Source organism: Cervus canadensis, chromosome 11 (assembly GCF_019320065.1).
Source record: "Cervus canadensis isolate Bull #8, Minnesota chromosome 11, ASM1932006v1, whole genome shotgun sequence".
Classification (NCBI taxonomy): domain Eukaryota; kingdom Metazoa; phylum Chordata; class Mammalia; order Artiodactyla; family Cervidae; genus Cervus; species Cervus canadensis.
Genome location: NC_057396.1, coordinates 10,387,763 through 10,459,851, shown reverse-complemented (window position 1 = coordinate 10,459,851; position 72,089 = coordinate 10,387,763). Strand labels below are relative to the sequence as shown.

The 72,089-nt window shown below is 36.9% G+C and overlaps 1 long non-coding RNA gene across 1 annotated transcript; it reads left to right on the top strand.

Annotated features, from left to right (window-relative positions):
• The first annotated feature begins 26,839 nt into the window (after positions 1–26,839).
• On the top strand, positions 26,840–44,827 carry LOC122450348. Its single transcript, XR_006272103.1, has 3 exons — positions 26,840–26,851; positions 44,628–44,741; positions 44,783–44,827. It is a non-coding gene; the product is annotated as an uncharacterized LOC122450348 (long non-coding RNA).
• Positions 44,828–72,089: the final 27,262 nt, after the last annotated feature.

The window sequence follows — 72,089 nt, the reverse complement described above, 5'->3', positions numbered from 1 at the left end:
TCTGGCCAACTGCATATCTGTTTTCCAGAACTATAGCTCAGTTACAAATTCCCCTTAGAAGAAATTAAGAAACTTGGCAAAGATCAACATTGCCTACATATAGTGAAATTAATGTTTGAATCGTAATCTGATTTTTAAACTAGTGTTATTTTCATTATTTCATTACTTATTTTCATTGCATTATTTTATTACTCACATTTGAATAACCAGAACTCTTGAGAAATCTCTGGATGAGAACAAGGGGTCTTCCCTTTAATGTTGGAACATTTCTTATTAAAAAAAAACACTGTTCTGTGAACAGTGCTGGCCCAGTGCAATGAGTTTAGGAAAGTTGAAACTGCAGCACTCAATGAGATTGCTTATGTTTCTGAATTTTAACTTATTTCCAGCCTCTTTTTCTCCCCAAATCTCCCCTGACACTCGTCTCAGTGGACTCACAGCTAATAATCTTGTTTCAAAATCAGAAGAGAAAATAAAGATGGGCAGATACAGAAACTCAGCATCTCTCTAATTCATATATCTACTTGATGAAAGCATAACTATATTTTTGCCTCCCTTCCTATAACAATGAAGCATCCTTGCTATGACCAAAAGGCAAAAATTTCATTGTTTTTTATATCTGTGCTCAGTCATTTATTTAAGGACATTATTCCTAAAATTAACCCTTCCTCTCCTTTGAATCTGGTGAATTCTTCTGTTGTTGTTCAGTTGCCCAGTCTTGTCTGACTTGTTGAGACCCATGGATTGCAGCATGCCAGGCTTCCCGGTCCATCACCATCTCCCGGAGCTTGCTCAAACTCATGTCCATTGAGTCAGGATTATCCCAGAGATTGCATAATCTCACCCCTCATTAATTTCTCTCTCTCCTGAGTACTTCCATTGCACCTCCTCAGCATTCTTTGTTCTAGGTTTTTGTCACTTTAAAATCCCTTTCTTTACTGCCTTTAAGTGCTATCTACCAATTGAAAATAGTTTGTATCTTGAAAGAAGTAGAGAATCATGCTTGTATCTACATTAAAAATCAAGATAAAATAAACTTTTCAGTTTGATATTACTGTGATATAATTCTTTTTTTTAATTTTTAGAGTTTGAGGAAATGGAATAAGAATCTTATTTTATATATTCAAGAAGAAAAGGCTAGACCCTGTGAAACAAAACAAAACAGGAGTTTTTGCTCTTGGTTTTTTATCTCTAGACATCTTGAAAATCTCATCTATATAAGGTCTACAGATTTCTATGTGCCATTTAGGATAGATATGTGATGCTTGTTCTATTTAACACCTACAAGTGTGACTGTTAACTGAACATTTAGAGGTCATGTCTTATCCTTAAGTACTTAACTATTATACAGTAACAGAGCAGTGAGGTGAAAGATGCCCTTGTCATTTATTCAGAAATCTTAATTGATAGAAAATGGTCATGGATGAATACATTTTTCTTCATTCTGAGTAGCTTGGCCAGTGGGAACTGATCAGTGTCAAAGCAATCCCCAGGGACTCACTGCTCTTGTTATCTCTCTCCTTCTGGGAAGTTAATATACTAATCTGCTCTTGTTCACAAACTGATATGTGAGAGATAGTTGTCAGGTTGGAATGTGTGGTGTCAGTAGCACAAATAACAATCTCCCTTTTACGTGTTATCTTTCTCAGGGCAGTCACTGACATCATCCAGCTCCCCTTCACAGGACAACTGTGATGCAAACCCAAGGAAAAATGCTTTTATCTTGGATGATTTGATAAAGAAGCAGAGGTACTGAGATAGCAAGTGACAGCCCAAGGTCACTTTAAGGATGAGCATGAGAGATTCCCTGATACTAATATCTTGCCTTCTACACTCTCTATATAGTACCTGTAAGGATCTTATCAAAACACAAATTAAATTATGTCAATCCTTATAAATGCCTTCCCACCCAAATTCTAAACTCTTTCCCATGAACTAAGAGACTTTATATAAATTGACCTCAGCCCATTCTGCACACTCACCTGTACCCCAGGTTCATTCTTCTCTTAATTCTATGCTTTTCAACTTTTCCTCAAGTTTGACACACATTGAAAAGGTACACTGAGGTGGACATTGCTCAAGATCAGTGAATTTGGGCCCAGGAGCTTAGGACACAGGTACCATGCCCAGCTGTCTGGAGGAATAAGTGTATAGATATCTCCGTATATCTCTAAGCCATTTTCATACTGCTGTTGTTTTGACTTGGTCCAGTTGGGAAGCTGCCCTTCTTTCTAATCCTCATGTACTGAGCTTATTCTCCTGGTTAAAGTATTTGCATCTACTGTTTCCTTTGCCTTGAATGCTTATTTTTTGGAACCTTACATAGTTCCCTATCATTTCGAGTATCAGGTCAAATATCAGCTTGAGAAAGAGATTTGTCTGACAATCAAACCTAAAATAATCATTTAGTCATCCTCTATCATATCCCTGCTAGCTTCCCTGGTGGCCCAGATGTTAAAGTGTCAGCCTGCAATGCAGGAGACCTGGGTTCAGTCCCTGGGTCAGAAAGATCCCCTGAAGAAGGCAATGGCAACCCGCTCCAGTACTGTTGCCTGGAAAGTCCCATGGACGGGGGAGCCTGGTGGGCTACAGTCCAAGGGTGGCAAAGAGTCAGACACGACTGAGCGACTTCAATCACTCATCACGTCCCTTTCTTTGCCTTATTTTCTTCCTAGTGTCTAAGGCTACCTGCATTTATCTTGGTTTCTTTGTTACTCTTCTTTCTCCTGTCGAATGTCAGCTGATGAAAGATAGTGACTAGTTTGTCTTGTAGGATGCAATGTTCCCATTGCCTACTATGTTTTCTGTTATATAAAGAAGGGATGAACATTCATTGTTTATTAATGAGACAGAGGATGAGATGGTTGGATAGCATCACCAATTCAATGGACATGGACTTGGGCAAACTCCAGGAGATGGTGAGGGACAGGGAAGCCTGGCATGCTGCAGCCTATGAGGTCCAGAGACTTGGACATGACTTGGCGACTGAACAACAGCAACAAAAACATTCACTGGATATACTTTATAAACTCTAGGCTTTCCAAAATTCCTACTTTGCTATATTATTTCTAGTTTCTACAGCAGAGGATGCCAGAACACTACTGTACATAGCCATTGATCTTTCACTGAGCTCTAACAGGAATTGATGATTATATCCTGTATTGAGATGGATTACTTACTGTGCCATATTTTGTCACAACAGCACACTGGGCAAAGCAAAACCTTTTTCCAATGACACAAGAGATGACTCTGCACATGCACATCACTAAATAATCAATAACAAAATCAGATTGACTATATTATTTGCAGCCAAAGATGGAAAAACTCTATACAATCAACAGAAACAAGATCTGGAGTTGACTGTGGCTCAGATCATCAGCATGTTATTGCAAAATTCAGGCTTAAATTTAAAAAAATAGATAAAACCACTAGGCCATTCAGATATTAAACAGTGGATGTGTTGAAGACCCAAGGGATTAGATCTGGTAAAGAGAGTGACTGAATTATGGACAGAGGTTCCTAGCACTGTACAGGAAGCAGTGACTAAAACCATCCCAAGGAAAAAGATATGCAAGAAGGCAAAGTGACTGTCTGAGGAGGCTTTACAGATAGCTGAGGAAAGAAGAGAAGTGAAAGGCATGGGAGAAAAGGAAAAATATACCCAATTGAATGCAGAATTCCAGAGAATATCAGATGTGATAATAAGGTCTTCTTCAATGACAAAAGCAAAGGAGTAGAAGAAAGTAATAGAATTGGAAAGACAAGATCTCTCTAAGAAAAGTGGAGATATCAAGGGAATATTTCATGTAAAGATAGGCGTGATAAAAGACAGAAATGGTAAGGATCTAATAGAGGAGCAAAAGAGTAAGAAGAGGTGGCAGGAATACACAGAAAAAACTACACAAAAAAGATCTCAGATAACCATAATGGTGTGGCCACTCAGTAAGAGCTAGTCATCCTGGAGTGTGAAGACACTTAGGGGCTTAGGAAACATTACTACGAACAAAGTTAGTGGAGGCGATGGAATTCCAGTTGAGCTTTTTAAAATTCCAAAAGATGATGTTGTTAAAGTGCTGCACTCAATATGCCTCAAATTTGGAAAACTCAGCAGTGGCCACAGGACTGGAAATGGTCAGTTTTCAATCAAATCCCAAAGAGGGGCAATGCCAAGGAATGTTCAAACTACCATCCATTTATACTCATTTTTACTAGTTAGTAAGTTTATGTTCAAAATCCTTCAAGCTAGACTTCAGCAGTACATGAACCCAGAACTCCCAGATGAGCATGCTGGGTTTAGAAAAAGCAGAGGAATCAGAGATCAAATTGCCAACATTTGTTGGATCACAGAGAAAGAAAGGGAATTCCAGAAAAACATCTGCTTCTCTTTCATTGACTATGCTGTAGTTTTTGACTGTGTGGATCACAATGAAATGTGGAAACTTCTTAAAGAAGAGGGAATAACAGACTACATTATGTGTCTCCTGAGAAATCTGTATGTGGGTCAAGAAGGAAGACTTAGAACCTTACATGGAACAGCTGATTGACTCAAAATCAAGAAAGATGTATAATAAGGCTATATATTGTCACCCTGTTTATTTAACTTATATGCAGATTACATCATGCAAAATGCCAGGCTAGATGAAGCACAAGCTGGAATCAAGACTTCCAGGAGAAACATCAATAACCTCAGATATGCAGATGATACCACTCTAATAGCAGAAAGTGGAGAGGAACTTAAGAACCTCTTGAGGAGGGTGAAGGAGGGCAGTGAAAAAGCTGGTTTAGAAGTCAATATTCAAAAACCTAAGATCATGGCATCAAATCCCTTCACTTCATTACAAATAGAAGGGGAAGAAGTGGAAACATTGACAGATTTTATTTTCTGGGTTTCCGTAATCACTGTGGACAATGGCTGCACCCATGATATTAAAAGATGTTTGCTCTTTGGAAAGAAAACAATGACAAATCAAGACAGTGAACTAAAAAGCAAAGACATCACTTTGTCCACAAAGTTCCATATAGTCAACGCAATGATTTTTCCAGTAGTCATGTATGGATGTGTTAGTTGGACCATAAAGAAGGCTAAGTGCCGAAGAATTGTTGCTTTCAAATTGTGGTGCTGTATGCTAGCAAAGTAATGTTCAAAATTCTCCTAGATAAGCTTCAACAGTATGTAAACCTAGAATTTCCAGATGCTTGAGATGGATTTAGCAAAGGCAGAGGAATCAGAGATCAAATTGCCAACATCCATTTGATCATAGAAAAAGCAAGAGAATTCTGGGAAAAAAAATCTTTATCTGCTTCATTGACTACACTAAAGCCTTTGACTGTGTGGATGACAACAAATTATAGAAAATTCTTAAAGAGATGGAAATGCAGGATCACCTTACCTGCCTCCTGAGAAATCTGCGTGCAGGTGAAAAAGCAACAGTTATAACTGGTCACGGAACAATGGAGCTGATTCAAAATTGGGAAAGGAATACATCAAGGCTATATATTGTCACTCTACTTATTTAACTTATTTGCAGAGTACATCATGTGAAATGTCAGGCTGGATGAAGCATAAGCTAGAATCAAGATTGCCAGGAGAAATATCAATAACCTGAGATATGCAGATGACACCACCATAATGGCAGAAAACAAAGAAGAACTAAAGAGTCTTTTGATGAAAATGAAAGAAGAGAGTGAAAAAGTTGGCTTAAAACACAACATTCAAAAAACGAAGATCATGGCATCTGGTCCCATCACTTCATGGCAAATAGGTAGGGAAACAATGGAAACAGTGACAGACTACTTTCTTAGTTTCCAAAATCACTGTAGATGGTGACTGCCAACATGAAATTAAAAGACACTTGATTCTTAGAAGAAAAGTTACGACCAACTTAGATAGCATATTAAAAAGCAGAGACATTACTTTGCTGACATTTGCAGACAATATTCTGTCTCATCATAGCTATGTTTTTTTCCAGTAGTCATGTATGAAGGTGAGAATTGGACCGTAAAGAAAGCTGAGTGCCAAAGAATTGATGCTTTTGTACAGTGGTTTAAGAAGATTCTCTAGAGTCCTTTGGACTGCAAGGAGATCAAACCAATCAATCCTAAAGGAAATCAGTCCTGAATATTCTTTGAAAGGACTGATGCTTAAGCTCCAATACTTTGGCCACCTGAGGATAAGAACTGACTCACTGGAAAAGACCCTGATGCTGGGAAAGATTGAAGACAGGAGGAGAAGGGTTCGACAGAGAATGAGATGATTGGATAGCATCACTGACTCAATGGACATAAGTTTGAGCAAACTGCAGGAGTTGGTGATGGACAGGGAAGCCTGGTGTGCCGCAGTCCGTGGGGTCGCAAAGAGTAGAACATGACTGAGTGACTGAACTGAACTGACTGAGACCTTTAGAGTATCTTGGACTGCATAGAGATCAAACCTGAATATTCACCGAAGGACTGTTGGTGAAGCTCCAATCCTTTTGCTACCTGATGTGAAGAGCTGACTCATTGGGAAAAAACCCTGAAGCTGGGAAAGATTGAAGGCAAAAGGAGAAAAGGGCTGAGAGGATGATATGGTTACCTAGCATCACCAACTCAACCGAAGTGAATTTGAGCAAACTCTGGAACAATTAAAGCTCAACATTACATGAGTTTGGGTAAACTCCGGGAGTTGGTGATGGACAGGGAGGCCTGGCATGCTGCAGTTCATGGGGTCGTAAAGAGTCGGACATGACTGAGTGACTGGACTGAACTGAACAGGAACATAGCAGAGGACAGGGAAACCTGGTCTGCTGCAGCCCATGGGGTCGCAAAGAGTCAGATACAACTTAGTAACTGAATAACAAGTATTACATATCATAAAGGTTTCCCTGAAAATGCATGGAGAGAAATCCATCTTTCTTTTGGAATGAATGCCCCAGCTCTCCAGCAAGAGTTCACAGTGCCATAGTGAAGACTTAAACACTTCCAAAAAGTAGGCCTTCACACATTTCCTTTTTAGATAACTTGACTTTTATAAGAATTTTCATCTTTCCTAAGTACTTCTTACATACTTTCATCTCTAAAAGCTGCTATTAGCACTGTACCTTAGGAGTAAATACACTACAATTGGAGTCAAAATTCTTAGTTACTAAGAATTGGCATTGTTCTAACTGGCAAATCTGGGAAGGCAACTAATGAACATTTCCCTTACTCACCTCAGGATGTTCAACTGTAAATTTAATGATTAAGGTATAGATAGGAAAGCCATGAGAAAAAAACTAAACTAGTATACAGAAAGACTGTTTTAGAGGTATAAGTGAACACAATGCTATCTGAGTACAAGTTGTGCCTTTCTTAAATAAAATAGCTTATTTTTTCCCTTACCATTCTGACTGTAATTCTATGTAAATGTAGTTCAGTTTCTTTTTATTTTATTCTGTTCCCCAGCTTCATGTATTGAGACCTAATTTGCTTTCCAGAATGGTTAGAATGGCTAATGATTTCACAAAATCTTAAATTTTGTCAAAGTATTTCATGGAATTAAAGAAAAATCAAACTGAGGTAAGGTTTATAATGCAAAGAAGCAATACCTTATCTTCAATCATTTTATAAACTCTACTGTCCTCACTACCATACTATACCATTCCCAATAGGAAAGCACTCTCACCTGTTTTGCTATTACATTCATACTGTTAATTAATATTAATGTATAGCTATGTCTTCATTAATTCCTTGAGAAAAACCAGTCTATCATATTTTTACCCAGGTATTTGCTACCAAAGTGATATAGGACTTGCAATTTAATCTTATTCTGCATGTTTCCTCATCTGTAAATGGAGATCATAACTTTACCCCTTTCTTTCATGTGGATTGATTAAGTTAATGCATTTAAATTACCTAGAACATTATAAACTCATATTAAGTTGAGGCAAAAACAATCTTGTTATTCAGTGTTGGACTTTGCCATTTGATATTGGAATACATTCTGAAATAAATGTGGTTATGCTATATATCATTTTAGTGCACATTTCTTGCTTAATTTTTATTTTATGTTTTAATAAAGACATTATTTGATGTTTTTCTTCTATTTTACATATGGTAATGTAAGTTTCCATGTTACTCTTTCCACACATCTCACCCTCCTCCCCTCTCCCCACATCCATGAGTCTATTCTCTGTGTCTCTTTCTCCATTATTGCCCTCTAAATAAATTCTTCAGTACCATTTTTCTAGATTGTGTATGTATGCGTTGGAATATGGTATTTATCTTTCTCTTTCTGAATCACTTCACTCTGTATAATAGGTTCTAGGTTCATCCACCTCACTAGGACTGACTCAAATGTGTGCCATTTTATGGCTGAGTATTCCAGTGTGTATATAGACCACAACTTATTTATCCATTCATCTGTTGATGGACATCTAGGTTGCTTCCATGTTCTAGCTATTGTAAATAGTGTTGCAATGAACAATGGGATAAATGTGTCTCTTTCAATTTTGGTTTCCTCAGGGTATATGCCTAGGGGAGGGGTGGGATTGCTGGGTCATATGGTGGTTTTATTTCTAGCTTTTTAAGGAATCTCCATACCATCTTCCATAGTGGCTGTATCAATTTACACTCCCACCAACAGTGCAAGAGCATTCCCTATTCTCCACACCCTTTCCAGTATTTATTGTTTGTAGACTTCTTGATGAGGGCCATTCTGACCAGTGTGAAATGATATTTCATTGTGGTTTTGAATTGCATTTCTCTAATAATGAGTGATGTTGAACATCTCTTCATGTGTATCTTAGCTATCTGGATGTCTTCTTTGGAGAAATGCCTGTTTAGGTCTTTTTCCCACTTTTTGATTGGGTTGTTTGTTTTCCTGGTATTGAGTTGTATGAGCTGCTTGTATATTTTGGAAATTAATCCTTTGTCAGTTGTTTCATTTGCTATTATTTTCTCCCATTCTGAGGGTTATCTTTTCACCTTGATTATAGTTTCCTTTGCTCTGCAAAAGCTTTTAAGTTTAATCAGGTCCCACTTGCTTACTTTTGTTTTTATTTCTGTTACTCTAGTAGGTGGGTCATAGGGAATCTTGCTTGATGCTAATAAATTTGATATTTATTTTATATTTATTTTAGACTAAGGTAATGATATTAGACAAAAAACAAATTTGAACAGTTTTCTTTGAGTTCAAATGGCTGGTAAAGCAGTGGAGACAACTTGCAAAATCAGCAATGCTTTTGGCCCAGGCATTGCTGATGAACATACAGTGCAATGATGGTTCAAAAAGTTTTGCAAAGGAAAAGAGAATCTTGAAGCTGAGGAGCATTGTGGCTGGCCATCAGAAGTTGACAATGACCAACTGAAAGCAATCATTGAAGCTGATCTTCTTACAACTACACAATAATTTGCTTAAGAACTCAACATCAGCCATTCTAGGGTCATTTGCCATTTGAATCAAATTGAAAAGGTAAAAAAGCTTGAGAACTGGGTGCCTCATGAGCTGCGTGTAAATTAAAAAAAAAAAAAATGCATCATTTTGAAGTGCCATCTTCTCTTATTCTATACAACAACAAACCATTTCTCAATTGGATTGTGATGTGTGACAAAAAATAGATTTTATACAAAAACTAGGGATGACCAGCTCAGTGGTTGGATGGAGAAGAAGCTCCAAAACATTTCCCGAAGCCAAATTTGCCCCAGAAAAAGGCCATGGTCACTGTTTGGTTGCTTGCTGCCAGTCTGATCCACTATAGCTTTCTGAATTCCAGTAAAACCATTACATGTGAGAAATATGTTCAGCAAATCAATGAAATGCACCAAAAGCTGCAATGCTTACAGCTGACATTGGTCAACAGAAAGGGCCCAATTCTTCGCCACAATAATGCCCAACCACATATCACACAAGCAAGGCTTAAAAAGTTGAACTAATTGGGCTATGAATTTTGCCTCATCTACCATATTTACCTGAATTTTCACCAACTGACTACCACTTCTTCAGGCATTTGGGCAACTTTTTGCAGGGAAAATGCTTCCTTAAACAGCAGGAGGCAGAAAATGCTTTCCTATAGTTTGTTGAAACTCAAACATGTGTTTTTATGCTACAGGAATGAACAAATTTGTTTCTTGAAGATAAAAATGTGTTGATTGTAATGGTTCCCATTTTGATTAATGAAGATGCATATAGTCTAGTTATAATTTAAAACCAGAATTATGTTTGCATCAAACTAATGATAAGCAATCAACTGATGGTGGTGATAGGTGTCCTAATTCTTCTTCTTCTTTATTAATACTAAGCTATATCCCATTTTCCTTAAACCTCATCCTCCCAATAAATTATAGCTTAATTTTGGTTGAATTTATTTTTTTATTATGTTGGTGTAGTTATCTGTTTTTCCCTCAAGTAGTATATTAAATAAATTTCCTTACTCACACAAATTTTAGGCATTTTTTTTCTGGAGTTAAATATTCATATTCTGTCTTTGTCCTCTCTCTACCTCTCTGATATGCTGTGTTTTCAAATATTCCCTGCAATGGCTATCTGATAATGTTTTCCCTTAACACCCTGTAGCTCTTTGAACCATTTCTCAACTCAATCACTCATATCATTATGTTGTATAATTTTTTCTATTAGTTGCTTTCTGAGGATTATCCCTTATGGGGTCTTAAAAAAGCCTTCTGCTCCTATCTAGACTGGTAGAGTTTGAGAACCGGCACATAGTGACATTTTGAAGCTTTTTATTTTACTGTCACTTCATGAACATTCTTTACCTCATTCTCTTCTTTTATATATCATGTTTTATATTAGTCAATTTTGCGCTAATTTTATTGGTGTATGTTGCCCAGTGGGCTTCTCAGGTGGAACTAGTGGCAAAGAGCCTGCTTGCCAATGCAGGAGACACAGTGACGTGGGTTTGTTCCCTGGGTAAGGAAGATCCCCTGAAGGAAGGCATGACAATCCTCTCCAGTATTCTTGCCTGGAGAATCCCATGGACAGAGGAGCCTGAAAGGCTACAATCCATACAGCTTCACAGAGTTGAAGCGGCAGCACACTTGTACACGCATATTGTCCAGTAGTTTTCATAAAATGATTGGAATATTTTCTTTCTTTTCCCTTTGTTTGAGAATGTCATTAAGAAAAGAGGCCTCAAGTTATTATTATAAAATGAGATTTCCATGGTAACTGGCTTATTTTATTCCAAAATTTTCAGTTACTTCAGATAAGTGACATTTTATTATCACACAATTTTGTTGTTGTTGGGCTTCCCTGATTGCTCAGACGAGAAAGAGTCTGCCTGCAATGCAGGAGACCCAGGGTTCAATCCCTGGGTTGAAAAGGTCCCTTGGAGAAGAAAATGGCAACCCACTTCAGTATTATTGCCTGGAGCATTCCGCGGACAGAGGAAACTGATGGGTTACAGTCCATGGAGTTACAAAGTCTCAGACACAACTAAAACACACACATTGTTGTTTCTTGTAGGTAAGTATAGAATTGCAGAATCCCTAACCTGTAAATAAACTTTCAACTATTCCTCAGTTCTCTGCTCCATATCTCACTTCTTTTTTCTATTGCATTTGCCATGCCACCAGCTTTAGGTGTTCTAAGTTACTATTTGTTAACATACTGTCATTTATTTTCCTATTCCAGACATTTGCCCACAGAAGCTCATTTGAGAATCTATTTGTTTGCGTGCAAAAGAGTTTGTGTGTGCAAACTCAGATGTGTTAATGACAAAGTAAAATGTTTTCCAAGAGTTATGTACTATATAAAATAGTAATATAGAAAAATGCACAACTATCCTTGTTAAGCATTACCATTTCACTTATTTCTCAAATTAAACAGCATGTTTTCTCTGTATCCCTTCTTTGGCTACCACTATTTATGCACAATAGTGATTACAAAAATTAAATTCATTATTTAAACTCCTTCTGTAGTTTTAAAGATAGTCATTGCCTGATACTAGAATCACTTGATGACTTTTAAAAATACAATGTACAGGATCAACCCTTAGTATTTTGACTCAGTTTAACTTATGGCAAGGACAGGACATATATCAATATATATGTTTAATATACATTTAATTTCATATATATATATATTTAATTAATATATATAATATAAATATATATATATAATTTCCTATATATATATATATATTTAATTTCCTATACTTATGATGATCAAAATGTTTTTATTGGTATATTGTAGATAATGGTTATTTTTGACCATCATGATTTCATGTGATTTCATAACCACAATCTGAATTCCTCTAAGTTGATTAACTATTCTAAATTGTCACAAATATTTTCACAAGCTTTAATTTGTTCCTAGATAAGATTTCACATTATATCACTTTAAAATATGCTCTATTTTAAATTAAGTAGACAAACAGTACTGTTTTCAAGAAATTTAAATAATATTTTCATATCATCTACATTTTTAAATACCTGAACAGCAGGATAAATTTTTCAATTTTCCACTGCTACAGACTTGGTTTGAAATATGTCTGTTCCATCCATAAAGAGATGGGGTTGCTTCAATGTACTCAGTAAATGTACCCATTGAAACTAACTTTCAGTTAACGTTATGTTTAATTTTGCTAATTGAAGTTCCTAGAAGGCAGATACATTCAACTTGCCATGAGCTGCTTTTGCATATTCCTCTGCATAAATGATCTTGTTAACTTTGCAACTATGAAACATCAATTAATAATAATTAGAAAACAAAAGACTTCTTTTCAGCAGGCAGGATTTTAACCTCCTTAACTCTTAGTTAAAAAAAAAAAAAATCAATATAATTGGATTCTTCTAAAATGCAAATTATTTATGAATTAACCACATATCTTTTAGCTACTTTATGTTCCTTTCATGAGTGTTAAGTGCTGCAAAATGAGAGGGAATAAGAAGGATCTTATTGTTCATTCAGACATCACTAAACTTCAAGGGGTGAGGTTTACTATTTCATTCAGCTTCCAATATTCCAGCAAGGCTAGAAATTAAGAAAAAAAAAAAGAAAGAAAAAAGAAAACTGAAATGACAGTTATATTCTAAAAAGTAACTCAAATTCAAAGGTTGATTCACATCTCCTTTTTTATTTATTTATTTTTTTCATTTATTTTTATTAGTTGGAGGCTAATTACTTTACAATATTGTAGTGGTTTTGCCATACATTGACATGAATCAGCCATGGATTTACATGTATTTCCCGTCCCGATCCCCCCTCCCACCTCCCTCTCTGCCGATCCCTCTGGGTCTTCCCAGTGCACCAGCCCCAGAGCACTTGTTTCATGCATCCCACCTGGGCTGGTGATCTGTTTCACCCTTAATAATATACATGTTTCGATGCTGTTCTCTCAGATCATCCCACCCTCGCCTTCTCCCATAGAGTCCCAAAGTCTGTTCTATACATCTGTGTCTCTTTTTCTGTTTTGCATAGAGGGTTATCGGTACCATCTTTCTAAATTCCAAATATATGTGTTAGTATACTGTATTGGTCTTTATCTTTCTGGCTTACTTCACTCTGTATAATGGGCTCCAGTTTCATCCATCTCATTAGAACTGATTCAAATGAATTCTTTTTAATGGCTGAGTAATATTCCATGGTGTATATGTACCACAGCTTCCTTATCCATTCATCTGCTGATGGGCATCTAGGTTGCTTCCATGTCCTAGCTATTATAAACAGTGCTGTGATGAACACTGGGGTGCACGTGTCTCTTTCAGATCTGGTTTCCTCAGTGTGTATGCCCAGGAGTGGGATTGCTGGGTCATATGGCAGTTCTATTTCCAGTTTTTTAAGGAGTCTCCAAACTGTTCTCCATAGTGGCTGTACTAGTTTGCATTCCCACCAACAGTGTAAGAGGGTTTCCTTTTCTCCACACCCCCTCCAACATTTATTGCTTGTAGACTTTTGGATAGCAGCCATCCTGACTGGCGTGTAATGGTACCTCATTGCGGTTTTGATTTGCATTTGTCTGATAATGAGTTGCCGGGGTCCAGCCTCAGCAGGATCCAGGGGATACCCTCAGGATGAACGGCGGTGGCGAGAGAGAGACGTGAGACCAGCCTTGATAGGCCAAGTCTGTGAGGGAGAGAGAGAAAGAGAGAGAGAGAGAGAGAGAATGACCAGACGGGGGTGTTTGCAGGGTCTGGCAGAGTCTGGCAATGCTTTATTTTTACCGTGGCTTTTATACCCTAAATTAGTACATTTCTAAGGGGAAGATAGTTTAACATTACATCAGCTTGTTCTTCACGAAACCAGGGTGTTTTCTGCCTGCTTCTTTGTTTATGAGGGTCTTGTATGTTATCTTCTGGCCTTGGGGCCTATTGACATTTTATGACCTAGGTGAATGCAAAGCTGTTTCCCGGAATCTATTCTTTAATGAACACAAAGGTTAGTCCTTTTGCAGAAGTTATCAGTTAAATTTATCTAAAAGGTTTACCATACAAAGACTCTGCAGCTCCAGTGAGGCAGCCCCTGTTTAGCATTCCTGGTTAAAATTAACAATTCTAAACTCTTATTTTTCTAAATCTTTAACTATAACTGCTTTTAGAATAGTACTTTATGTTCTCTAATAGGGCTTCCTCACCCCCAAAGGGCTCTGTGCCTATGAGGGTCTTTTGTGTGATCAGGTTCTTTATGCTGTTCATGATTAAGGTGTTGTGAGCAGTCATGTGCATCAGTACGCATTTGCCAAGCAGGCTAGAATGCCAACAAAGGGGTCTCAATTGAAACACTCCTTTCATCCTGGATAATCTTATAGGATACCACCGTCCAGGGGACATATTGATTAAAGTTCTAAGTTGATTCTGTTTGGAAAGAGATTGGGGAAGGCCTTCTACCTGTGTCACAGAAATTAGGGAGTAGTCTAATACAGCAAGCATCAGAAAGACAGAGATCATCTTTAAGGTGAGCGCCGGGGCAGCTTTTTGAAATTCCTAAAGTCCTGATCTGCCTTGCTTGTCAGGTCTTCTCCTCATGACCTTGTCATGGGTGGGATCTCGTGTGCTGGCTCCTGACAATGAGTGATGTTGAGCATCTTTTCATGTGTTTGTTAGCCATCTGTATGTCTTCTTTGGAGAAATGTCTGTTTAGTTCTTTGGCCCATTTTTTGATTGGGTCATTTATTTTTCTGGAATTGAGCTTCAGGAGTTGCTTGTATATTTTTGAGATTAATCCTTTGTCTGTTTCTTCATTTGCTATTATTTTCTCCCAATCTGAGGGCTGTCTTTTCACCTTGCTTATAGTTTCCTTTGTTGTGCAAAAGCTTTTAAGTTTCATTAGGTCCCATTTGTTTATTTTTGCTTTTATTTCCATACATCTCTTAAAAAAAAAAAAAAGAAAAGAAAATACATGCTTAAAGAGGGAAGGTAACAGAAGCTTAAAGGATACCAAATCACATTGTGTGGGAGCTAAAGAAAACAAATAAGGGAGTCAAAGAATGCTGTGAGGAACAAGGACTAACAGTGGGAAGGTGAAGCTTAGCTTAATTTTTATGTGTAATTTTTTTTTTGGCAGAAGCAAGATGATGTATATACTATGATATCCATGTGACCTTTTTAAGTGTATGATGTCTAGAAGTGATTTACAGAGTACTCAATACAAAGCGGACTGTCTTTAAAATAGTTTAGGATAAATAAATGAATAAGAGATTAAAAATATTTATTAACTTTTCTATAGGTAAGTTGTAAAATTCTTGCTTCTTGTCATTTAGAATTTTGGTGGGAAACAAAAGTCATCAGTACTCTTCTTGTTCAACATTCTTTTCCACCTCCTTTTTCTGCTTAAGAAATACTAAACCTGTCAAACCTGTTAAGAAATATAGACCTGTCAATAAGTAAAATATAACTTACCAGTATTAGAAATCATACAAAAGCTCTTTAAGATATTACATTTTTTCCATGAAAATCAGTTATATGATGAATGAAGTTTTTTTTTTTTTCTTTTTTTTTCTGTTTTGGTGCTTTAGGGTTATCTAGATTGTAAATAAATATTATCATTTGATGATTTATCCTTTTTGAACTCTTTAACAGTATATACTTTCTGGCCATAAAAATATAATTTAATCAATTATACTCAATGTCATATTCATTCTTGAGGAAAAAAAAATGTGTGTTGTTTAGCTGTTCAGTCGTGCCTGACTCTTTGTGACCCTTTGGACTGTAGCCCACCAGATTCCTCTATCATTTTCTTCCTCTAGGGGGTTTTCCTGATCTAAGGATCAGACCCATGTCTCCTATGTCTCCAGCATTGCAGGTGGATTCTTTACTCATTGAGCTGAGACTTTTCTCCAAAAGCTTGGCAACCTCCTTCACAGGGAAACTCCCCAAACTGGAGCTGAAGTTCATCACTGTCAAAGTTACCTGGGACTCCGATAAGGAAATTAGAATCAGGCCTCTCATGTCCAAGGGCCTCTTCATTTATTATCAGTGTGTTCCTCTCCCTTTCAAAGCACTTCCAACTGTCAGATTGTATAATTTGAGCCATTAGGTGCCATTGCTTGTTTGGTCTTAGTATGTCTAACATACACCACAAAGAGTTTTCCTTTGGAATAGATGAAATGTTTCCCATTTTTATAGGTTTGATAACTCCAAAACACAAAAGACATAGGTAAATTTCAACAAAACTAGGACAAATTGTATCAATGCATAGATTAACTGGTTCTCAACCCAGGTAAATAAATTTACCCTACAAAAATGAACTAGTTCCTACTAGGATAGACTTACCCCCATAAGATTTAGTTCCCAAAGTACCAATTACAATTCAGGTAGTCCAACAACACTCCCCCCTCCAACAGGGTACCACAAACAAATTGGCTTGTCTTGTAAAGGAAAAGTCCAAATTGAGAAGGGATACGTTTCCATTGTGCCCACTGGAGTGACTTACCCTACAAAATCAAGCCAATTGACGCATAACACGGAGGGGTGTACTTTGACTCATTTAGCTTTACTTCCCATCATGTCATTAAATTAAAAATATTATTACCTTTTTAATGGAGCAGTGTGTGTGTGTGTGTATGTGTGTGTGTGTGTGTGTTTAATCCATTTCCCAGGTAGTAGATATACGATTAAGATTCTCAGCTATTGTCATTTTACTGTGTAGTATGCACTGTGGGTATCAAAGTCAGACATTAAATGACTGTGGCACTTTCATAGGACACGTAATTTAGATTCAAGTCTAATACTTGAAATTGTGAGAATGAACCAGATTTTGTAGACAAAGCTCTTCTGTATTCTTAGTTATTTGAGATCAGTAACATTGTCTTGATTTTCAGATTACGGTAAGTATGGCTGCTGCTATCAATCCTTCAGTGCTACAAAGAGAAAACTGTCAGTACCAATGATGATACCATAGACCATTTGGAAAGTAAGCCCTTCTGGCAAATTCTCTTTGCAGGAGGAAGGGATTATTAGACCTGTACTTTAATTTTTTTTTCAGGACAATTTATCAGAACTGCATAAAATGGAATCCATCCCTGAAACAAAGCTCTGTTAAGGAAATATTGGAAGTAATGTTAGTGGAATTCTGAACATACTGTATTGACAATTATGAAAAAAAAAAGTATTTGTTTACTCTAAAGAATACCTACTAAATAAGAAAGTTCTAAGTAATTTATTATGACATTATAGGAAATAAAGACAGCAATATCCATGAGATCACATGAAAATAAACTGCTCTATCCTGCATGTTTATGTTGTCCTAATTTACCTAATGTGTCCACTGACAGAAATAATTTTCAACATTGAGCTTGACGTTTCTTTTTTATGCATTATATAAACTTCTTACCAATTTTCTTTAATTATAAAACTTTAAAATTATATTCAGTAGGTATAATTTATGTGCTTTAATCATGAGCACATAAAATTGGTATTTCTTTCTAGCTATCATTTAGTTAAAATATGTAATTGCTGTTGTAAAGCTGAACTCATAAATAGATTTTTGATGTTTTCAAATTTATTGTTGCTATTCTCTGAGTAGAAAGAGCATTATATTGGTTATCAAAATCCACAAATTATGATCTTGGATTACTTGTGAGTTATATGACTTTCAACAAAAAAATAATTCCAACATCCTGGGACCCAGTTTTGAAATGTATTAATGTATTGAACTAGAGAGACAGAGACAAATAGATAAGAGAGAGATTTGAATCAGATTATATACTCAATTCTCTTTAATATTTAATTTTTGGAGGAAGATTTTCGTATGCTCTCTTTCTCCTATCAAGAATGTGTAGGTGTTCATATGACCCAATGACCCACTTTGTCCAACCTACATCTATGTTTTTGTATATCTAGTAATAGCATGTCTCAGTTTAGATGACAAATTATATGTTGATCTTAAGTCTGTATACTACTGCAAGCTAATTCCTTCAGCATGAAACTCAGGCCAAATATCAAATAAAGTAAAACTAAATAAAATATATAAAACTAACTAAATAAAGTAAAATATAAGAAGCTTTCATTGTGCTCTGCAAGCATCATTAGTATCTAGTGTTTAAAAACTTGTGGATTTTGAAAATGAAGACACTGTCAAATTTGCATTTGTCTATTTGTGAATAAAGTCCACTAAAAAGGAATAGGGGAACAAAGAAGTAGCCATCTTGAACTCTTACCACCATAAAAACAAACAAAGGAAAACCCTTCCATGGTTGGAAGGTGTCTGCCATATTTCATCATGGCCTCTAGATTGAAAAGAACTGTCTTATGTCTCCAACTTCCAGGCATTACTCTATCCACTTAAAACTATTTTTTTTTTTTAAATCTTAACATATGCAGAAGTAGAGAAAATTTTATAATAAAATTCCATATATCCACCATCCCTCTTCCACAGTCATCCAAGGTTTGCCAAACAATTTTGTTTACGCCTCTTCCTCCAACATACCTTTGGTGTTGTGGAAGCATTTGAGGAAAATCCTAGATAGCAGTCATGTATGGATGTTAGAATTGGACCATAAGAAATGCTGAGTGTCAAAGAATCAGTGCTTTTGAATTGTGGTGTGAAAAAGACTCCTGAAAATCCCCTGGACTGCAGGATCAAGTCAGTCAATGCTAAAGGAAATCAACCCTGAATATTCATTTCAAGGACTGTGCTGAAGTTGAAGCTGCAATACTCTCTATGGCCACCTGATGCAAAGAGCTGACCCATTGAGAAAAACCCTGAGGCTGGGAAAAATTGAAGGCCAAAGGAGAAGGGGGCATCAGAGAATGAAATAATTAGATAGCATTACCGACTCAGTGGACTTGAATTTGAGCAAACTCTGCTAGACAGTGGACAGAGAAGGCTTGCATGCTGCAGTCCTTGAGGTTGCAAAGAGCCAGACATGACTTAACATCTGAATGACAACAAATGTAATTGCACTCAAAAATAATTTAATATGCATCTCTGTCTAATAAAGATAATTTTATCTCTAATTCAATTGATGAGAATATAAAGAAATCCTGCAATGCACTCTTTGTGATTTTAATTTGATATTTAATTTAATTTAATCTTCTTTCTCCTCTATGAAAATCTTACCAAAATCTAGAAAATAGTTCTTTGAAAGTACACATTTACTCAAATGTTCCATTTTAATCTCCAGAAAACAAGTACTGGAACAGTTTTACTTTATCTTTATTAGAAATAGGAAGAAGGTATGTGATCTTTACCTTAAATTCTTGTACCTAATTGGTGATTTGCCACCATTCTTTCTAAAGTCTGACTCAAACATTCACATTTTTCAATATAAAAACCTTAATGCTTGCCTTTATAAATGTTTTAAAATTGCCAGCTCACCAACAATAATATATTAATTCATGTGCTTTTTTGTTTATAAAATCTTCAGCATATACAATCACATTTAAGTATAAATTAAATAAGTGACATAGGTATTGCTTCTCCATTTCATAAATGGTGAAAACTAGTACTAGGAGTTCCACTTCTTGGATCTCAGCATAAACAGTTCCACAGACCCACTCACCTGCAAAGCAAGTAAAACTAACAAACTATTAAAAAATTTAAAAAAAGCAATCATTCAAATCCTCTCAAAATCATCCTAAGGCTATGCAGCAAATGAAAAAAAAAAAATTCAAAAAATCCTACTAAAACTCAGTAAGGAGAGCAAGATTCTTTGGTGCTTAACACATTACTCTCTCCTCCTGCCACAGACAACTCAGATGGACAGAAACTGCATCCTAGACCTGGGTGGATGTGGCCAAGGGATTCAGTATCTTCTCTTCTAAGCTAAAGCTTACTCTGTATCACCAGAAGAAGCAAAATACCAGTATTTCTCATCTCCTCCAGTTCCAATTTAAAGAGATTAAATTCCTGATGAGTGCAGTTGAGAGTTGGGAACTTCTTTCTACCGGTCACCCATTACCCGCAAGATTGAGGCTCTACCCCTGAGGATGAGATAGTTGGACAGCATCACCGACTCAATGGACATGAGTTTAAGCAAACTCTGGGAGACAGTGAAGGACAGGGAAGCCTGGTGTGTTGCAGTCCATGGGTTGCAAAGAGTCGGACATGACTTAGTGACTGAACAGCAACAGCCTCAGTTGAGGCCAGCTGAGAAGAATGAGACCTTGAATACTTTCATCTCATAGAGTGAAGGTTTCATCCAAGATCAAGAAGACCAGAGGCTTTTGCCCTGCCTAGTGCTCAGAGTATTATTCAAGGGAAGAATTCAAAGATGACTCCAGAAGTCATGTTGGAGGTGAGCCCTAGACACAAGGAGGACACTTGAGCTTACGCACTCTTGCAAGATGGGCTAGGGTCTCTGTGTTTCCAACAGTTCCACATTGGGACCAACTGCCTTCATGTGGTCCTGTCAGTCCCATCCCTTAAGAAAGAAACATAGAAGGAAAGAAAGTAGGAAATAAGAAAGAAAGAAGGGTAGAAAGAGAAAGAAATGAAAAGGACGGAAGAAAGAAAGAAAGAGAAATTCTGGGGAGAAAGGTGTCCATAAGAAAGAGAGCTCCTATACTCTCCCCAAAGGAACTAACTTCATTAGAAACGGAGTGTGAGGAAGGTGAAGACTAACATCATCCTCTGAAACAGTGCGCTTAGTCGCTCTGTCGTGTCCAACTCTTTACGACCCCATGGGCTGTAGCATGCCAAGCTCCTCTGTCCACCGGGATTCTCCAGACAAGAATACTGGAGTGGGTTGCCATGCCTTCCTCCAGGGGATCTTCCCAACCCAGGGATTGAACCCAGGGCTCTCACGTTGGAGGGTGATTCTTTACCATCTGAGTCACAAGGGATGCCAAAACAAAAACAACATTCCATCTTAATTAAGAGCAATAAACTAAACCATAGATAGGTTAGCTAATCCACCAGAGAGAACCAGTGAGACAGTGATGAAGAAACAGGATGAAGTCAGGAAAAAATGCTCACAGCCTGGCCTCAACAACTGCCTTTGCCCAAATTTTGTTGGATTAGATTACTGAGAAATGTATGCTCTAGGGCATTGTCAAAAACAATAAAGTATTACGCTGATGATTAGTGGAGACTCACATGTGGGGTACTATGCCAAATGAAGCAGACTGCTTAATGGAGAGGTCCAAGAGAAGGACTATCAGAGATCCTATACTGAAACTACTATCATCCCAAGGTGACTGGGTATATAGTCAAGACTAGGACCTCTGATAAGCAAGATCAAAGGCTTCACCATGTGGGTAAAATGTATTTCACTAAAATAGTCTAGCCAAGTCACTAAACAGGCAAACAATATCAGAAAGGAGAGGGTGGAGCTAGTATCCAGAGATTCTTAAGATATTACGTATACACCCAGCTTTCAACTAAATAATGAGACATGCACAGAAATAGGAACATGTGAAACATACTCAAGATAAACATATAGACAACTAAAACTGCCTGTAAGGACGGTCAGATTTTAAAAGCAACCACTTTAAAATTGGTCAGATGCAGATAAAGAAGTAAAGAAAGGCATGAAGACAATTCACAAACAAGTGGAGACTATTAATGAATATTTAGCATTTATGCAAAAAAACAAAATGTAAATTCTAGAGGTGACAGGTGCAATAAGTGAAATTAAAAATCGACTTGAGGTATTCAAGAGCAATCTTAAACGGGCAGAATAAAACATGTGAGCTTTAACAGAAATTTAACATACCGCATTGCTTAGTGTTCCTCTTCTTTATTGCATTACATGTTCTTTGAACACTAGTCTAGGTCTTCTTTATTTGGATTTGCTTGTTTTTAAGGATTTTCAAAGTAAAACTCGATGGTAATGCTTCCTTTTGTGAGACACTAATATACAAATAGGTATGTGTGTTCTTGTGTGCTCAGTAGTGTCCAACTCTTTGCAACCCCATGGACTGTAGCCCACTAGGATCCTCTATCCCTGGTATTTCCCAGGCAAGAACACTGGAGTGGGTTGCCATTTTCTTCTCCAACAAATAGGTCTACTAATTCATGCATACTAATTTTTATTTTCCCAAATGAAAGTGGTGAAGACAGAAAGATAATATACCTACTTCAAAAGTAAAGAAAGTAAACCAAGGTGTTAACAAAAGGAACAAGTCAAGCCAGTTCGTGAACCTGGCTTCTAATCAAAAGTTGGTCAGAATGACACCTTAGGCTCAATTAACATTTGCTCCATTTTAACACCAAACAGGAAAATAAGCTGACTAGATCAGGAAACACATGAGTGAACAAAGTGCTCTGATGTTTCCTTAGGTCTTCATGAAGGTGAACTCAAGTCTGTTGGCAAATAGAGTGTAATACCAATTAAGGAATTCACTGAAAAAAAGCTCAGAACTGAGGCCTTTGACTTCTAAATCATTATTCTAGGTGGTGGTGGTGATGGTAGTTTAGTTGTTAATTCATGTCTAACTATTTTTGTGACCCTATGGACTGTTGCCTGCCAAGTTCTTCTGTCCATAGGATATCCCAGGCAAAAATGCTGAAATGAGTTGTTATTTCTTTCTCCAGGGGACCTTCCCGACTCAGGGAACAAACCCACCTCTCTTACGTCACCTGTATTGCAGGCAGATTCTTTACCACTAAGCCACCAGGCATTATTGTTGCTTTTCAGGCCCTAAGTAGTGTCTAACTCTTTGTGACCCCACGGACTGCAACATGCAAGGTTCTCCTGTCCTTCACTGTCTCCCAGAATTTGCACAAATTCATGTCCATTGAGTCAGTGATGCTAGCTAATCTTCTGCCACCCCCTTCTCCATTTCTTTCAATCTTTCCCAGCACTGGAGTCTTTTCCAGTGAGTAGGCTATTCACAACAAGTAACCAAAGTATTGGAGCTTCAGCTTCAACATCAGTCTTTTCAATGAATATTCAGGGTTGATTTCATATAGGATTGACTCGTTTGATCTTACAGTCTAAGGGACTCTTAAGAATCTTCTCCAGCGCCACAGTTTGAAAGCATCAGTTCTTCGGTGCTCAACCTTCTTTATGGACCAAATCTCACATCCATACGTGACAACTGGATAAAACATAGCTTTGACTAGAAGGATTTTGTTGGCAAAGTGATGTCTCTGCTTTTTAATATGCTGGCTAGGTCTGCCAACTTTTCTTCCAAGGAGCAAACGTCTTTTAATTCGCTACGGCTATAGTCTAACCTGCAGTGATTCTGGAGCTCAGGAAAAGAAAATCTGCCACTGCTTCCACTTTCCCCCTTTTCTATTTGTTGTGAAATGGTGGGGCCAAATGCTATGATCTTAGTTTTTTAATGTTAAGTTTAAGGCAGGTTCTTTAATTCCTCTTCACTTTCTGCCTTTAGAGTGGTATCATCTGTATATTTGAGGTTGTTGAAATTTCTCCTGGCTATCTCAGTTGCAGCTTGTGATTCATCCAGCATTTTGCCCCATGTAGTCTGTATGTATGTCAAATAAGCAAGGTGACAATATACACCTTGTCATACTCCATTCCCAATTTTGAACCAGGCCACCCTTGCATATCTGGCTCCAACTGTTGCTTCTTGACTGGTATACAGGTTTTTCAAGAGACAGGTAAGTTGTTCAGATATTCCCATCTCTTGAAGAATTTTCCACAGTCTGCTGTGATTCACACATTTCAAGACTTTCATATAGTCAGTGAAGCACGTGTAGATATTTTACAGGAATTCCCTAGCTTTCTGTATTATCCAATGAATGTAGGCAATTTGATCTCTGATTTCTCTACCTTTTCTAAATTCAGCTTGTACATCTGGAAGGTCTTGATTCACATACTGCTGAAGCCCGGATTGAAGGATTTTGAACATAATCTTGCTAGCATGTGAAATGAGGACAATTGTATGGCAATCTGAACATTCTTTGTCATTGTCCTTCTTTTGGACTAGAATGAAAACTGGACTTTTCCAGTCCTATGACCACTGATGAGTTTTTCAAATTTGCTGACATGCGGAGTATAGCACTTTATTTGTTTATTTTTTTTTCAGTTTTATTTGTTTATTTTCTTTACAATGTTGTAATGGTTTTGCCATACATTGACTTGAATCCACCATGGGTGTACATGTGTTCCCCACCCTGAACCCCCTCCCACCTCCCTCCCCATCCCATCCCTCTGGATCATCCCAGTGCACCAGCCCCGAGCACCCTGTATCATGCATCAAACCTGGACAGGTAATTTGTTTTACATATGATAATTTATGTTTCAATGCCACTCTCCCATATCATCCCCCCCTCACCCTCTCCAACAGAATCCAAATGACTGTCATATACATATGTCTCTTTTGCTGTCTTGCATACAGGGTTATCATTACCATCTTTCTAAATTCCAAATATATGTGTTAGTATACTGTATTGGTCTTTATCTTTCTGGCTTACTTCATTCTGTATAATAGGTTTCAGTTTCATCCACCTCAGTAGAACTGATTCAAATGAATTCTTTTTAATGGCTGAGTAATATTCCATGATGTATATGTACCACAGTTTTCTTATCCATTCATCTGCTGATGGGCATCTAGGTTGCTTCCACGTCCTGGCTATTATAAACAGGGCTGCGATGAACACTGGTGTACACGTGTCTCTTTCAATTCTGGTTTCCTCGGGGTGTATGCCCAGCAGTAGGATTGCTGGGTCATACGGCAGTTCTCTTTCCAGTTTTTTAAGGAATCTCCACACTGTTCTCCATAGTGGATATACTAGCACTTTAGCAACATCCTCTTTCAGGGTTTTAGATAGCTTAACTGGAATTCCATCACCTCCACTAGCATTGTTCTTAGTAATGCTTCCTAAGGCCCACTTGACTTTACACTCCAAGTTGTCTGGCTCTAGATGAGTAACCACACCATTGTGATTATCTGGGTCATTAATACCTTTTTTATACAGTTTTCTGTGTATGCTTACCACCTCTTCTTAATATCTTCTGCTTTGGTTAACTCCTTACCATTTCTTTCCTTTATCATGCCCATCCTTGCATGAAATATTTCCTTGTTGTCTCCAATTTTCTTGAAGATATCTCTAGTCTTTCCGATTCTATTGTTTTCTTATATTTCTTTGCATTGTTCACTTAAGAAGTCCTTCTTATCTCTCCTTTCTATTCTCCGGAAATTCACATTGAGTTGATATGTGTCCCTTTCTACCTTGCCTTTCACTTCTCTTCTTTCCTTAGCTATTATAAAGCTTTCTCAGACAACCACTTTGCCTTCCTGCATCTCTTTTCCTTTGGGATGATTTTGGTCACTGCTTCCTGAAGTCACTCATTCATATCTAACTCTTTGCAATCCAATGGACTATGCAGCCCATGGAATGCTCCAGGTCAGAATACAGGAGTCGGTAGCCATTCTCTTCTCCAGGGGATCTTCCCAACCCAGGGATCGAATGCAAGTTTCCTGCATTGCGGGTGGGTTCTTTACTGGCTGAGCCACAAGGGAAGCCCAAGAATACTAGAGTGAATAGCCTATCCCTATTCCAGGGGATCTTCCCGACCCTGGAATCAAACTGGGGTCTCCTGAATTGTAGGCAGATTCTTTACCAACTGAGCTATCAAAAAAAGGCAATACTTAAAATAAGGAAACCTTATGATTTGATAACTAGAGGAATATATTATGAAAAGGAGTTCACAAGTGAGTACATTTTAGACCCTGTTTCTTACAAAGCTGAGTACAGCAAAAAGTGTGAGAGCTATTAGGTGAAGGCCAGTAGGTCTCCTGTGTTTTCTTAGGTGGGCAGGGCTGGATAAAGCACACGCTCGGATCAAGATTGCTGGGAAAAATATCAACACACTCAGATATGCACCACCCTTATGGCAGAAAGTGAAGAGGAACTAAAGAGCCTATTGATGCAAGTGAAAGATGAGAGTGAAAAACCTAGCTTAAAACTCACCTTTCAAAAAACTAAGATCATGGCATCTGGTCCCATCACTTCACGGCAAATAGACACAATGGAAACCATGAGAGACTTTATTTTCTTGGGCTCCAAAATCACTGCAGATGGTGATTGCAGCCATGAAATTAAAAGACACTTGCTACTTGGAATAAAAGCTATGACAAGCCTAGACAACATATTAAAAAGCAGAGACATTGCTTTGCAGACAAAGGTCCATCTAGTAAAAGCTATGGTTTTTCTAGTAGTCACACATGGATGTGAGAGTTGGGTCATAAAGAAAACTGAGTGCTGTAGAATTGATGCTTTTGAACTGTGGTGTTGGAGAATACTTATGAGAGTCCCCTGGGCTACAAGGAGATCGAACTAGTCAATCCTAAAAGAAATCTGTCCTGAAAATTCAGTGGAAGGACTGACACTGAAGTTGAAGCTCCAGTATATCAGCCACATGATGCAAAGAACTGACTCATTGAAAAAGACCATGACTCTGGGAAAGATTGAAGGTAGGAGGAGAAGGGGACAATAGAGGATAAGATAGTTGGATGGTATCACTGACTCAATGGCTGTGAGTCTGAGCAAGCTCCAGGAGTTGGGGATGGACAGGGAAGCCTAGTATGCTGAGGTCCATGGGGTGACAAAGCATTGGACACAATTGAGCAACTGAAGTGAATTGAATGGCCTAGTGGTTTTCTGTACTATCTTCAATTTAAACCTGATATCTGCTCTAAAGAGCTTATGATCTGAGCCAGTCAGCTCCAGGTATTGGCTTTGCTGACTGTATAGAGCTTCTCCATCTTCAGTTCAGTTCAGTTCAGCTCAGTCGCTCACTCTTGTTTGACTCTGCGATCTCATGGACTGCAGTGTGGCCTCCCTGCCCATCACCAATTCCTGAAGTTTACTCAAACTCCAGTCCATTGAGTCAGTGATGAATCCAACTATCTCATCCTCTGTTGTCCCCTTCTGCTACTGTCTTCAAACTTTCCCAGCATCAGGGTCTTTCCCAATGAGTCAGCTCTTCACATCAGGTGGCCAAAGTATTGGAATTTCAGCTTCAACATCAGTCCTTCCAATGAATATTCAGGACTGATTTCATTTATGATGAACTGGCTGGATCTCCTTGCAGTACAAGGGACTCTCAAGAGTCTTCTCCAACACCACAGTTTAAAAGCATCAATTCTTCAGTGCTTAGCTTTCTTTATAGTCCAACTCTCACATCCATACATGACTATTGGAAAAGCAATAGCCTTGACTAGACAGACCTTTGTCGGCAAAGTAATGTTTCTGCTTTTTAATATGCTGTCTAGGTTGGTCATAGCTTTCCTTCCAATGAGCATGCATTTATAATTTCATGGCTGCAATCACGACCTACAGTGATTTTAGAGCCCCCCAAAATAAAGTCAGCCACTGTTCCCACTGTTTCACCATCTATTTGCCATGAAGTTATGGGACTGATTACCATGGTTTTAGCTTTCTGAATGTTGAGCTTTAAGCGAACTTTTTCACTCTCCTCTTTCACTTTCATCAATAGGCTCTTTAGTTCTTCTTCACTTTCTGCTATAAGGGTGGTATCATCTGCATATCTGAGGTTATTGATATTTCTCATAGCAATCTTGAAGCTTGTGCTTCACCCAGCCCAGTGTTTCTCTTGATGTACTCTGCATAGAAGTTAAATAAACAAGGTGACAATATACAGCCTTGATGTACTCCTTCCCTTATTTGGAACCAGTCCTTTGTTCCATGTCCAATTCTAACTGTTGCTTCCTGACCTGCATCATAGGTTTCTCAAGAGGCAGGTCAGGTGGTCTGATATTCCCATCACTTTCAGAATTTTCCAATGTTTATTGTGATCCACACATTCAAAGGCTTTAGCATAGTCAATAAAGCAGAAATAGATGTTTTTCTGGAACTCTCTTGCTTTTTCTATAATCCAATGGATGTTGGCAATTTGATTTCTGGCTTATCTGCCTTTTCTATAACCAATTTGAACATCTGGAAGTTCACAGTTCATGTATTGTTGAAGCCTGGCTTAAAGAATTTTGAACATTACTTTACTAGTGCGTGAGATGAGTGTAATTGTGAGGTAGTTTGTGCATTCTTTGACATTGCCTTTCTTTGGGATTGGAATGAAAACTGACCTTTTCCAGTTTTGTGGACATTGCTGAGATTTCCAAATTCAGTTCTCCATCTTCAGCTGCAAAGAATGTAATCAATCTGATTTCAATATTGACCATTTGGTGATGTCTATGTATAGAGTTGTCTCATGCGTTGTTGGAGATGTGTACGCTATGACCAGTGTCTTCTTTTGAGAAATCTCTGTTAGTTTTTGCCCTGCTCCATTTTGTATTCCAAGGCCAAACCTGCTTGTTACTCCAGTTATCTCTTGCCTTCCTACTTTTGCCTTCTAATCCTTTGTGTTGAAAATTATTTTATTTTTTTATTTTTTGTATTAGATCTAGAAGGTCTTTAGGTCTTCATAGAATCACTCAACTCCAGCTTCTTCAGAATCACTGGTTGAGGCATAGACTTGGATTACTGTGATGTTGAATGGCTTGCCTTGGAATTGAGCAGAGTTCATTCTGTCATTTTTGAGATTGCACCCAAGTACTTCATCAGACTCTTTTGTTGACTAATAGTTCTATTCCACTTTTACTAAAAGATTCTTCTTTTTTTTCTTTTATTAGTTGGAGGCTAATTACTTTACAAAATTGTAGTGGGTTTTGTCATACATTGACATGAATCAGCCATGGAGTTACATGTATTCCCCATCCTGATCCCCCCTCCCACCTCCCTCTCCACCCCATTCCTCTGGGTCTTCCCAGTGCACCAGGCCCGAGCACTTGTCTCATGCATCCAACCTGGGCTGGTGATCTGTTTCACCCTAGATAATATACATGTTTCGATGCTGTTCTCTCGAAACATCCCACCCTTGCCTTCTCCCACAGAGACCAAAAGTCTGTTCTGTACATCTGTGTCTTTTTCTCTGTTTTGCATATAGGGTTATCGTTACCATCTTTCTAAATTCTATATATATGTGTTAGTATGCTGTACTGTTCTTTATCTTTCTGGCTTACTTCACTCTGTATAATGGGCTCCAGTTTCATCCATCTCATTAGAACTGATTCAAATGAATTCTTTTTAATGGCTGAGTAATATTCCATGGTGTATATGTACCACAGCTTCCTTATCCATTCGTCTGCTGATGGGCATCTAGGTTGCTTCCATGTCCTGGCTATTATAAACAGTGCTGCGATGAACATTGGGGTGCACGTGTCTCTTTCAGATCTGGTTTCCTCGGTGTGTATGCCCAGAAGTGGGATTGCTGGGTCATATGGCAGTTCTATTTCCAGTTTTTTAAGAAATCTCCACACTGTTTTCCATAGTGGCTGTACTAGTTTGCATTCCCACCAACAGTGTAAGAGGGTTCCCTTTTCTCCACACCCTCTCCAGCATTTATTGCTTGTAGACTTTTGGATAGCAGCCATCCTGACTGGCGTAATGGTACCTCATTGTGGTTTTGATTTGCATTTCTCTGATAATGAGTGATGTTGAGCATCTTTTCATGTGTTTGTTAGCCATCTGTATGTCTTCTTTGGAGAAATGTCTGTTTAGTTCTTTGGCCCATTTTTTGATTGGGTCATTTATTTTTCTGGAATTGAGCTGCAGGAGTTGCTTGTATATTTTTGAGATTAATCTTTGTCTGTTGCTTCATTTGCTATTATTTTCTCCCCAATCTGAGGGCTGTCTTTTCACCTTGCTTATAGTTTCCTTTGTTGTGCAAAAAGCTTTTAAGTTTGATTAGGTCCCATTTGTTTATTTTTGCTTTTATTTCCAATATTCTGGGAGGTGGGTCATAGAGGATCTTGCTGTGATTCATGTCGGAGAGTGTTTTGCCTATGTTCTCCTCTAGGAGTTTTATAGTTTCTGGTCTTACATTTAGATCTTTAATCCATTTTGAGTTTATTTTTGTGTATGGTGTTAGAAAGTGTTCTAGTTTCATTCTTTTACAAGTGGTTGACCAGTTTTCCCAGCACCACTTGTTAAAGAGGTTGTCTTTTTTCCACTGTATATCCTTGCCTCCTTTGTCGAAGATAAGGTGTCCATAGGTTCATGGATTGATCTCTGGGCTTTCTATTCTGTTCCATTGATCTATATTTCTGTCTTTGTGCCAGTACCCTACTGTCTTGATGACTGTGGCTTTGTAGTAGAGTCTGAAGTCAGGCAGGTTGATTCCTCCAGTTCCATTCTTCTTTCTCAAGATTCCAGTTCTACTAAAAGATTCTTGTCCACAGTAGTAGATATAATGGTCATCTGAATTAAATTTACCTATTTCCATTCATTTTAGTTCATTGATTCCTCAGATATTCCTGCTTAACCACATCCTATTTACCTGAGTTTTGCAGGTTCTTTCACTATGACAAAGCTATGATCCATGAAGAGGACTACACATGCTAACTGTGCTTACTAAGGTGTATTCCCTACTTGTGATAAGATTGACATCTCCTGTGACAGTCAAGTGTAACACTAACTCGGCCACAAGTTTAAACAAACCCAGATGACTTTAGAAATATTTTTCATTTCTTGTTGCATTTATTTGCCCAGTTTTTTGAATCATATCTCCCCCTTTCAACATTCTCTGTCTTATTTGGTAGTGTCTTAATATCTAGACATAATAACATTAAGGATCACCTAGAATTGAAAACCAAGAACAAGAGTCTCAAATTCTATATATTTACCTTTATGTAAAAGTGAGGATTTCTGATACAATGTAGAGAAGAAAATACATCATTAAACTATTTTGACACTTACTGATCAACTGACCTGGAAGAAAGGCCTGGGGTTGTCAGCCAGTAAATAGCTTGGTGGGTCTGAACAAGTTTGGGATCTATAAAAGATAATTGCCCTACAACTGGGACTACTTCATTTTTTTTAAAACTACATTCATCACTTTTATTTTCCCAAATGAAGGGTACATACTGAGAGAATTTATAAAAAAGCTTGGCTACTTTAAGAGATATTGCAAGCATCAATACAAATGAAGAGAGGGAAAAGAGAACAGTAAGAAAAAGGTGTGTAAATGAGAATCTATTCAGAGAAAGAAATATTAAAGGAACAATAGCAGGACGAGCAGCCTCATCAGTTCCTCCTGCATCCTACATATTCACTCTGGTCGAGCCCAAGCCAGAGACACAATGATCAGATTTAATATGAACTTTTGGGAAAGAAAATAAAGAGGAGGAGAATATTGTTAACAGTAGTGTGTGGAAGTGGAGGAAAAAGTTTAAAAAAAAAAAATGCCAGTATTTATTTTGGCTTTACCTACCACAAAGGCTGTTATAAATGAGAAATTCTAAAGAAAGAGACCTCTTAAATGGAAAGTAACTTTTGAGAAAAAGAACCCTGACATTGTGTACCATCTTTGGAGTACAGAGTTTAACACGCATTATTTATTAATTTTCAAGACAACTCTGAGCTACAGTTATTTGTCTTTCTGATTTTATAAAGGAAAGGCAAGGCTGAAGAGATTTAATTTTATTTATCTTAGGGCATACAATTCATTGTACTTCAAATGGGTTCATTAGTCTAAAGATGAAGTTAATGCCATCACTTAGTAAAATCCTGTAGCATTCTTATCAAATTAGGTGGTAGAAACATATTCAATGTTCAACTTGATTCATTATTCCTGCCATCCCAAAATTTACCACCAGGTAAATATCTTAAAAATAGCACAGATTCATGACTATCGAACTCTAAATTGTTTGTTGAGCACTACATATGTTGTTGCAGGGTAAGGAGAGAAGAAGCTGGAATATGTTTTACAATAGTTCATGGATGAATAACATGAATAGCTGGCAACCTGGAGGGGACCTGAGTGTCTTAGTATAGTAAATCCCCTATGTACGAACCTTCAAGTTGTGAAATTTCAAAGATGTGAGCATGTGTTCCATCAATTTCAGGCATAAGTGAAATTATAGCTTGCCCTCCATCTCCTATTTCTCATGATCCTTCAACTCTGTTATCTCCCACATTTACTCCCTTCTCCAGTCAGTACCTCTGCTCACCTGTTCACTCAATGCCAGCCCATGTATGCCAGCTGTTGGCGCTGTATTACTGTATTGTTCAAAATATTGTATTGTAAAGTTTAAAATATTTTCCTTATTTTTGTGTTTGTTTTTCATTTACTATTTGTGTGAAAAGTATTATAAACCTATTATAGTATAGTACTGTATAGCTGAATGTGTTAGTTGAGTATCTAGGCTAACTCTGTGGGACTTACAAGCAAATTATACTCATGAATACATTCTCATAACAGAACTCTTTCATATATAGGGCACTTCCTGTATAAATTAAAAGGAAATTGATGAGTCATGTAAGTCTGAAATGACATGACCAAATCACATGAATGGTGGCAAGTCTATAATTCCACAATTTATTTTAAAAAAAGCAAAAACTGAAGATTTATCAGAGCTAATAAAGTGGTGCAGTTTCTCCTACAACACATTTGAGGCATTAGTTCTTTCATTCATAAATTAAACATTTAATGAGTATCTTCTAAGTGACAAGCCGCTGTTAGCCAACTGGAGTATGACTCTCAGGAGAGTGTGTAATTTCCTCGGTTCAGCCTCACCACAGCAAGGATTTGAAATGGTGGACAAATTTTACAGCTAAGTAGCAGCTTGAGTTTTATTCAGTAAACAAACATAGCACACCCTTGCACCCTTGAGACGTGAGAGTGGGCTAACCCTGAAGGAGAGGACTCAATCTGTCTTAGCCCCCTCTTTTTATATGTTTGGTCTTCTCCCCCTCTGAGCCTGCCCTATGGACATTAGGGCTAGCCAGGAAAGGGGTGTGTCTGTTTCACCTGGGGTTCTCATTCAGGTCTGGGGACTTTTTCTTTGTTTCCTCTTCTTGGGCTTTTCCCCTTTGTCTTTTACCACCATCATTTTGGACTCCTTTTCCTATTCTAAGTACCTAACATAATCATGATTAAAGATTGAGACTGACTATGCTAGCCATCAAGGAGCACACTATCTGGTAAGAAAGAAAGGCATATGCACTTAACTATTATTAGATGTGTTATATGTTTATTAAGAACATGAGATCATCAAGTAAAAGCATCAACTCATTTGTAGGAAGTTAGGGACAGTTTTATCAGAAAACATATATATGGATATAGATGTTAAGTATCAGATTTTTTTTTTATTTCATAAAGAGATTAAATTTTAGTGCAATTAAGATGATGGGGAAGAACATTCTAGATAAAAAGAACTTTGAGGAGGAAATTGGGGAATTTTGTGGTGAAAAATACAAATATGATTTGAATATTTACTCTGCCACTTAAGTAACTTTGAGACATTGGTTACTTTCCTGACTTCTCCAAATGTCTGTTTCCTCATTATTAAAGTATTATATACAAAGAATTATGCTCAATATTATGTAACAACCTAAATGGGAAAAGAATATGAAAAAAGAGTTTAAAAATCATCTGCAGTATTGGCATTCTTACACATTAATCTTTTATTTGAATAAGTATGTTTTTCAGGACTCTCCACTATGTTTTAATAATGAATGTGTCTATTCCTTAAATTGTATCATAGAGTCTCCACTGGTATAATGTTACAAAAAGCATTGAAAGCAAAAAAGAAAAAAATAATATTATAATAAAATGATCTACATAAAATGGTTTGTGAGAAGTAACCAGTGTAACTCACTAGAAAATCCAGACTTCAGTTTATATCTGAAAATAGATGATGACTTCTTTCCATACATGTTGCTTCCATACATTGATGTCCTGGGACATTTAGCATTCAATATTGCTTAAGGAAGGGCAAACGTAAAGATATTTAAAACTTCTGTTTGTTACTTATTGCAATGCTAGATGGACCATGGCTCTGATTTAGCATGGTAATTCCTTTACATTTAGGCCTGTCCTCCTAAATCTTTTAGATTCAAGCAAAAGCCTGGATGAATATTTTACATGTTATGTACAAATAGCCACATCACACACCTTATTTAACTTTAGAATCCCTATATTAAGTGATGCCACAATGCACCTACTTTGCTTCAAGAATTGATGTTGTGACAGATGAGATATAAAAATTCTAAAGCAAACTGAGGAGCTTAGGGGACTCATTTGCATGTCAAAACCCAAATTTTTCTTCTTCCTCATTTTCCTTGACAATGAATGTGTCTAGCTAATGGTAGCAACATGAAACAGTAAGGAATTTCAATGAGTTCTCTAAATGGTTTGCTATAGTAGTGTCTGCAATTTAAAATAAAGTTTTAATCATGTGTCCACCTCCAAGTTCTAGAATAATAATAATGATTAAGAAACTTAGTCTGCTTTCCTGTTATACAAAAAAAGCTTGACATCCGTAGGGGGAAAAACAAAAACTAAAAACCTCTTTCATTTCTTTATTGGCAGTTTTTATTGAAATGTTAGAGTCCTGGGAAAACCTGGAAATCTGCCTACTTTCTTTATGGTCAGAGAGTACATTTCAAATTTCACCATTTACATGTGTATGTTTTTCTTGAGAAAAACACCTTTGTAAAACTATCTATGGAGAGTCCTTCATTTATCATACATGTTAATTTTAAAATTATAGAATTGAGGTATAGATGAAGAATAAATAAGTGAAAGAGTATTTAGGTGGATAATAATAAAAAAAAAGCTAGCTATTCACAACATTACATTATTTAGTACCTCACTGATCAGATACAATATTTTTTTCTTCTGTATTTCAAGTTCTACCTTGTACACTGTGTACAAAAATCTTCCTTCCTTTCCTGAGTCAAGAACTGTTTTATAGTTCAAATGAGTTGATGCATATGAAAATTTCTTAAATCTTGTCACAAGTTATAAAGGCATGCTAGGTAAGTTAAGGTCTTAAAGGCAAAATAAATATATACTTACTGCAATTGAGAAATTATATAACTAAGTTAAGACTATGCAAATTTTGCAACTGTGCATACAGTAATTTCAAATATAAAGATACAATTATAAGTGGCTTTAAAACAGGTATCCTCAGTTAACAGCATTAAAATTTTAGGTCAGCAAGTTAGGTATTATCTTCCTTAATTAGACTAATTAAGCAACATTAATAGCTAGATGTTAATGAGACAAGAGATAAGAAAGCCTTCCTTAGTGATCAATGCAAAGAAATAGAGGAAAACAATAGAATGGGAAAGACTAGAGATCTCTTCAAGAAAATTAGAGATACCAAGGGAATATTTCATGCAAAGATGGACTCAATAAAGGACAGAAATGGTAGGAACCTAACAGAAGCAGAAGATATTAAGAAGAGGTGGCAAGAATACACAGAAGAACTGTACAAAAAAAGATCTTCACTACCCAGAAAATCACAATGGTGTGATCACTCACCTAGAGCCAGACATCCTGGAATGTAAAGTTAAATGGGCCTTAGGAAGCATCATTACAAACAAAGCTAGTGGAGGTGATGGAATTCCAGTTGAGCTATTTCAAATCCTGAAAGATGATGCTGTGAAAGTGCTACACTCAATATGCCAGCAAATTTGGAAAACTCAGGGGTGGCCACAGGACTGGAAAAGGTCAGTTTTCATTCCAATCCCAAAGAACGGCAGTGCCAAAGAATGCTCAAATTACCGCACAATTGCACTTATCTCACATGCTAGTAAAGCAATGCTTAAAATTCTCCAAGCCAGGCTTCAGCAATACATGAACCGTGAACTTTCATCTGTCTTAGCTGGTTTTTGAAAAGTCAGAGGAACCAGAGATCAAATTGCCAGCATCTGCTGGATCATCGAAAAAGCAAGAGAGTACCAGAAAAACATATATTTCTGATTTATTGACTATGCCAAAGCCTTTGACTGTGTGGATCACAATAAACTGTGAAAAATCCTGAAAGGTGGGAATACCAGACCACCTGACCTGCCTCTTGAGAAACCTGTATGCAGGTCAGTAAACAACAGTTAGAACTGGACATGGACCAACAGACTGGTTCCAAATAGGAAAAGGAGTACGTCAAAGCTGTACATTGTCACCCTGCTTAATTAACTTATATGCAGAGTACATCATGAGAAATGCTGGGCTGGAGAAAGCACAGGTTGGAATCGAGACTGCTTCAAGAAATATCAGTAACCTCAGATATGCAGATGACACCACCCTTATAGCAGAAAGTGAAGAAGAATTAAAGAGTCTCTTGATGAAGGTGAAAGAGGAGAGTGAAAAAGTTGGCTTAAAGCTCAACATTCAGAAAACTAAGATCATGGCATCTGGTCTCATCACTTCATAGCAAATAGATGGGGAAACAGTGGAAACAGTGGCTGACTTTATTTTTCTGGGATCCAAAATCACTGCAGATGGTGATTGCAGCCATGAAATGAAAAGACACCTACTCCTTGGAAGGAAAGTTATGACCAACCTAGACAGCATATTAAAAAGCAGAGACATTCCTTTGTCAACAAAGGTCGGTCTAGTCAATACTATGGTTTTTCCAGTGGTCATGTGTGGTTGTGAGAGTTGGACTATAAAGAAAGCTGAGCACTGAAGAATTGATGCTTTTGAACTGTGGTGTTGTAGAAGACTCTTGAGAGTCCCTTGGACTGCTAGGAGATCCAACCAGTTCATCCTAAATGAAATCAGTCCTGAATATTCATTGGAAGGACTGATGTTGAAGCTGAAATTCCAATACTTTGGCCACCTGATGTGAAGAGCTGACTCATTGGAAAAGACCCTGATGCTGGGAAAGATTGAAGGCATGAGGGGAAGGGGATGACAGAGGATGAGATGGTTGGATGGCATCGCAGACTCAATGGACATGAGTTTTGTTGAACTCAGGGAGTTGGTAATGGACAGGGAGGCCTGGCGTGCTGCATTTCATGGGGTCGCAAAGATTGGGACGCGACTGAGCGACTGAACTGAACTGAATGAGACAAGAAATTAGGGGAAGCAGTATCCCAGCAATGTTCTTGTGAAATTATCAGTCCAGTTTTTATTGAAGGATATTGCTTCCTGATTCTTATCTAAGTTTTCCTCGGCTCCTGAACCTGAAAGCAAAACAATTGTGCAATGTGTATCTTCATTATAAAGTGACGAGCTATACCATTTTTATACTGTTTCAAAACAAGTGTTTAAAAGAGTTTTGAGACACATAGCCTAACATGCTACTTTAAGATATAAGGCGGGTTTAAAGGAACCTTATCCACTCCTAACTGATGAGCCCTTAAGTGAAACATTGAAAGGCATTCTTATTCCCCTTAATTTGGATTGTCAAATGCTATTTATATGAGTCTTGAAAGTAGAAATCAGGTATTCCCAGGTAACATATTATTCACATTATATTATTTTAACTTTCAGTTAGTCACTGTGGGGTCCCAAGGATGAAAGAACAGAAAGAAATAAAGAGAGAAAGAAAGAAAGAAAAAAAAACCAAAAAAACAAAAAACAAAAAAAAACAACAAAATACAAGGAAGATCTTGGAATGCAGAATGCAGGAATGGAAAAAAACAGACCCTTATCATACTTCTCCCCACCCCCACCCCCACCTTTTTGTAACTATTAACAGATTTAAGGTCCTCCTGAACAGTATAAGCTGTCTTCTCTTCTACCCCATAGGGAGAAAGTATTTGCCTTACTTTCCCCCTCTGCCATCCAGTATACCTGCCTCATCCAATCAGCCAATGATCTGCAAAGATCCCTATCCTGCTCCTAGTACCCTGGGTATAAAAATGCATAAAGGACCCCTGTTCAATACTGGTTCTCCCTTGAACTGGCCTGCTATTCTAACAGTGTCTCCCACTCTAATAAATTTTATTTCCCTCTCATTCTGTCTCATGTCTGTAAATTCTTTTCCAACCTGTGTATGGACCACAACAGTCACATAATTTTATTATTCCACCATCGCTAATACTTGACTTGACTATTTCAGGAAACTCATCTAAGAAAGATAAGTAATTGCCGATGACTTTACTGTCCATTATACATAACCCCTCCAACCCCCTCAGTCACCCTTGTGAAGACTCTCTCGGACCAAACTTGAGTCCAGCCCCTCTTAGCCGTCTTATTTGCTAGGCCCTGACCTTGAGTTCTGTTCCTTGCCCAGTTAGTCCAGTTTTAGCAAGAATCCTGCTGAGTTGAGATGACCTAACAAAAATCTCCCTCCCTTGCTATCTGATCACCCATTTCATCTGGTCAAATTGCTTATCCCTGGATATCTTATCACTCTGGCCTACCTTCAGCAAGGATCCTGTGAAGTTAGTTTTGTAAGAACCATCTCTAGTCCTGAAATTTCCTCTTAGTAATTTTCCATCCACAGACCCTGTTCTATGTCTATAAATTCTTACTTGTCCTTGTTATATGCAAATGTAAGCTTAATGACTCTTTCCTACAAAACCCCCATTGAAATAGTCACTTTTTAATAAAGTCATTCCTACTGCTTTTAACAAGTGTCATGAAAAAGTTTTCTTTAACAACTTCCTGCCAAAATTTTTGTCAGCAGCAAAATTTAGTCAATATGCTATAGACAACATTAAATGGCTGTTTATTCCCAAGCCTCTTAGAAACCCTTGTTTTAAAATCCTTCTCTCTCTGTTCTCCACTCTATAACAATTCTCTCATGATCTTTTTCTCAATCCTAATCATGCTTTCATGTTGGAATGCACATTTCACAGCAGAATTGAAAGCGATGTAAATATTCCAAATTTGCCCAACCTTGCCTAAGACACTAAGAATCTATCCAGGCTGTTCTCTCCCTTTCTGCACTAAAAATAAGCTCAGAATTACATTTTTGACAAATTATTTTAGTGGCATTTTGTGGGAACCAATGTTTGACAAATCTCAGTTCCCATAAAAATGTAATCAAAACCTTCTCAAAGACACTGTCTGGGAAATAGTACACTCCTCTGAGTCCCCACAATCCTCCCACCTAGGAGACGTTATGGCTGTGCCGGTGACATAAGTCTTCTATTGGATCCAAGCTCTGATTTCTTCCCTCCTTCCTTTTTCTCTTTCTAATTATCATAAATATTTTTATCTCTTATATGAGAGGTCTGGATAAGCCACTGCAGCTCTGGCTCAAGGCCATGATAGCCATTAAGTGAAGTCACTCAGTCGTGTCCGACTCCTAGTGACCCCATGGACTGCAGCCTATCAGGCTCCTCCATCCAGGGGATTTTCCAGGCAAGAGTACTGGAGTGGGTTGCCATTGCCTTCTCCGAATAATACCTAAAGCAACTGCCAAAACACGGATACAAAAAGGTTTACTAAAAAGAGAATTTCTAGAGTCAAAAAGAACTAAGTTTGTATAGCCATTAGAAACCAGAATTTTACTATAGTTTCACTTTTCATCCATATTGCCTAAGGCAATACCCACAAGCATCAAACTATTGGATGTATTTGCTAGCTGGATTTTAGGCTGTTGTTGTTGCTATTGTTTGTCTGTTGTTTAAGACTGATGTTTTTTCTGCTGCTTATTGAAACTAACACCATGTTATTCAATAAATATGCTTACCTCCAGTGAAATTGTGTTTCAGTCTCTATACATTTCCTTTCATTATTCTAACATTGAAAAGAATTTCTTCTTCCATTATTGGATAAAGAGAAAACTCATAACTGTCTGGCCTCTGATTGCAAGCTATTCCTGCCATAAGTAGGTTTATTAGAAGCTCCTTTATGTTACATAGATTTAAGGTGTTTGTTGATGGATCATATGTGAAGACTGAAAGGTGAAAATATTAAGCAGGATGTTTTGTAATAGATGTCACTTTACCAGAATAATATCTCTAACCACAGGCAAATATTCTCAGATAATTACTTGCACTCACCACAAATTTTGGTTAGTATATTAACCTGATTCCAATCAAGAGTTAAATGTGAAATTTAATAAGATGAATTCTTCACCTTTGTTTGGAGAGGAAGTATAGCATAAAGAGAACTTCAAGGATTTCCAAGTGCTCATGAAGAGTTAGATGCAGAGGTAGCGTCATACAAAAATAGGACACAAGGCAGATTCGGCACGTGGGTTGCAGTTTGCCGACTTCTGACCTAACTAAGATATTTACACTGGTTTTAAAGACAGTAAGATCAATCCTTTTGTTCATAACTTTTCCTTTATGAGTTAGTATATGGTTGAAACACATCAAAATATTTTTCTATTCTTATCTCGACACTATTGCAAACAGATGTGAGCAAATACTGGAATAAAACCATACAACATAACTAGTCTAACTAACAAAAGGTATGTATGTGCAATTTTTCAAAAATTACCAAAAATTTTGTGTTCAAGTAAGATAAATCAGTGAAATAGCTCTTGAATTTTGACAGAGAGGATCCTATCAAATACTAATCATTAGTGTAACAGTGATATTGTAATGAATCAGTCCTTGGATTTATATGTCTCAATTAAAAGAAACGTGTTTATCTCACAGAATCACAAGAAGTTGATTCCTAACAGAAACCTCAAACTGAACATTATTAGGAACTCTACAGCAATAGATACTTTTGGAAAAAGATAGTTTCTGTCCAAAATTTCCAGATTTCAACAACTACAGTAGATGTAGGCATCTTCCATCCAAGATTCATGAACTAACAGAGAGTGACAGTTTAGTATGCATTAATTTATTCTTTCTGCTATGAATCCTTGTGCTTTTCTAGTCTGAAGCTTCCTTTATGTATCTTACTTTTAATACTTATATGCTTATTTTTAATGCTTAAATATCACCAATTCCTCCAATCAAGAAGCTTCCACAAGCCTTTTATCCTCATCCATCAGAGGGGAGGCTAATGAAAACCACAATCACAGAAAACTAGCCAAACTGATCAACTGGATCACAGCCTTGTCTAGCTAAATGAAACTATGAGCCATGCTGCATAGGGCACCCAAGACAGACAGGTCATGGTGGAGAGTTCTGACAAAACACGGTCCACTGGAGACAGGAATGTCAGACCACTTCAGCATGCTTGCCTTGAGAAGCATATGAACAGTATGAAAAGGCAAAAAAAGATATAACACTGAAAGATGGACTCCACATGTCAGTAGGTACCCAAAATGCTCCTGGAGAAGAGAGGAGAAATAGCTCCAGAAGGAATGAAGAGGGTGAGCCAAAGCAGAAATGATGCCCAGTTCTGGATGTGTCTGGTGGTGAAAGTAAAGTGTGAGGGTGTAAAGAACAATATTGCATAGGAACCTAGAAAGTTAGGTCCATGAATCAAAGTAAATTGGAAATGGTCAAGCAGGAGACTGCAAGAGTGAACATCGACTTTTTAGGAATCAGTGAACTTAAATGGACTGGAATAGGTGAATTTAATTCAGATGACCATTATATCTACTACTGTGAACAAGAATCCCTTAGAAGAAATGGAGTAATCCTCATAGTTAATAAAAGAGTCAAACACAGAACTTGGGTGCAATCCCAAAAATGTCAAATTGATCTCAGTTCATTGCCAAGGCAAACAGTTCAATATCATAGTAATCCAAATCTATGCCCCAACCAGAAATGCTGAAAAAGCTGAAGTTAAATGGTTCTCTGAAGACCTAAAAAATCTTCTAGAGCTAACACCAAAAAAATATGTGTTTTTCATCATAGGGGACTGGAATGCAAAAGTAGGAAATCAAGAGATACCTGGAGTAACAGACAAGCTTGGCCTTGGAGTACAAAATAAAATAGGGCAAAGGCCAACAGAGTTTTGCCAAAATAGTGGACTGGCCATAACAAATACCCTCTTCTATCACAAGAGACATTGCTACACATAGACATCCCTAGATGGTCAACAGAAATCAGATTTATTATATTCTTTGCAGCCAAAGATGGAGGAGCTCTATACAATCAGCAAAAACAATACCAGGAGCTGACTGTGTCTCAGATCATGAAATCCTTATTGCCAAATTCAAAATTAAAATGAAGAAAGCAGGAAAAACCACTAGGCCATTAAAGTATGACATAAATCAGATCTCTTATAATTATACAGTGGAAGTGACCAAAAAAAAAAAAAAAAAAAAAAAATCAAATGATTAGACCTGATAGACAGAATGCCTGAAGAATTATAGACAGAGATTTGTAACATTGTACAGGAAGTGAAGTGAAAGTTGCTCAGTCATGTCCGACTCTAGTACCCAATAGACAATACAGTCCATGGAATTCTCCAGGCCAGAATATTGAAGTGGGTAGCTGTTCCCTTCTCCAGGGACTCTTTCCAACCCAGAGATCAAACCCGCTCTCCCACACTACAGATGATCCACCAGGGAAGCCCTGGTTTGGTACAGGAGGCAGTGATCAAAACCATCCCCAAGAAAAAGAAATGTAAAAAAAATAAAAAGAGAGAGAGAAAAGAAAAAGAAATGCAAAAAGGCAAAATGGTTTCTGAGGAGGCCCTACAGCTAGCTGAGATAAAAAGAAAAGAAAAAAGCAAGGGAGAAGAGGAAAGACATACCCAACTGCATGCAGACCTCCAGAAAATACCAAGGAGAGATAAGAAGGCCCTAAATGAATAAAGTAAAGAAATTGAGAAAAGCAATAGAATGGGAAAGTCTAGCAATCTCTTCAAGAAACTTAGAGATACCAAGGAACATTTCATGTGAACATGGACACAAAGAGGGACAGAAATGGTATGAATCTAACAAAGCAGAAGATATTAAGAAGAGGTGGCAAGAACCTGCAGAAGAATTGTACAAAAAAGATCTAATGACCCAGACAGCCATGATGGTGTGATCCCCCACCTAGAGTCAGACATCCTGGAATGTGAAGTCAAGGGGGGCCTTTTGAAGCATTACTGAGAACAAAACAAGCTGAGGTGATGGAATTCCAGCTGAGCTACTTAAAATCCTAAAAGATGATGCTGTTAAAGTGCTGCACTCAATATGTCAGCAAATGTGGAAAACTCAGCAGTGCCCACAGGACTGGAAAAGGCCAGTTTTCATTTCAATACCAAAGTAGGGCAGTGCCAAAAATTGTTCAAACTACTGCACAATTGCACTTGTTTCACATTCTAGCAAGATAATGCTCAAATTCTCCAAGCTTCAACAATACATAACATAGAACAATACATAACAGAGAACTTCCATATGTACAAGCTGGATTTAGAAAATGCAGAGGAACCAGAGACCAAATTGCCAACATTCTTGGGATCATCGAAAAAGCAAGACAATTCCAGAAACATCTAATTGTGCTGCATTGACTATGCTAAAACCTTTGACTGTGTGGATCACAACAAACAGTGGAAAATTCTTTAAAATATGGGATTACCAGACCATCTTACCTGCCTCTTGAGAAAACTGTATGCAGGTCAAGAAACGCTGGTTGGGACTGGACATGGAACAACAGACTGGCTCAAAATTGGGAAAGAATATATCAAGGCTGTACATTATCACCCTGCTTATTTAACTTATATTCAGAGTACATTATGAGAAATGCTGGGTTGGATGGATTACAAGTTGTAATCAAGATTGCTGGGAGAAATCCCAATACCCTCAGATATGCAGATGACACCACCCTTATAGCTGAATGTGAAGAGAAACTAAAGAGCCTCTTGATCAAAGTGAAACAGGAGAGTGTAAAAAACTGACTTAAAACTCAACATTCAAAAAACTAAGATCCCCATCACTTGCCTCTTGGAAGAAAAACTATGACAAACAGCGTATTAAAAAACAGAGACATTACTTAGCTGACAAAGTTCTGAAAGGTTATCACTGAACCACGAAAGACGCCGGGATTCTTGGCCTCCAGACAAGAAGAATTCAATCTGGGGCCAGTGATGAGGCTGGATCGCTCAGAGCTTTTGTGTAATGAAGTTTTATTAAAGTATAAAAGAGATAGAGAAAGCTTCTGACATTGACATCAGAAAGCGTTGGAAAGAGTGCCCCTCTGGTAGTCTTTCAGTTCAGTTCAGTTCAGTCATTCAGTCGTGTTGTTAGCCAGATGTTATATAGCTACTAGTAAGCTGTTATTTATAGAAACGAGATGTCTCAAAACTCAGAGTGGCACCAGGTCCCTCACCCATAACATGCATTTTGAGATGACATTGGCACCAGGTGAGTCATCCTGGGTCATAAAGTGATTGACATGAATCTTCAAGAAAGGCAGGTTTCCAAGTAAATATAGAGTTTCATTAACATAGATTAGGAGAACAATGTATGAGTTAAACATACCGGTTTGTCAAGTCAGTTCTGAGTCTTATGGGGAACTTGAAGACAGAGTCTAGGGTAAATACATAGTTCATTAACATAGCTTAAGACAAACATTTCCATAAGAAAAATGCATTGGTTAGCTCAATGTTTGAGAAAAGTTAAGTTCAGGTAGAACCAGGTGTCATTATAGCAACACATAATTTTAAAAGAAACCTCTTTTTAAATTTGTATATAGAAAGAGAAAAAAAAACCTAACACTTGTTTCCTCCTGCCGCTTAAGAGAGAGAGAGAAAAAATGTCTGACACTTGCAGCATATTTCCTCTGTTTGGAGACCCCAAGCCTTCCTGCCTGTTACCTTCTCATTCCCCTCTTTTCTTTTAGAACTATGTTGCCTAAGGAAGGGGTCAACGTTCTCATTCTATAACTGCTCCTGATCTGATAAAGGGCATCGTCCCTAAATTAGTGAGGTAACATATTCTCCTAACCCTCATATTGAGGGTCTCTGATCCAGGGGCCCCAGGTGTAGTTGGAGGAAGTTGCTGCAGTCGCAGGAGTTTGAGCAACCATTTGTAACTTAAAAGCCTTCATGTGACTAGAAACAAATCCAGCTACACAGTTACAGATGTAGGGAGCAAACAGCAAAAGCAGAACAATAAGCAAAATTAAAAGTCACATTATGTCCATATTTAAGGTACAAATTGTTGCACCAGTCCATTTTAAGATTGTTAGATGTCATCAGGTTAATAAGAGGCATCACATATGATTTTTGTTATCGAAGGTAATCACAAACTTGGAGAAAGTGCTTTCCCTGAAGTGGAGATGAGCTCCATGGGAAATCTTCCTCTGATGAAGAGGGGAGCGCTCCACAGACCCAGCAGTTAGACCAATTGTGGAATGTGCATAGGAGTGAGCCCAGGACAGAAAGGCATTGTCTTGAGGATCAAATGGCAGACTCAGGACTTTTGGAGACAGCAGAAGGAGGCTCACATAGATTATCAGGCCCATCTGAAAAGTACAGTCAGAGCATAGAAAGTAAAGACATAAAATGGCATCACTTAGTTCTGGTCAGGGTGCCACTTCTTAACTCGAGTTTGATGCATCCATGAATCAACTCCTGTGAGAAGAAATAATAACCTGGAAAGGGCCTTCCCAGTGGGGCTCCAGGGTTTGGCCCCCAGACCTCAATGTTTTTATCAGGACCTCGGTTCCTGGCTCAACTAGAGGCTTGTTTGACTCAGAGGCTTGCTTGACTCAGAGTCAGGAGTCACCTCCCAGAGTTCCATTAATGCCTGTTGAAAAGCTGAGAGCTGAGTTAAATAATTCGTTAGTTCCAAAGCTTTAGGGAAACTTTTTTATTGAGCATTTTCAGAAATTATTAATCATCCATCTTCGGGTTATAACCGTCCTTTATCAGTAATCTTTGCTCCTATTTTCTCATTTCTTTATAATTTTTCCTCAGTATATTAGGGTTTTTCCTGTTTCACAGGTCCTGTCCAGATCAAAGCGTTTGCAGTGAATGGGTTTCATAAAGTGCCACTTTTCTGGCCTGACAGTCAGCCAGCTGATTACTTTCAGCAACTTTATTCCTGTCCCTGCTATGCCCTTTGCAATGCATAACAGCTACTTCTTTAAGACAATATATAGCAGTTAAAAGTCTCTTGATCTCTCTGAAATGCATAATAGGTTCTCTTGTTGCTGTTTTAAACTATCTTTCTTTCCATATTGTAGCATGAGCTTGTAAAGTCAAATAAGCATACTTAGAATCAGTGTAAATATTTACTTGCTGCCCTTTGCTTAACTCTAGAGCTCGGGTCAGAGCCACAAGCTCCGCTAGCTGAGCACTCATTCCCTGGGGGAGATTTTGCTTCTAAAACCTGTTCAGCCAAGGCATAACCTGCTTTACACTTCCCATCCTGAACAAAAGAACGGTCAGCTGTATATATTCCCATGTCAGGATTGTCTAATGGTATCCATCAGATCTTCCCGGGGTGCATAGTTTAAAGTTAGAAATTGGGAGCAATCGTGATCAGGTGTTTAACTTTCCTCTTCTCATGAAGGAAAGTGGCAGTAATTAAATTTCCACAAACTTTAAACTTAGTTATTAGTCCTCCTAACAACAATGACTGATATTTAAGAAGATGACTGTCTGTCATTCAAATATTAACCTTAGAGTTTAAGAATGCACTCCTATATGCTGCTGGTGAGGCCTTCAGGGTTGTGTCAAAACTCCCAAGGCTGTAGCTTTTCTTTCAGTGACAAATTAAATTCTGACCCTGTGGGCAAGCTCAAAGCGGGAGTTTGCAGGAGAGCAGTCTGAAGAGCCTTAAAAGGCTTTAGTATCTGGAGACCAAACCAGTTTGTCAGTTTGGGCCTGCTGAGTTTCAGTTATAAGTTTATATAAAGGCTGGACAATTCCCCATAACCTGGAATCCAAATGCTGCAGTAGCCTGTGATTCCTAAAAACCCTCTTAATTGTCTTAAAGTCATAGATAGGGGATGATTTAGTGTAGGTTTAATTCTAGAAAGCATACTGAAGACTATTTGGCTCATTCAGGAATTTCAGACAATAGAGTATAAGGATTAGGCACCACGGGGTGTAAAGAACTACAGCCTCATTTATTATTCATAAATCTTGAATTAGTCTCCACTCATCATTTGATTTCTTTATACCCAAAATAGGAGTGTTGCATGGACTGTTACAGGGAATTAATAGCCCCTGCTCCTTTCAATTCTCAATGATGGCTTTTAGCCCTTCCTTAACATCAGGTTTCAGTGGATAGTGTTTTATATGTGGAAATAAGTGCAGGTCTTTGAACTTGACAACTGCAGGAGTAACATTTTGAGCATGACCCATAGATTTTCCATCAGCCCACAATTTAGGATTTACATTTCTCTCAATTAAAGGGAGTGAAAGGGAGGGCTCCATATTCATGAAAACAGAGGCATGGACCTTGTTCAGTATATCCTTCCCCGAAAGACTCTGGCATGATTAGAAACTCGTGTGAAAATAGCACAGAGTCCCAGTTGCAGCTTAAAGAACAACTGAAAAATACCATTTGGCTCATCCAGACAGTCCCATTATGGAAGTGGATTGGAAAGAAAGTGGGTCAGGGGCATCAGTAAGCACAGAGTAAGTTTCCCCAGTGTCTGAAAAGAAATCAGAAACTGCCCCACCCACAGTTATTGATACCCAGGATTCCTTAGGTGTAATTAGGATGGGAGCTTGGTGGAGACCCCCAGGCACCTTCAGTCCTGATTGTCCTGAGAGTCCTACCCCTGAAACCTACACCCAGGTGGGCAGTCTCTCCTCCAGTGTGGTCCCTTGCAGACCAGATGTGGAGTTGGGGGTGCCTTAGATTCTGAGGGCAATCCCGCTTGAGGTGCCCCTCCTTTCCACAGTAATAGCAAGGCCATCCCTTTTCACCTGGGTCCCTCTGGGCATTTTTCTTGGGCTGTTTAAGAATGGTTCTGACAGCCATTACAAGGGCTTTCTCCTGTTCCTTTGTCTTTCCTTTCTTTCTTTTCCTCATATTCCCTACCATAATAGACTGTCTGAGCCAGTTACAATAGATTATCTAAAGACAGATTTGGTATAGCTTACGGTGGATATCTGGAGCTGACTCAGTGAGAAATCTATCTTTAAGATCATTCTTCCCTCTCCACTTTCGGGATCAATCTCAGTGAATTTGTGAAGGGCTTCTCTCAATCTATCTAGGAATTTACCAGGAACTTCCTTATTTTCCTGTTCTTTACTTGCCAGCTTGACATAGTTTAAAGTCTTAGCACTCACTTGCCTGAGTCCTTCAAGAACACATCTGAGAAAATGACTCTGATCCCATCTTCCTTTAGCCGTGTTATAGTCTCAATCTGGTTCTATAGTTGGGACCACCTGATTCCCAGTGGAGAGGGCGGCTGTCTCATCCTCCCTCTTCCCTACTGACTCTTTATCAAATCACTCACTCCATAGGCAACTGCTATCCCCAAAACTCGAGTTTTTGAGTTGGGTGTTAGCATTGTCCCAGGATATACATCACATCTTTCCAAGTAAGGTCATAAAGCAGAGTAACACCCTTAAAAGCTTTAATATATATATTTTTCTGGGTCCTCTAAATAATCTCCCATATCCTCCTTGATTCTTTGTATTTCTTGATAAGAAAAGGGCCTGTTAACTCTCATAGATTGATTATTTCTCCCGGTGGGTGCTTCATGAAGAGGAAACAGCTTGTGTGGCTGTCCCTCAGCCTCTCTGGATGCTCAGTGCATATGATCCCAGGGATAGATTGGAGAAAACTGCTTTTCTTTATCTCTTTGTCCCCTGTCTTCCACCTCATCCTGTATTTCACCCTTAGTTTTTGCTGTCTGAGCTTCTCTTACTTTGATTGTCTGAGTTTCTATTGAAACCAGAGTAGTCTGAGGTCGTACTGAGACAGGGATTGTTTGGACTGCCACTTGGGCCATTTGAATCTCAGTTTGAATTTCTACTGAGACCAAGGAAATCGTTCCTGGAGGTGGGGGTGTTCTCTGACTTTCAGTTTGGTCAGTTTTGAGCCCTGGGTAAGGGAGCAAAGTAGGAGGGCAGGAGGAAGCTGAAGGTTTCATACCCAAATCTGCACCCTTAGGACGCAAGTCTGGCATGTCTCACAGACAGATCAAGGGCAATACATATGCTACTTCTACCCATTTCCCTTGTTTTCTACAGAACCAGTCTAATTGTAAAACAGTTTTATAATTAAGAGACCCTCTAACCGGCCACCATTCCCCATCTTTCAGTGGATATCATGGTCATGCAGTATCACATAGGAAGACCAGACATGTTTACTTTAAGCTCTGGGGATCAAATATATCCCAGTTTTTCAGGAAAAACTTCAAAGAAGTGAGGCTGAAATTGTTAGCTCCCATCTGTAAGAGAGAAAAAAAGCGACCAGCGCCCTCTTTCTACTGGAGGTGTCCCTCCCTGCTCTAGATAGGGGTGTAGACAGACTTTACATTCATTCACATAAGCACACAGTAGAGTTAGTAAACTACAGCAGAAAGTGTGTTTGCTAGGAGAACAAAGAACTGAAGCTCCAAGCATCCTTACCTTGTCCTGAACAATCCCAGATGAGCCCCCAAGATGAAAGGTTGTTGCTGAATCACGAAAGACACCAGGATTCTTGGCCTCCAGAGGAGAAGAATTCAATCCAGGGACAGTGATGAGGGTTAATCACTCAGAGCTTTTGTGTAATAGAGTTTTATTAAATTATAAAAGAGATAGAGAAAGTTTCTGACATAGACGTCAGAAGGGGGCAGAAAGAGTGCCCCTCGAGAAGACTCTTGAGAGTCCCTTGGACTGCAAGGAGATCCAACCAGTCCATCCTAAAGAAGATCAGTCCTGGGTGTTCATTGGAAGGACTGACGCTGAAGCTGAAACTCCAATACTTTGGCCACCTCATGCAAAGAGTTGACTCGTTGGAAAAGACCCTGATGCTGGGAGGGATTGGGGGCAGGAGGAGAAGGGGATGACAGAGGATGAGATGGCTGGATGGCATCATTGACTCGATGGACATGGGTTTGGGTGGACTCCGGGAGTTGGTGATCGACAGGGAGGCCTGGCGTGCTGCGATTTATGGGGTCGCAAAGTGTTGAACACTACTGAGCGATTAAACTGAACTGCTAGTCTTCAGGCTGATATTATACAGCTACTGAAGTGAGGTGAAGTGAAGTCATTCAGTTGTGTCCCACTCTTTGCGACTCCATGGATTGTGGCTGTAGCCTACCAGGCTCCTCTGTACATGGGATTTTCCAGGCAAGAGTACTGGAGTGGGTTGCCATTTCCTTTTCCTGGCGATCTTCCCAACCCAGGGATTGAACCCAGGTCTCCCACGTTGTAGGAGACACTTTACTGTCTGAGCCACTAGGCCAAGCTGTTAATTACAAGAAAGGAGATGTCTCAAAACTCAGAGTGGCACCAGGCCCCTCACCCATAACATGCATTTTGAGATAACATTGGCACCAGGTGAGTCATCCTGGGCCATAAAGTGATTGACACGAATCTTCAAGAAAGGCAGGTTTCCAAGTAAATATAGAGTTTCATTAACATAGATTAGGAGAACAATGTATGAGTAAAACATACAGGTTTGTCAAGTCAGTTCTGAGTCTTAGGTGGAAACTACTTGAAGACAGAGTCTAGGGTAAGTACGAAGTTCATTAACATAGCTTAAGACAAACATTTCCATAAGAAAAACGCATTGTTTAGCTCAATATTTGAGAAAAGTTAAGTTCAGGTGGAGCCAGGTGTCCTTATGGCAACATAGAATTTTAAGAGAAACCTCTTTTTAAATTTGTATAGAGAAGGGGAAAAAAATCTAACACTTGTTCGTTTACTCCTGCCGCTTAAGAGAGAGGGAAAACACGCCTGATACTTGTAGCCTATTTCCTCTGTTTGGAGACACCCTGGCCTTCTTGCCTATTTCCCTCTCAGTTCCTTATAGTCAAAGCTATGCTTTTTCTAATAGTCATGTATGGATGTAAGAGTTGAAGCATAAAGAAGGTTGAGCACCAAAGAGCTGATAGTTTCAAAGTTTGGTGTCAGACAAGACTCTTGAGAGTCCCTTCAGCTGCAAGGAGACCAAACCAGTCAATCCAAAAGGAAATCAACCCTGAATACTCAGAGGAAGGACTGCTGCTGAGGCTGAAGCTCCAATACTTTGGCCACTTGTTGAGAAGAGCTGACTCATTGAAGAAGACCCTGATGCTGGGCAAGATTGAAGGCAGGAGGAGAAAGGGAGGACAGAGGATGAGATGGTTGGATTGCATCACTGACTCAAAGGACATCAGCTTGAGCAAGTTATGGAAGATGGTGATGGACAGGGAAGCCTGGCGTGCTGCAGTCCATGGAGTCACAGAGTCAGACATGACTGAGCCACTTAACAACAACCTTTTTTTTTTCCCCCTACTCCTTAATCTCTCCTTGATTTGAAAACAATATCTGACTCAAATTTGCTCATGAAAGGATTAAAGCATACAATGCAACTGGTGATATTTTACACATTTTCTAACGGGTGTTCTATGTCTTCCCTTGGTAACAGTTTTTGTGTTTTTTTGTTTGCTTGTTTGTTGGCCTCTATTTCTTTCTTTCTTTTTTTGTAATGAATTAGTTATTTTCTGGGTCCTAATACTCAATTGTTAAATGATATTTTTGATGACAAACTTTACAGTTAGGTGATCCAGAAATCTAACACTGGTTCTCACATCATTCTTAGAAAAAGAGGCTCCTTTATCCCCTAAATTAATGTTCATGGACCTTTTGAAGGAACTAGTTTTGTAGCAGAGCTTTCACAGAAATAATAATTGAAAAAGAACTAAGAAAGTACTTTTGTTTGTGATTTTGTACATATGAAGGAGACCGTAATTTTATATATCTTCAATTAAGATGCACAATTTTTTTTTTTTGTTTTAAATATTAAATGTACTACTCTTTTTTTAAATTGTTTTAAATATACCACGTGGTGTCAGTAGTATAGATTTTACTGCTTGTCACTGGACCATTCTTAATAAATAAGACGTGTCAAAACATTACAAAAATAGATCGTTGGTAGTCCCAGGGACTGGTATGCATTTGTAACAACCACAAAAACAAGAAAACCTAACAGACTACTACCTGAAACCTGGGCAAATCCATTTTACTACTGCAAACTGGTAGCTGCCTTCAGGAGAGAACCTAACGTGATGTCACTCAGAATCCTTTTTGGCTCTTTATTATTTCCTCTATGGGGGGGGGGGGGGTTGGTAAAAAAAAAAAAAAAAAAAAAGTGTTGTTAGATAACTTAATTTAAGAAATAAAAATAGAAGAAGGAAAACTAAATTTAAGACCAAAATCCTAACTACTCAAGATGAGTTTTGATTGTTTTTTCAATCTTCAAGACTTTTTATGAGGCCCAGAAAGTAGGAAAACTCTTATATTCATGGAAGTGTATCAGAGAATAGCAGGAAAACTAGATAATGCCTCCATGGTTGCTGAACTCCTGAAACATGAATTTCATGAAATCAGCCAGTTAGTGTTTGAAAATACAGACATTTTAGGTACATAGTTGGCTTTAAAAAGGAGAGAGACCTTTCTAGATATGTGTTTCAGATATTACTTCTTTTATAAATTTGCAAGTGAGATCACTGATAAAATTAAGTGGGCATAATGGTAGGGCAGAGAGTTAAAGACAGCAGAGATATTTTAGAATAGAAAATTTGATGAGCAGAACAGAAGAAAAACTAAGAACATTTGGAACATGCTGAAAGGCATTGGAAAACAGTGAATTTGGAGGCCATACATTTTCAGTGTTCTGGTGGTTTACATATCTTTCCTGTACTATTCACCTTACTATTTAAGGTACATGGTGCAGGAATGATGTAGACGGACAGAGTGAGAAATGATCACACTTGTTTTTAGTAACTGATTATGCTATATGTTCATTTAATATTAAGTATATCTTACGTTAATATTTAGTAAATTATTTGTCAGATGTGCCATCTATAGGAATTCTAAAGTCTTTTAAACATAGAATATTTTAGCCATCAAAATCCTATAAAATTTTAGTTGGGCCTGAATTTTAATGCTATTTTAACTTTTAAAATCAAGGTATCAATAATTTTGATTTATTGAGGAAAAACAGAGAACTTGAATTTTCAGTCATTTAACAGATTCTGCTCAGTCTATAAAAGAGGCCATCAATAAAAAAGCTTCATTTGGTTATGACCATTTATTTTATTAATGAAATCAGAAAACTTAAAAGTCAGATTTATGTCATTTTTGTTATGTTGACTTCCTTCCAAAGACTAAAGTTTATAAATATGAGGAAACAAAGGTGCTCCTTCAGCAAGAGTTCACTAGTGCACACATTCATGAATACAAACACACACATGAAGGTTCATTTCAACATATTAAAAAATACATTTTGAGAAATGAGTACAAAAAAATATGAAAGTTTTGTGGGTGCCATAAGTCTACATATATAAGCTTACAGTCATTAGATTGCTTTGGTTTCTTAGATATTGTTCTTAGCATGCTTAATCTGCATACTTAAAGAGGAGTCTTAATATTAGACATTTGGCTACTATTAGCTGTGTTTTACTTTTATTATTTAAATGTATTTTATTTGCTCTACCATGAGTCTTGCAACTTTATTTCCCATTTATTTATTTTTGGCTGCATTGGGTCTTTGTTGCTGTGTGCAGGCTTTTTCTAGTTGCCATGAACAGGGGTTACTCTTCCTTGAGGTGGGTGGACTTCTCTTGTTGCAGAACACAATCTGTGAGCATGGACTCAGTAACCGGTGCAGGGTCTTAGTTACCCAGGGCATGTAGAAGTTTCCTGGACCAGGGATTAAACCTTTGTCCCCTGCAGTGCCAGGCGGATTCTTAACCACTGGACCACCAGGAAAGTCTGCAACTTTACTTTTTATTCCATTAGTTTATGAATTCTTGGAGGAGGGACAAATTTTCTTCATATTTACATGATCAATGCTTAACATATGGCTTGCACAATTAGGCATTCATTTAATATTTCTATTTAGGAGTTAGATTAAGGAAAGAAAATTACAGGGAGAAAATTATAGATGGACAGTTTTTCTAATAAACACAAACTTTTTATGCAAAACTAGCTAGACATAGCACCTGTCAGCTTCCTCTTGCTAGATGTGAGAAACTTGAATGAGAAAGGGTTAAAACAATTCCAAGAGGTTCACAAATAAATTGTGAAACACTTTTATTATCAACAAGCCATTTGGAGTTGTTTACTGAGAAAGTGCTGTTGATATTACAGCAAAATTGAGCAATTATTTTAAAAATACAAACTACAAAATGAGAAAGAGATGACATCTCATTATCACAAGCAGTTGTGATACCAAAAATTATGTCTTGATCATGATGTTAACTGGGAAGTATGGAGATGAGTTTTGAAAATTGGCAGTTCTTATAATAATAATACTGACAGAGTAGAATAGGCACTTTTCATTTAAATTTTATTCTTATTTATATATACATAGTTAAGCACACATAAATCGGAACTATTATGTATCAATTAGCTTTGATTGTGGAAATGATTGATTAGCTTTTATGGTTATGCAGGAATAAGTAGTTATTTTTAAATGATAAGTGTGTTAAACTTAGCACCCAGTTAAATCACCCTGTATTTGTAAATGGATAACAGCAGGCTAATTGTCCTCCTGAAAACTGCAAATATTTTGTGATTGCAGGCATGTTATTTTTAACAAACATTTATTGAGCACGAACATTTGAAGTGTCACATAGAACAAAATTATGGTTGTTGTCTTCATAATATCACAGATTTATCCTTCTAAAATAGACATTATGCAGAGTTATGCAGATAATAAACTTTATGCTTGGGATTCAAATGAATGAGTTTATATCATTAAGTAAACTAACTTTTTCCTTACAATAACTCTCAAAAATCTTAAGGAAATTGCCTATATTCAAATAAAAGCTTTATGAATTTTAGTCACTTTGTGTTCTCTCTTATAAGCTTTTTTCTGATACCTATATTGTATTATCAGGTATGGCATTCTAGAGATGAAATAAATTCATGTAGTTAAGAAGATTTGTGAGATGAGAAATGTATTGACATTAAAACTAGTTTGATTTTAACAAACCACTGAACAAGAAAAGCAATTTCTTTTTTTAATAATCTGTATTAAGTCACGACTCCTCATTTATAAAAACTTTTTTGCTAAATTAGAAAAGCTTATACAGGTATAAAAGACATGGTTAAGACGAAGTGGGTGAGCTATATAGAGAAACTGAAAGTCTGCCAGAAAATTAGAATAATATAAGTATTGCAAAATTAGAAATGGTAAACTTTCATATATTTGAATGTTTTCTCTTTCATTTTTATTTTATTTTCTAATATTGGAGTACAGATGATTTACAATGTTATGCTAATTTGAGGTGTACAGAAAAGTGAGTCAGTTAAACATATATATATATATATCTCCACTCCCTTATAGATTACTTTCTTACATAGGCAAATACAAAGTATTGGGTAGAGTTCTCAGTGCTATAGAGTATGTCCTTAATAGTTATCTATTTTATATATAGGAGTATGCATATGCCAATCCCAATCTCCCAATGTATCCCATCTTCCTTCCCCTAGTGGTAACCCTAAGTTTGAGTTCTACATTTGTAACTCTATTTCTGTTTTTTAGATAAGTTCAATTGTTTTAAGATGTAGATTCCACACACAAGTAAAATCATATGATACTTGCCTTTGTCTGACTTGCTTCACTCAGTATGACAATCTCTAGGTCTATCCATGTTGCTGCAAATGGCATTATTTCATTCTCTTTATGGTAGAACTCGCCTGCCAAGGCAGGAGATACGGGTTCAATCCTTGGGTTTGGAAGATCTCTCAGAGAAGGAAAAGCTAACCTACTCCAGTATTTTTACCTGGAAAATGTGACAGAGAAGAGCTTGGTGGGCTACAGTCCATGGATTTGTAAAAGGGTTGGACAGGATTTAGTGAGTTAACAACAGTAACAAATTCCATTGTATTAATTTATATGTATCACAATTATTATTATTTTTTAATCCATTCCTCTGTCTTTGGGCTTTTAGGTTGCTTCTATGTCTTGGCTATTGTAAACAGATATTATAAAACTTTCAGAGAATACATAGGCAGAACACTCTTAGATATTTGGATATTTCTAACAGATTATGGGGAGATATGTTCATCATGAGCAGATAATGAGCCTGACACATGGCAGAGTGTATCATGATAGCAGTATATGAAGCTTATGTACATTTTTATATTTTGAAAATTATTTCACATAATTACAGACAGTAATGTTCAATTACAGAGCATTTTCTAATTTCTAATATTCAAAATTAACTAGATTGTTAAAGTATCAGTCAGTTCAGTTCAGTTCAGTTGCTCAGTCATGTCCGATTCTTTTCGACCCCATGAATCACAGCACGCCAGGCCTCCCTGTCCATCACCAACTCCAGGAGTTTACTCAAACTCATGCCCATCGAGTCAGTGATGCCATCCAACCATCTCATCCTCTGTCGTCCCCTTCTCCTCCTGCCCCCAATCCCTCCCAGCATCAGGGTCTTTTCCAATGAGTCAGCTCTTCACATGAGGTGGCCAAAGTACTGGAGTTTCAGCTTCAGCATCAGTCCTTCCAATGAACAACCAGGACTGATCTCCTTTAGGATGAACGGGTTGGATCTCCTTGCAGTCCAAGGGACTCTTAAGTTAAAGCATAGCTATGACCAAAAAACATAAACATCAATCAAAGATAGAGATCTCTCCATTTTTAATATATAGACATTTTAAAGTAAAGTTTTATGCTCACAGCAAAACTGATTAGAAAGCACAGACAGTTCCCATACCCCACCTTCCCCCATACATGTACAATTTTCAATTCCACGACCTCAACAACCCTACCAGGATGATGCATTTATTGCAATTGATGAAACAACATTAATACAGATCATCATCCAAAGTCATCCTTGGTTGTAGTACATGTGTGGCTTTTAATAAACAGATAATGATACATTCCTATCACTATAGTCACGTAGAATATGCTGTGTCCTAAAAATCCTCTGTGCTCCAACTATTCATCTTTTCCTTTCTCCTTTGGCATTTTGCTTTACACAGACTATCTACTTAATTAATTGACTATACCAATTTACATTCTCACCAGTAGTGTAGAAGGGTTTAGTTTTCTCCACACCCTCTCCAGCATTTATTGTTTGTAGAGGTTTTGATGATAGCCATTCTGATTGGTGTGAGGTGAGAGCTTATTGTAGTTTTGGTTAGTATTGACCTAGTAATTAGTAATTTGGGCCACTTTTCATGTGCGATCTGTATGTATTCTTTGGAGAAATGTCTATTTAGGTCCTCTGTCCAATCTTTTCTCCCTCTTTTTTTTTTTTGGATGGAGCTTTTTGTTTTTTGATATTGAGTTGTATGAACTGTTTATATATTTTAGAAATTAATTCATTGTAACTCAATTCATTTATAAATATTGTCTCATAGGTTATCTTTTTGTTTTGTTGATGGTTTCCTTTGCTGTAAAAAAAAAAACAAAACAAAACAACAACAACAAAAAACTTTTAAGCTTGATTAGCATTATGTCCTGTTTGTTTATTTTTGTTTTTATTTCTTTTGCCTTGGGAGATGACTCTAAGAAAATATTGCCATGCTTTTTGTTAAAGAATGTGTTGCCTGTGTTCTATGTCTTTTATAGTGTTACTTCTTATATGTAGGTCTATTTTCATAGATGTTGTGAGGGAATGTTCTAATATCATTGATTTAGCTGTCTAGCTTTCTCAAAACAACTTTTTGAAAAGATTGTCTTTTTTCCATTTTATATTCTTGCCTCCTATGTAACAAGGTGTACGATTTTTGGTATGAGAATTGAGTTTTGAGAAGCATTGCTCTAGAAGATAGGCAAATTGTGATGCAAAGCAGTGTTTTCAGTTGGATGATATTTCTGATGTACAAAATAGATACCTGTCCGCAGATATATCTAAGCATAGAGAAATACTAAGATTACCTTGAAAGAATTTCATAATGAAAGAGGGATGGTGAGAAGGCTTCCCAGAAGATGATTTTCTCAGTCTTTTTTCAGGAATATATGTGAAAACTAAGCAAAGGGCCTGGGGATGGGATGGATTAGGGTAAAGAAAGGAATAGGTTCATGCAGTTGAGGTGATTGATGCGACAGATGTCAAATGTAAAGGCATATTGATTTTACATCAACATTCAGTGTATGTGGTTATATATACTTTATGAGTATACTAAATTATATGTATATTTATATATCTATATAATATATATATATTATATATCTATATGTATACTGACATTAATGTATGCAGTGCATTAGTGAGTTTATATATATGGTTTTATATATATATATATATATATATACATATATAATTTTTATATATTAGATTAACTAATGGCATTAGATTAACTAATGAACACACCCACATGTCATATGTAAATATTCATATTGTAAGTTGGGACTTAAAATTCATGATAGAGTTTGTGTCTAATAATGCTTCATTATTGTGGTATGTATACAAATCTTTTATTATTTATAATTAAAATTCTTGCAGATAAAAATGCAATATCTTACTAAATGAGGATTAATAAATTATATCACCATCATTTTAATTAATGTTCCTGCTCCTAATGATTGCTTTGGATTGTCTTCACCATTTTCAAAGAAATTATAAACCTCTTAGGTAATTTTAATTTTGTCTCTAATTGGAAATTAGATTATATCACATGGAATTCATAACAAATTGTACTGGAACCTAAAAAGAGGTGTAAAATAGTGCCCTTCTATAATTAATGAACTCACAACTGAATAAAGTGAATGAATTTAAAAGGTAAGAAATAATATTGCTGCATTCACTTGATATAGCAAACATGAGTCAAATAGATGAAAAAGAAAATGCTTTTTTCAAGTATTGCTATTTTAACTATATTTCCAGTTAGTGTCTAATGCTTGACATGTGACAAAAATTCTTATAAAAAGTAACTAAAGAAGAGACTGAATCAAAGATTATTTGACTCAAAGCAGAAGTAAAAAGTGGAATAGTAATAAAATTATGATACATTGTAAGAAAGGTTTAAGTGGCAAATTGCTTTTGTTTGAAATTTTTTGTGTTTCAAGTAAAATTTTTTTCATGAGTAGGGAAATAAAAATTATTTTCTTTAATTTTTAATTTTTATTGATGTATAGATTATTGACAATGTTGCATTACTTTCTACAGTACAACAAATTGAGTCAGTTATACATGAACATAAATCCACTGCTTTTTAGATTCTTTTCCCATATAGGTCATAACAGAGTATTGAGTAGAGTTCTCTTTGATATACAGTAGGTCCTTATCTATTAGTTATCAGTTATATATATATATATATATATATGTATATATATATACATATATAGTAGTGTACATATATTGGTCCTCATCTCCCATATATTCTTCCCCCCTTTTCCCTCAGAAACCATAATATAGTTTCTGTACATCGATAACTCTATTTATGATCTACAAATAAGTTAATTTGTACCATTTTTTAAAATATTTCACATATAACCAACATCATATAATGTTTGCACTTCTCTAACTTCACTCAGTATGACAATCTCTAAGTCCATCCATGTTGCTACAAATGATATTATTTTATTATTTTTATGACTGTGTATTATTCCACTGTATGTATGCAATCTATATTTTATTTATTTATTGGATTATAGTTGCCTTACACTGCTGTGTCACTTGTTTCTCTACAGCACAGTAAATCAGCCTTATGTATATATATAATGCCTCTTTTTGTATTTTCTTCCCATTCAGGTTACCATAGAGCATTGAGTGTTACACAATGCCTTCTCATTAGTTATCTATTTTATACATAGAAGCATGAATGCATCCACCACAAATTCCCAATTAATCCCATCTCCCTATTTCCCCTTGGTAGCCTAGATTTGTTCTCTACATCGGCGTCTGTATTTTTGCTTCACAAATAAGATTATCAATACCATTTTTCTAGATTCCACATATATGTGTTCAGCTCAGTTCAGTCACTCAGTTGTATCCGACTGTTTGCGACCCCATGAATCGCAGCATGCCAAGCCTCCCTGTCCATCACCAACTCCCAGAGTTTACTCAAATCATGTCCGTTGAGTCGGTGATGCCATCCAGCCATCTCATCCTCTGTCGTCCCCTTCTCCTCCTGCCCCCAATCCCTCCCAGCATCAGGGTCTTTTCCAATGAGTCAACTCTTCGCATGAGGTGGCCAAAGTATTGGAGTTTCAGCTTCAGCATCAGTCTTTCCAATGATGTGTAGATATGCAATATTTTTCCTTTGTGAGCTACTTCACTCTGAATGACAGTCTGTAAGTTCATCCTGTCTCTGCAAATGACACAATTTTGTTCTATGTTTATAAGTAATAATAAAGGCTAAGTAATATCCCATGTATGTAAGCACCATATCTACTTTATCCTTTCTTTTATTGATGGATATTTAAGCTGATTGCATGTCCTGGCTATTGCAAATAATGCTGCAATGACCATTGGGGTGTATGTATAATTTTGAATCCCCCCCTTTTTTTTTTCTGGTTATATGTGCAGGAATGGGGTTGCTGAGTCATATAATAGTTCTATTTTTAGTTTTTTAACAGAAACTCTATACTCTTCTTCATGGTGACTGTATCAATTTACATTGCTACTAACAGTTTAAGAAGGTTCCTTTTTCTCCATATCTTCTCCAGAATTTAATTTTTGTAGATATTTTGACGATGGTCATTCTGACAAATGTGAGATGATACCACATTATAGTTTTCATTTGCATTTCTCTAATAATAAGTGATGTTGAGAATCTTTCATGTATTTGTTAGCCATCTGTATGTATTTTTTGGAGAACTATTTATTTAGGACTTCTGACTATTTTATGATTGGGCTGTTCTTTTTTTTTTTTTTTTGGATATTGAGCTGCAATGATCTGTTTGTGTATTTTGGAGATTTATCCCTTGTCAATGATTTCATCTGCAAATATTTTCTCCCACTCTCTGGGTTGTCTTTTTGTCTTGTTTATGGTTTCCTTTGCTATGCAAAAGATTTTAAGTTTAGTTAGGTCCAATTTGTTTATTTTTATTTTTTTATTTTCCTTACTCTAGTAGTAAGTCAAAAAAGATCTTGCTGTGATTTATGTCAAAGAGTGTTCTGTCTATGCTTTCCTCTAAGTGTTCTATAGTATCTGGTCTTACATTTACACCTTTAATCCACCTTATTTGTCTGCATTCTATTAGATATATTGGAAAGAATGCTCAAACTACCACATGATTGCTCTTATTTCACATGCTAGCAAAGTAATGCTCAAAATTCTCCATGCCAGGCTTCAACAGTACATGAACCAAGAACTTCCAGATGTACAAGCTGGATTTAGAAAAGGCAGAGGAATCAGAGGTCAAATTGCCGACATCCGTTGGATCATAGAAAAAGCAAGAGAATTCCAGAAAAGCATCTATTTCTGCTTCATTGACTGTGCTAAAGCCTTAGACAGTCTAGATCACAACAAACTGTGGAAAATTCTTCAAGAGATGGGAATACCAGACCACCTTACCTGCCTTCTGTGAAACCTGAATGTAGGTCAAGAAACAACAGTTAGAACCTGACATGGAACAGTGGACAGGGTCCAAATTGGGAAAGGAGAACGCCAAGGTTGTACATTGTCACCCTGCATATTTGACTTATATGCAGAGTACATCATGCAAAATGCTGGGCTAGATGAAGCACAAGCTGAAATCAAGAATTCAGGGAGAAATATCAGTAACCTCAGATATGCAGTTGACACCACACTTATGGCAGAAATGAAGAGGAACTAAGAGCCTCTTGAGAAAGGTGAAAGAGGAGAGAGAAAAGCTGGCTTAAAACTCAACATTCAAAAAATGAAGATCATGGCATCTGGTCCCATCACTTCATGGCAAATAGATGGGGAAACAATGGAAATGGTGAGACACTATTTTTTTGGACTTCAAAATCACTGCAGACCATGACTGCAGCCGTGAAATTAAAAGTTGCTTGCTCCTTGGAAGAAAAACTATGACCAACCAGACAGCATATTAAAAAGCAGAGACATTACTTTGCTAACAAAGATCCATCTAATCAAAGATATGGTTTTTCCAGCAGTCATGTGTGGATGTGAGAGTTGGACCATAAAAAAGGCTGAGCACCAAAGAATTGATACTTTTGAACTGTGGTCTTGCAGAAGACTTTTGAGAATCCCTTGGACTGCAAGGAGATCAAACAAGTCAGTCCTAATGGAAATCAACCCTGAACTGGAAGGACTGTTGCTGAAGCTGAAGCTCCAATACTTTGGCCACCTGGTGCAAAGAGCTGACTCATTAGAAAAGACCCTGATTCAGGGATAGATTGAGGGCAGAAGAAGAGGACAACAGAGGACAAGATGGTTGGATGGCATCACCAACTCAATGGACATGAGTTTGAGCAGGCTCTGGGAGTTGGTGAAGGTCAGGGACTCCTGGTGTACTGCAGTCCATGGGGTCTCAAAGAGTTGGACATGACTGAGCAACTGAAGAAGAGCCCCGACATGCTATTGGACAGTGATCTGATTTCACTATTTTACATGTAACTGTTTTGTGTTCCCCACACCGCTCATTGAAGAGACTTCTCCCTCCACTGTATATGCTTGGTAAATTGTCAGAGAACAGGTGGCAGTAGGTGTGTGTGTGTATCTCTGGGCTTTCCATCCTGCTCTATTGATCTATATCTCTCATGGTCAGTGGCACACTGCCTTGGTTATTGTAGGTTTTCATATAGTTTGAGTTCAGGGAGTCCGATTCATCTACCTCCATTTTTCTTTCTCAAGTTTGCTCTATGTATTTGGGACCTTATGTGTTTCACACAAATTGTAAAACTTTTTGTTCTAATTCTCTGAAAAATACTATTGATAATTTGAAAAGAAAAATACAGTTTATCTCTCCATCTATTTGTTTTGTCTTTGATTTCTTTCATCACTCTTTGATAATTTTCCCAGTACAGTTACTTTGCTTCTTTAAGTCAGTTTATTCCTAGATATTTTACTCTTCTTGTTTTAATCGTAAATGGGATAGTTTCCTAAATTTCTCTTTCTAATCATGCATTGTTAGTATCTAGAAGTATAAGAAATTTCTGAAGAGTAATTTTGTATCCTGAAATTTTATTATATTCATTGAATAAGAAAGACTGAAGGCAGGAAGAGAAGGGGATGACAGAGGATGAGATGGTTTAGTGGCATCACTAACTCAATGAACATGAGTTTGAGCAAGCTATGGGAGATGGTGAAGGACAGGGAAGTCTGGCGTGCTGCAGGCCATGGGGTCACAAAGAGTCAGACACGACTGAGCAACTGAACAAGTAGTTTTCCAGTGATGTTTTTAGAATTTTCTATGTAAAGTATCACATCACCTGCAAATAGTCACAGTTTTACTTCTTTTCCAATTTGCATTCCTTTTATTTCTTTTTCTTCTCTGATTACCAAGACTAAGACTTCCAAAATTATGCTGAATAAGAATAGCAAGAGTGGACACACTTATCTTGTTCCTCTTGCGAGAGCAAATGCTTTCAGGTTTTCATTCTTGAGAATGATGTTTTCTGTGAACTTGACTTAGAACGCCTTTATTATGTTGTGGTAGGTTCCCTCCATAGCTACTTTCTGGAGAGCTCTTATTATAAATGGCCATTGAATTTGGTCAAAAGTTTTTTATGCACTTATTTAGATTACTTTATAGTATTTATTCTTCAATTATTTAAAATAATGTATCATACTTATTGTTTTGCATGTATTGAAGAAACCTTGCATCTCAGGTACAAATCCTTATTGAACATGGTGTATGACCCTTTTAATGTGCTGTCACATTGTTTGCTAGTATTTTGTTGAATATTTTTGTGTTTATATTAGCGATAGTGTCCTGTAGTTTTTGTATGTGTATGTGTGTGATATCACTGTCTGGTTTTAGTATCAGTGTAATGATGGCCTTATAGGATAAGCTTGAGAGTATTCCTCCCTCTGCAATTATTTGGATGGGTTTGAGAAAAATAATGTTAACTTTTTTCTAAATGGTTGATAAAATTCACCTATGAAGTAATTTAATCCTGGGCTTCTGAGAGTTTTTAAACAGTTTCAATTTCATTACTTGTGATTAATTTTTTTTTTTTAATTTTTTTCCTGGTTCAGTCTTAGAAGGTTGCAATTTTCAAGGAATTTATCCATTTCTTCCAAGTTGACTATACTAGTAGCATATAATAGTCTTTTATGACCCTTTGGATTTTTGTGGAGTCACTTGTAACTTCTTTGTTTTCATTTCTATTTTTATTGATTTGTGTTCTCCCCCTTTCTTTCTTGACAAGACTAACTACAGATTTATCAATTTTCTTTATCTTCTCAAAGATTAAATTTTTAGTTTCATTGATCTTTGGTATTGTTTCTTCTATACCCTAGCTGAGCATATAGATTTTCCCCTTCACCAAAATGGTACAGGTTAACAATATTGATACAAATTTTATATATGTAAATTAGAACTGATCAGTTAAGCAGATGGTGGATAATGGGAGGCTGGCTTCTCAGTCTTAGAGTGGGAGTATACACATAAGCAGGGAGGAAGCCAGAGCAATCCATGTGTTAATGGATTACATTAGAAGATATCAGTGTGAATTCATAGACATAAATTGTTGCATATAGAAACATATTGTGTGTGTGAACATATACTGGTTAGGATGCACACACTCACTTTCCTGCTTTTGTTCTGAGAAAGCCTAGAAGAAATGATATCTCAGTAAAAATGAGCACATCCCAGTATCTAGGCCTTAGTTTCTAATAACATTCTGCAATAAAGGAATCAGAATTTCTCAAGAAAGAATAATAGCTGATTGTGACAATGGGGCATAAAATATACAAGATGAGCAGGGGGTAACAAAATACTTGAAAATAATGAAGCACTTGAAAAAAGAACATGTGCTTTGATGGAGATATATCAGAAAGACAAATAAGCCAACTGAAAGAGCTCTCAGTGAACAAAGACAGAATGATTTGCACAAGAAATGTCCTTTATTCATTTGTTCCTTGATGGGTACTCAGGTTGCTTCCATATGTTGGCTATTTTAGTAATGCTGTAATGAATATAAAGGTGCATATATTTTCAAGCACTGCTTTCATTTTCTTCAGATAAATACCCAGAAGTTGAAATGCTGGCTCATATCAGAGTTCTATTTTTAATTTTTTCAGTTATAGTGGCTGCAGCAGTGTACATTCCAAAAGTCAGTGCACAAGAGTTTCTTTTGCTCCACATCCTTGCCCAGCATTTGTTATTTGATGTCTTTTTGATGATAGTCATTGTGCTATGTATGAAGTTATATTTCATTGTGGTTTTGATTTGCATTTCTCAGATGACTAGTGATGTTGAACATATTTTTACAAGCTTGTTATTCATTTCTATGTATTCTTTGAAAACTGTTCATTCAGATCCTCTGATCACTTTTTAATTGAATTTTTTGATGTTGAATTGAACTATTTCTTTGTATATTTTAAATATTAACCAATTTTGCAATATATTATTTGCAAATATGTTCTACTGTTCAGTAAGTGGCCTTTTCTTTTCATTGATAGCTTCCTTCACTGGGCAAAAGTTTTTAATTTGAGGTAGTACCATTTGTTTGCCTTTGACTTTTCTTTTTTTCCATTGGAGCCATATCCAAAAGAGTATTACTTACATAAGTATCAGTGAGCTTACAGTGTATGTTTATTTCTAGGAGTATTATAATCTCAGATATTAAATTTCACTTTTTAATCCATTTTTAAATTTCTTTTAGAGCATGGTGTGAGGGAGTAGTCCAGTTTGATTCTTTTGCATGTAGCTGTCTCATTTTCTCAACACTGTTTATTAAAAGGCTATGTTTTCCCCATTGTATATTTTTGCCTCCTTTTTGTAAATTAATTACCCACATAATATGGGTTCACTATTAAGCTCTCAATTTATTCCATTTTTCTATGCATCTGTTTTGTGCCAGTACCATACTGTAGTTTTGATTACTATAGTTTTATAGTATGCTTTGAAATCAGGAGATGATACTTCCAGCTTTGTTCAAGATTATTTTAGCTATTCAGGATCTTTTATGATTACATAAAATTTTTTGAAATGTTTGTGCTATTTCTGTGAAAAATTCCATGGTATTTTGATAGGAATTGCATTTATAGATTGCCTTTGGTAATATGATCATTTCAACATTATTAATTCTTTCAATCAATGAACATGATATATCTTTCCACCTCTTTTTGTTGTCTTAAATTTCTTTCATCAATGTCTTTTATTTTTCTGAGTTCATGACTTTTAGCTCCATAGGTAGGTTTATTCCTAGGTGTTTGATTCTTTTCAATGTGATTGCAAATTGAATTATTTTCTTTGTTGTTACAGTACTGAAATGCAGTAGATTGCTGTAGGTTAATTTTGATTCTTGCAACTTGACCAAATTCATTGATGAGCTCTGATTTTTTTTGGAGGGGTGTATTTTAGGGTTTTCTACTTACAGTATTTGGTCATCTGTAAGCAGTGACCAATGCATTTATTTCTTTTCAACTTGGATGTTTCTTGTTTCTTTCTCTTGTCTGATTGCTGTGGCTAGGATTTCCTATATCATGGTAAATAAATGTGGAAAGAGTAGGTATCCTTTTCTTATGCTTGATCTTAAAGGAAATGCTTTCAGTTTTCCATCATTGAGTGTGATGACAGCTGTGAGCTTGTAATATAAGACCATTATGTTGAGATATGTTCCTTCTATTCTCACTTTGTTTAGAGTTTTTTTTTTTTTTTTTCCCATAGAGATAATAAATTTAGTGAAAAATTGATTATTAGAGAAATGAAAGTAAAAATCACATTGAGGTTTTCTGAGTCAAACCTCACACTTGAAAAGCACACAATGGTTCTCATCAAAAAAGAACACAAATCACAAATGTTGGTGAGGATGTACAGAGAAAAGACTTACACGCTGTTCACGGGTGTGTAAATTGGTGTCACCACCAACAGCTGTGTTTCTAGGGTGAGCTCCAGTTGCCTCCTGACTCAAGGAGGCCCTCCAAGATAAAGCAGATGTATTTTACACAGGTTTTTTCAGATTACTAGTTCTGTCCTCGGTCTTGGAGCATGTGACGTTTTGTGTGCACCTTTTAGGAGCAGAATCTCATATACTTTAGCTCTCTGGCTTTCCTGACAGTAAGTCCAGTGGCCATCAAAGTCAAATATCCTGTGCGGCTCATATTTCAGTATAACTCACCAGACTTGGGAGTTTGATATTGGGGTCAGATCTCTTGATCTTTGGAGAAGACCTCTACAGTTGTCATTATGCTCTCATTTGTGGCTCACTTGCCCGGGAATATGGGTCTTGACTATTTGGAATCTCCACTCATCCTACCGGTCTTGTTGTGTTACTTTTATAGCTTTAACTGTAAAAGGTTTTTCTCTGCTACTCTTCTAGTCTTTCTCTTCAATTTCTGCACTTCAAATATTTGCAATTTTGATGTTCCCATGGGAGGAGATGAGCTGAGGCTCTTCCTATTCTGCCATCTGAGCCACTCCTTAGACATTTGTAATTTATCATGAGAGTTTCATTTAAAAAAAAAAAGCAAGATGGGAGACTGTTTTATTCCTCAAAATAGAGTCATTATACAGCTAAATCATAGAAACTTAAATTTCTTCTATAATAAAAATCAGAATTTTTTTCTTTCAATTATAGCTTTATATAGAGATTATATGCTTCAATTTTAATCAGTGGCTTTGAAATTGGGGAGGGGAGAAACCACACTGTTTTAAGTAGTCAATGTAAGCAAACATACTGAAATATTTAAGAGTATTTAACACATTATTTATCAAAATTTTCTCAATAATTGCAGTATTTACAGTGTTTAATGAAATTCAGAGTAAACGTGAATATTTTACTGTGGTAAATATAAAGTTTAGTAAGAAAAACCATGAATAGTAAAAATATTTTTCTAGATTCTTGGAATCTTCATTTTCCTGTGATGAAGCAATCTTTTCTTTTGATCGCTTTCTCTTTTTGGATGAATAAACTAGTTCTACAGTAACTCATTTAAATTATTACCATAAGTATTTTCAAATTTATTTATATAGTAAGAAAAAGGAAAAAAATATATTGTATACTCTATTCCATTCTGTTCAGCATTTATCTAATCTCCTACCTTTCTCTAAATCTTCCAAAACTAAAATTATTTACTTGCAAAAAAAAAAAAAAAAAGTGAGAGCAATCTAGCTATTAAAGAGAAATATAGTTTGTAAACCTAGAATTGGAAATATTGAATCATAGGGTTAGAACATATTTGGCTTTTGTGTATAGTGCCAAATAATTATCCAAAAAATTGTATCAACTTGCACTTCATTTAGCAGTATATTGCTTCTCAGGTGCTCAATGTTAAAGAATTTGCCTGCCAAGGCAGGAGTTATAGGAGATGAGGGTTCAATCCCTGGTTGAGAAGACCCCTGAAGAGGAAATGACAAACCATTCCAGTATGCTTGTCTGTAAAATCCCATGGATGGAGGACCCTGGTGAGGAGGGGGAAGCTACAGTCCATGGTGTCTCAAAGAGTTGGATGTGACCGAATGACTGAGCATGTTAACAATATTAGTGAATTCCTCCAACTTAGAATTATGTGGTATTATCAGGTTTGTTTTCCTTTAAGCTATATTGCTAGAGGCATAGTGGTTATAATTTGCATTTTCTTTCACTACGAACAAAGCTAGTGGAGGTGATGGAATTCCAGTTGAGCTATTTCAAATCTTAAAAGATGGTGCTGTGAAAATGCTGCACTCAATATGCCAGCAGATTTGGAACACTCAGAAGTGGAGTGTTCCAACAGGATTGGAAAAGGTCAATTTTCATTCCAATCCCAAAGAAAGGCAATGCCAAAGAATATTCAAACTACTGCAAAATTGCACTCATCTCACACACTAGCAAAATAATGCTCAAAATTCTCCAAGTTAGGCTTCAACAGTGTGTGAACCATGAACTTCCAGATATTCAAGCTGGACTTAGAAAAGGCAGAAGAACCAGAGATCAAATTGCCAACATCCTTTGGATCACTGATAAAGGAAGAGAGTTCCAGAAAAACATCTACTTCTGCTTTATTGACTACATCAAAGCCTTTGACTATGTGGATAACAACAAAGCGTGGAAAATTCTGCAAGAAATGGGAATATCAGACCACCTGACTTGCCTCTTAAGAAATCTGTATGCAGGTCAAGAAACAAGGTTAGGACTGAGCATGGAACAACAGACTCGTTCTAAATTGGGAAATGAGTACATCAAGGCTTTATATTGTCTCGCTGTTTATTTAACTTCTATGAAGAGTACATCATGTGAAATTCCGGGCTCGATGAAGCCAAAGCTGAAATCAAGGATTCAGGGAAAAATATCAATAACCTCAGATATGCAGATGACACCACCCTTATGGTAGGAAGTGAAGAAGAACTAAAGAGCCTCTTGATGAAAGTGAAAGAGGAGAGTGAAAAGATTGGCTTAAAGCTCAACATTCAGAAAACTAAGATCATGGAATCCGGTCCCAACACCTCATGGCAAATAGATGGGGAAACAATGGAAACAGTGAGAGACTTAATTTTTGGGGCTCCAAAATCACTGCAGATAGTGACTGCTGCCATGAAATTTAAAGAGACTTGCTCCTTGGAAGAAAAGCTATGACCAACCTAGACAGTATATTAAGAAACAAAAACATTACCTGCTGACAAAGTCTGTCTAGTCAAAGCTATGGTTTTTCCAGTAGTCATGTATGGATGTGAGAGTTGGACTAGAAAGAAAGCTGAGAGCCAACGAATTGATGCTTTTGAGCTATCATGTTAGAGAAGACTCTTGAAAATCCCTTGGACTGCAAGGAGGTCAAACCAGTCAATCCTAAAGGAAAGCATTCCTGACTAGTCATTGGAAGAACTGATGCTGAAGCTGAAACTTTAATACTTAGGCCACCTGATGAGAATAACTGACTCATTGGAAAAGGCTATGATGCTAGAAAAGATTGAAGTCAGGAGGAGAAGGGGATGACAGAGGATGAGATGGTTGGATGGCATCACTGACTCGATGGACGTGAGTTTGTGCAAGTTCTGGGAGTTGATGATGGGCAGGGAAACCTGGCATACTACAGTCCATGGGATCTCAAAGAATTGAACATGACTGAGCGACTGAACTGAACTTCCTGAAAATTAGTGATGTTATGAATATTATATGTGGTTTAAATTATACTTGCTATTTAGATAGTCTCTAGTCCCTAAAATCTCTTTCCTGTTTAATAAGTTTTTGTTTGTTTTTTATTCCTCTCAAAGTCTAAGTAACTTACTTATAATTGCTTTTGTTATCTTTATATATAAGCCTCATTTGTGTTCTTCATCATTTATGTACAATATGTGCTATATCTATGTTTCTATATATCTGTGCCTCTGTCCAAATATCTATTCACAATACATATTTTCTTCTTCTTGTCTGTAGCTTGACTACTCAATGTGTTGTTTATTGATAACTAAACTTTTTCTTTTAATATAAAAAAGCAAATTTTATTCATTTTTCTCTTGCTATTATATATTTATATATTTAATGTTAATTTTAAGGAATTCTTGCCTACTCCAGGGTTATGAAGATCTTCCCTTGTGTATTATTCTGTAAACTTGTTTGTTTTAGATTCTATATTTTGGTATTCAGAGTTTTTTAGTATAATATGAGCTAAGAGGAATAGTTCAGTTTTTCATGTAAATAAGTGTGATTCAGCATCATTTATAGAGAAAAAAAATTACCTCCATAATTTTTAAGTGATGTCTTTGTTAAAAATCAAGTGTGTGGGTCTTTTTCTGGGATGCGGGAGAACAGACTCAGTCTGAGTGGTTTTCTTTTTCTTGTACTGGAAACCGTATTGTCCTAGTTACTATATTATATACAATATCTTTATATCTGGTAATGAATAAGTTTGCCTTTCTCAAAGTCTGTTGAGACTTAGATTGAAATTACAATAAGTCTTCAGAAAATTTTGGAAAACCTGTTATCATAATTTTAAATCTTTCAATCAAAGGACATAGTCAAATATTTCCAGTTACTTGTCTCTGTTAATTATTTCACCAATTTTAAAGTTATTGCTTTAAGCATTGAAGTTTGACCATCTTTCATTATACCTTTTTTTCTCACAACTTTTATTTGCAACATTACTGTAAGTGATATTTTAATTTTGTCATTTAATATTGGTTGTTAGTACATGGAAATAAAGTTTTATATATGAAATTATATCCAGTGAATTTGTTAAACAACTTATTATTTGTAATTGCTTTTGGTAGATTATTTTTCACTTGCTACATTTACATATATGCCACCTAGGATAAAAGTTAGTTTTTCTCTTTGAATGTATGTCTTTTATTTATTTTCCTCTGCTTAAAGAGCCAATTTTAATCTGCAGTACAATGTTGAATAGAAACAGTGAGAGTAGACCTCCTTTTCTTTTTCTAAGCGCAAAGAAAAATGTTTTAATGCATTTCATCAAATGTGGAAATTTTTTTAATATTTTACAATTAATTCTCATTTTAGTCATTCTTTGTTTTTATAACTACTCTTCACGAGATTCAGCTAGATTCCATGTTTCTCACAAGGTATAGTATACTTTGTCTAAAACTGACTTGAAAATATTTCAAGATATTGAATAATAATTATAATTACAAAATAATCTCATTGTTACTCAAACTGACCAGTTGATACATATGCTCTTACCATTTTCTGTTTTTTGAAAAGCATAAAATCATGATTCAGGGAATTTTAATACAAAATATTTTATTTCCTCCATTCAACCTGATCTATATTTAGTTTCACCTTAAAACCTTAGCAACAGAATCCATTAAATTGGACCCTGAAATACGACCTCTCTTTTTCTCCTTCAAGCTTGTCTTCCCTATGGGGTAACACGTCGATAGTACCAACGGGATTTTCTCACAAGATCTTACTAGAGAATAAAGTCAGTGTTAGCCAGATAAGTCAAAGCCTATAAGGTTTCTGTTTTGGTTGATATTTGGGATAATCTACTCATTTCATCCAAAATCCTACATATTTTTGTTCTGCTCTTATTATCCAAGTCTCAAAACCTTATCTTATAAAGACTACTCTCACCTTATTTGTTTGTTTTTCTCCCAGCACCCCA